The 72089-nt window shown below is 35.2% G+C and overlaps 2 protein-coding genes across 2 annotated transcripts; one reads left to right on the top strand and one right to left on the bottom strand.

Moving 5' to 3' along the window:
* Positions 1-49863: 49863 nt before the first annotated feature.
* LOC131054422 (cysteine-rich receptor-like protein kinase 2) lies at positions 49864-51892 on the top strand. The gene is made up of 5 exons (XM_057988936.2): positions 49864-50728; positions 50920-51045; positions 51151-51278; positions 51358-51571; positions 51666-51892. Exons 1-5 carry the CDS (start codon positions 49933-49935, stop codon positions 51872-51874), a joined length of 1473 nt encoding a protein of 490 aa, XP_057844919.2. The 5' UTR covers positions 49864-49932; the 3' UTR covers positions 51875-51892.
* A 173-nt stretch (positions 51893-52065) lies between these two features.
* On the bottom strand, positions 52066-56510 carry LOC131054436 (cysteine-rich receptor-like protein kinase 2). The gene is made up of 2 exons (XM_057988949.1): positions 55796-56510; positions 52066-52085 (listed from the first exon to the last, which is right to left on the bottom strand). Exons 1-2 carry the CDS (start codon positions 56508-56510, stop codon positions 52066-52068), a joined length of 735 nt encoding a protein of 244 aa, XP_057844932.1.
* Positions 56511-72089: the final 15579 nt, after the last annotated feature.

The raw sequence follows: 72089 nt of genomic DNA, 5'->3' as shown, positions 1-72089 counted from the left end.
AAAGATCCAACAGCTCACACGATTTTGAAGATCGAAGATGCTCGCCGGATAAGCATTGCAAAATGTTGAAAGCCAGGTGGCAGGTCTAGTTTGTGGTCCAGCAGGCGGGTCCCGGTGAGGTGGCTATCCAGTGGCGGTGACATGGCACATAGGTGGCAGACACATGGCGATGACATGGTGATGAGAAAGCAACTTGGTGGTGGTCACATGGCAGAGTGATGAGGTGTCATCCCAGGTGGCACCCAGTGGACCCCATCAACCAATCAAAGATCGCCACATGGCAGGGCGTCAGACCAAAAAAAGGGAGCCAAAAATCAAAATTAAAATCAGTTATATATATAGTGTAGACTACTAAAAATTGAAAAATTTAAATGATTGGAGACACAAAATGATTAATTTGCCCAAAGGCTTAGTTTTGGCCAAAATATGAAGTATTATATATTGTTGGAAAGCTCTTGAGATGAGGAATGTAGTTATGAAGTGTGTTTCAACAAAGATTAGATATTTCGAGAGCAATTTCCATGGGAAAGAGAAAGGGACTGAAATTCAGTTAGAAAAAAGGACACTTGGCAGTGTGTTATGCAGATCTTATCTTTCCCTCCTCTTCTTATTCTCAATTCTTCTCATTTGTAGGGGTTCTAGTTTTTGAGAGATTTTCTCCAAGGGAGAAATCCAAAATTGCAGGTTCCAGTGATGGCATCTTTTTATTTTTCCAAATGACAGTGTGTTCTTCAAGGTTTTCAGTGTTGTCTTCGTTGTAAGTTTGGTTTCAGTTTGTAGGTTTACACATATGCAAGGCATGTGTGAGTTCCCACAAAATTGTCTCCAAAATACCATTCAAGTTCATACGATTTCATTTTATCAAGGGTAATTTGGATTTGTTTCTTTCAGTCTTCTCTGAGAGTGTAATGTGTGTTTATGGGTATTCTTCAAGGAAGGATTTAAATCTTGAAATCCCACATTAGTGATTTTGAGTGTGTAAATTGGATATGTATGAGTATGGTTTTGTGACATAGCAGAGGATTGTGTTAATGTAAGGCATTAATACATGAGAATTTAATATGGAAAATAACTAGTAACTGAGATCTCTCTTTCAGTTTTATGCATGACTCCGTGGCCTAGATAAGGCATTGGTCTTTTGTAACATTGAAGGGTTGTCAGAACATCATTTAAAAAATCAAATCATAATATCTTTTTAAATTTTATGTTATGTGGAAGTGTGCCTCCATCTCATGATTCAAACATCGTTGAGTTGTCAATGTAGATTTAGCCTATCTACAGTACCCTCCTTGTTTTTGAACCGTTTATGAGATCTATCTACTTTATTGATGTTGTCATATGTGGGTAATGAGTCTAAATTTTAAGCATCAAAGGTATACCCGCCTAAGTTTTGCAAAACCTTAAGAGTAGAAGGATTCATATCCTTGTCATGTTGTCCAAGCCCTGAGGTTCTTCATAGATTGAATTGGCTACTTCATAGATCAATTGTAGGTGTACTTGGGTTAATCAGTTTTGATGAACAACAAAAGTGGCGACTCTATTGGGGAGAGTCATAGTATGAATCCAGATGCAGATTGGTGTTTCAATTAAATATCGGTGATGTCTTGATATATTCATTTAAAAAAATTGCATGATATTTGATATGTGATGTTGGTCTGAAGATTTGCAATATTTTGTTCAAAGCATGTTTTCATATTTCCCATAGATCTGTGGGTGGCGACTCTATTAGTTTAACCAATCCTTTTAAAATAAGAAAATTCTGAAAAGGAAACAAGCATAATGCAAGGAGGAAAGAACACTAGTTCCTTCATGAAGAAACATCCTCATGAGACATTGTAGGAGAGATTACCTGAACAATCACAAAGAGGTCAGAAGAGATTAGTATTACATGAGTCATCAAATGTTGCATGGGTGCAAAAGGTAACAATACAGGTAAGGTATCTGATAGACCTGTTTATGCAAAGTCTAATTCTTCTTCCCAAGAATCTGAACATGATGTTTTAGGTTTCCATTCTGAATTATTTGGAAATATAGATGATGTTCATGTTTTAAATCAAGATATATCTCATTCTAGTTTTTTCGGGAGAGACAGAAGTAGTTCTAATGTAGGCAAACATTCTATGCCTAGAACAGTTGATGGAAACATCAGCTTGATTGATATAGACCAAGTTAATGTATCTGACTCTAAGGAGATCTTCCCTGATGAAGATAAAGTGTCCCAAGAAAAAGAGGACCTAAATAGAAAGGTTCATCCCTTAATCTCCTTAAGAACCCAAAAGGAAGCAAATAGGGAGAAGGAAGTCAAAGCAGAACTGATGGAAAGAGATAGGCTTCTTAGGCAGATTTTTGATCTTGAATTGTTGGCCCAAGAAAAGGAAAAGAGTGATGATGAAGGTCCTGTGATCAGGGAAATTCTAGTCCCTAAGGCCAAGCCAACATATAGGTCAATAATCCAACCAAGTAGAGAAGTGCTTAGTGACCCACAGCCTGCTAAGAATAATATTGATAAAGAAAAGCAGAAGTGCATGGAGGATGGGTCTGGATCCAAGACTATAGTGGAAATTCCTCATAGATTATCAACACATGCAAGAGAAATGGAAACAATGAGGAAAGAGAAAGAAGATCTACAAATGGAGCTAGAGAAAGCTGAGTTAGAGGCAACTAACTTGGAAGTTAAAAGAAAAATTGGTTACCTAAAAGCTCCCCCTATCATTTTCCCATCAAAAGATCTTAATAAGCCTATTCCTCAGCAAGTTCCTTCCCCCATGTTAAAGTTCAATCCACTTTGCATGTTAATACAACAATAGCCAGTCAAGCCCCTGTAATTAATTAGAATAACCAAATCTCTCAAACTCAAATCCCCACTGTGAGAATGAACATGGGTAATAATAATGTTATTAACCCTTTCCAAAGGAGACCCATCAACTTAGAGTAGTACAGACAGTTATTTTTTGATGGAATCCTAGGATATCCCAACCATGTTCCTACTGAGTTAAGAGATAGACTCCCTAAGTTTGCTGGAAATAATGCAATTAGTGCAGAGGAGCATTTAAAATCTTTTGGTGACTTGATAAATGATTATGAGATAGTAGATGTAGATGTCATGATGAAATTATTTGTCCAGTCCCTAATAGATGATGCAAGAGATTGGTATAGAGGTCTCCCTGTTAATAGAATTGGGTCTTGGGAGGATTTCAAGAATTGCTTTCAAGAACAATATGGTGACAAAACAAATGTGAGCTTCATGCTAAATGAATTCAATAATATTAGAAAATCTGATAATGAAATGGTCACCAATTTCAATGCTAGATTTCAGAAAGTCATGCATAGGTTGTATCAGGTGATGAGATTAGATGATAACATGTGCCTAAACACTTATTACAATGCATTTGATTCCAAAATGGCTTATATTTTAAGGGATAAGAATCTACATAGCCTGAGAGATGCATTCAAAATTGCTATTAATGTGGAAAGCAATAGGAAAGCATCTAGAAAATTAGAAAGAAGAACTGATGGTAGGCCATGGCAGGAAACAAAACAGCAACCAAACAAAGTTGCTAAGGAGGAAGATAATATAGAAAAGTTAGTCACTGCTATGAAAGATCTAACTGCTAAGGTAAATAAAAATGATAAGCCTCATTATAATTGGCAAGATAGACCTCCCAGATTGCATGATATGCCTTATAATACCAACTGGAAGGATGGTAAACCTCAGAATGAGAAGTCTAAGAGTGTTCAGGGCCAAGATACCCCTGATCCCTTAAAAGGAAAAAAAATTCACAACATAGAGAACACTCCTTGGTGTATTGCTTGTGACGAGCCACATTCTCCTCATCAGTGTGTAGCTGCTCAAGCCCTTGAAGAGTCCATGAGACAAGAGGCTAAGCCTGATATTAATATGTTTGAAACCATTATAAAAAGTGATGAGGAATCTATACAAAGTGAATTTAGTGATGTGTTGGATAGTAAAAGATCCTTTCAAGGACAACTAACACTTGATTGGCATCCTACTCTGAATCTGGTAACCATTGAAGATGAAGAAGTTCATCTCAGAAGAATTAGTGAGGAACAAGTAAAAAATCTCACTAAGGCTGCTATAGCTAAGACCAAGCACAATTATAACTTAAGGAGCACCAAAAAGGATAGTGATCAGGGTGAACCTGGTTCTATGTTTATAAAAGAGGTTTTTTAGAAAAAGACAGCAAGCAGTGCTACTACCCCTCAAATGGGTCAAGAAAAGAAAGATCAAATTAAAGATGTACCCAAGGGTACAAATGATAAAAATACCAATGATACTCAAGGAGCTGCCACAACAAAGAAGGCGATTCAACCTAAGGCAGAAAGAGCTAAAGCTAATGATGAGTTGAGCAGCAATTCCACATTTGACATGGCTCAGGCTCTTACACAAATGAAGGTTACTATCCCATTAATAGAGTTGTTGAAAATAAAAGAACATAGAGAAGCTGCCTTGTCTTTATTTTCTAACATATCTGACAGTAACACAGTTTTACCCACCGGTTCAATTAAAGATGGAAAGGATCAAGAGTTCCAAACCCCATAGGTTTATGTTGGAACAAATATTACTCAAGAACCTTCACAGGTAGATCCTTTTTATGTCACTTTGTTAGTAAATAACTGGTTGATAAAAAATTGTATGATAGATTCAGGTGCAACTGCTAATGTAATGCCTTATAGTGTTATGAAAGAATAAGGACTATCAGTGACTATAGTATATGGGAAATGTTATGCTATGGATAACAGAGAAGTGACTGTGATAGGTACAATGAGAGATGTTGAAGTGAAGATAGCAGCATTCCCTGAAGCGACCTATAAGATGGATGTTATTGTCACTGACACTAAGCCTCATTATGGCATGTTATTATCTAGGCAGTGGGCAGTAGAAGTAGGCAGAAATGTCCAATTGGATTTATCTTATGCTACCATCCCAATCAATGGGAATCAAGTCAAGTTATACAGAGAACCACGTGCTCCTAGAGTAATTAAAAATGTAGATCCCAGCATACTCAATTGTATGATTGATGTGGATATTGACAACTTTAGAGTACAACCAATTTTACCCCAATTGAATAATACTAACTCCATTGTGATTGAACTGGAATCACAATAGCATGGTCTATGGCAGATGTATTTTGATGGAGCTTACTCTAAAGAAGGGTCTAGAGCAAGAGTTCTTTTTGTGTCCCCATCAGGTATAACTTTTAAGTATTATTTCTTATTAGCCTTTCAGTGCACAAACAACATGGTTGAATATGAAGCTTTTTTATTGGGGCTTGAAGTTGCAAAGAGGGATGGGATACAAATGTTGAAAGTTTTAGGAGATTCAGAATTGGTTGTCTCTTAGGTAAGATCCAAATATGCATCAAAAAATGATAGATTGAAAAGATATAAACATGCAGTTTGGGATGTCATTGAGCATTTTAGTGCATTTTCTATTAATTGGATAGATAGATCAAAGAATATCATGGCAAACGTTTTAGCTAATGTTGCATTAAAGAATGATGATGCAACACTAACTGGGATATCCATTGTGGAAATAAAATCTAGGCCTGCCATCCTTGATAATGTATATAATTGGCAATTTTTTGTCGATGATGAAGATATTCTTAGGTTCATACAATGCATTGATGATTATGATGGATAGAAAATTGACTGCAATGCATTAGTAGAGGTGATTGATAACAGAGAGACAGTATTCAAGAATGACTTGGTTCAATTGGAAACAAATGAGATACTAAAAGAGTTGGTAGAGCTTGAGGGCATGTTCACAATAATGACAGTCACCTGCATCGGCAATCTACTACCAAGTTAGAAGAATTGGAGGAGGTAAACTCGGGGACAGAATCATCCCCTAAGTTGGTATACAATGGAAATAACTTCCCTCCTCATGTCAGAATTAATCTTATTAATTTATTGAAAAGATATAAGCATGTGTTTTCTTGGTCTTATGAAGACCTAAAGGTGTATAGACAAGACCTATTTCAGTATGAAGTTCCTTTACTTCCAGATGCTAAGCCTTTCAGACAAAAGTAGAGACCTATTAACCCCCTGCTGGAAACCAAGATGCAGCAAGAATTGACTAAACTAAGAGAGAGGGGGATTATTAAGCCCATAAGGCATTCCTCATGGGTCTCCAATTTGGTCCTGGTTAGAAAGAAAAATGGGGACATAAGGCTCTGTGTTGACTTTAGAAATTCAATTGTTGCTTCCCTGAAGGATAATTATTCTTCCCCCAATATGGAAGCCATGCTACAGAGAGTAACTGGCTATGATCTTTTGTCAATGATGGATGGTTTCTTAGGGTATAATCAGGTGCTAGTGAAGGAATTTGAGCAATTCAAAACCACTTTCACCACCCCTTGGGGAACATATGTTTATGTTAGAATGCCTTTTGGGTTAAAAAATGCTGGAGCTACATTTCAGAGAGCAATGGATGTAGCCTTCAAAGAATTCATGAACATCATCATGGTAGTGTACCAAGATGATTTAACCTGTTTCTCCAAAAGAGCTGGTGACCATTGTGGACATTTGGAATAAGTGTTCAGTAAGGCTTTGGAATTCGGTGTTTCATTAAACCCCAAGAAGTGTCATTTTGCTGTCACTGAAGGGACATTGTTGGGGCATATTGTCTCCAAGGAAGGGGTAAGAATAGACCCTAAAAGAATTGAGGCAATAAATAATGTGCCTGAACCAAAGAGTGTTAAGGGTATCCAGTCTTTTTTAGGCAAAGTTAATTTTGTTAGAAGATTTATTGCAAACTTTGCAGAGGTGTTAAAGTCTATTGTTAGACTGCTCAAGAATGATACCAAGTTTTGCTAGGATCAAGAAGCTTCAAAGGCTTTTGCTGAGATTAAAAAAGCCATTCAGGAAGCACCTGTGTTGAAATCCTCAGATTATAGTAAGCCCTTTTCTTTGTTCTCTTTTGTTTCATATCATATAGTAGCTGTGGTGTTGTTGCAAAAGGATAATGAGGGACATGAACATGTCATAGCTTTCTATAGCAAGTCTTTACAGGGAGCATAATTAAGATATGAAATCATGGAAAAGTAGGCATATGCTTTGGTTAAAGTTGTTAAGGCTTTCAGGCCATATCTTGTAAATGCACAAGTAGTTGCTTATGTTCCACATGCTGCAGTCAAGGACATTTTCTCCCAATCTGAAGTTATAGGCAAAAGGTGCAGATGGATTAATAGGACCCAAGAATTTGATTTGGAAATAAAGATCACCAAATTGGTGAGAGGCTTAGGCCTTGCCAAGCTTATGGTTGAATCTAATCTTCTTGGTGTTGAAATAAATAATGTTGAAGTTGAAAAAATCGTAGTCACTAGCATTGAAAAGCAACCCTAGTATTCAGAGGTAGTGCATTTCTTGAGAGATGCAACATTTTCAGAAGGGATGACCCACAATCAGAAAAGGATATTAAAGATTAAGTCACAAAAATATGTTCTCATTTAGGGTGACCTATTTTGGAGAAATAGAGATGGGGCATTACTAATGTGTTTAGATAAATTCCAGGCCAAGAAAGTGTTGATTGAAATGCATAATGGAGTATGCGGAGGTCATTACTCTGCTAAGATAACTACTAGAAAGATAGTCTAGGCTGGGTATTATTGGCCTACCTTATTTAAAGATGCTCATGAACATGTTAGGAGATGTGACCCATGCCAAAGGTTTTCATCCAAGCTAAAATATGAAGGAGCTTTACCCTTAAATTCGGTCATAGTGGAAGCCCCTTTTGTCCAGTGGGGCATTGATTTTATTGGAGAAATTGTTGAAAGATCAAGAAGAGACCACAAGTGGATTATAGTAGCAACTGACTATTTTATAAATGGATCGAAGCTATACCCACCAAGAGAGCTACAAGTAAAGTTGTCATTGATTTTCTGATAGCTAATGTTATAACCAGATTTGGAGTCCCTGCAAAATTAGTAATGGATAATGCTATGAGTTTTAGGTCTGAAGAGTTTGTTACTTTTTGCACTAGTCATGGGATAATTATGTCATACTCTTCACCCTATCATCCTCAAGGGAATGGACAAGCTGAATCCAGTAATAAAAGCCTCTTAAACATTATCAAGAAAATCTTAGAAGAAAACAAGAGTTCTTGGGATCAAAAGCTAAAATTAGCTTTGCGGGCTGACAGGGTTACTGTAAAAAAGGCATTGGGAGTCTCACCTTTTGAATTGGTTTATGGTACACAAGCTAGAGTGCCAATAAACAATCTTCTTCCAATATACAAATTCCTACAAGCTAAAGACACGGAGTTGTTTGAGCCCATGGAGGACTGAAAGATTCAAATGGTAGAAGTGGAAGAGATTAGAACCCTAGCTCATAATAGGAATTTGAAAATCCAATTGCAATCTAAGTATCTGTTTGACAAAAGGATGTCATTGAGAAAGTTCCAAATCAATGATGTTGTTCTTCAGTGGAATGCAAAAGGATAGGATAAGGGAAAGCATAAGAAGTTTGAGTCATTATGGATCGGCCCTTCTATGGTTTGTGATGTGAATGGAAAAGACTCATACTTTTTAAAGAATATGAATGATGAAGTATAGGAATTTCCAGTGCATGGACAATTCCTGAAGCATTGCTTTTCTTGATGTCCATGCATAGTAGGTCCTCTGTTTGTATATATTTGGGTTTGTTTTGGTTGTTTTCTGTTCGGCTTGTTTTTGGTCTATTTCTCCAAAGTTTCTGAGATTCTTGTGTTGATCTTGTGATCAACCATCCTTAGTCAGAGTCATTGTTATCACTATTTTAAAAATGGATTTTCTCAGTCCATAATTGGCTAGGTTTTTGAAAATTTTGAGTCTGGTATGCCCTAGTTGCTTCAAAATTGTTTTAAGTCCTAAGGGGTTCAGGGTTTAGGTTTTAAGTCGCTTCAATATTTGAGAAAAAACCTTTGGTTTCTAATTTTGCATTACTTTATTCACTTAAGTAATGGGTCCTTTTGTCATGCAAAGTGTTCCCCCCGTTATTTTTTACCTAGGCGGTCCTTTTAAATGTTTTAATTTTTATTCACCTTTAAATTGCCTTTTCTAATGACCGTTGGGCCTTGTAATTATCGCGCAACTCTTAGTCAATCGAACGGCCCGCATAGATTCATGAACTCATCATGCTTGAAAGTTACCTATCATGAAGTAGTGAAAAGATTTGGTAGGACCCAGCAATGAGGACTTCTTTCTTGGCTAAAGGGCAATCGGTTTGGAAAGAGATCAATGGCCCGCGTTGATTTGCAACCTAAAGATGCTCATGGTTTACAAGTTGCGAAATGGTGAAAATATGGTGGGCCCGGGTGAAGTGGTAAGTAGAAAGAGTAACAGCAGTGCAAGTCCCTGAGATCTAATGGCCCGCGTTGTTTCACGAGATAAAGATAACCAAGTTTTACCCTTCACGAAATAGCGAAAGGGTTTGGTGGGCCCAATGTCCAAGCTTCGTCTAAAGATTAAAGACCAATCATGTTCTATCTGATCGAATGGCCCTCATTATTTCATGAGATCAAAGTGCATGTGTTTTAACTATTGTGAAATAGAAAAAGGTTGTGGCGGGTCCCAGAAGCCGGTGGGTTTTCTAACGAGTAAAGAGTGAGTGGTTTAGAGAATAATCAACGGTCTGCGTTGATTCGCAACCCAAAGATGCTCGAGAGTTAGTTTTTGAGAAATGGTGAAATGACATGGCATTCCAAGTGAGTAGTCCAGGAGGTAGTGATCGCAAATCAAAAGGTTACACTTGTCCTCTAGATCACGTAAATCAAAGAACAAACTTGGCGACCAAGTGGTGGGCCCAACAAACAGAATGATATAAACTGAAGACAAAGAGGTGACCTGTCAGGCACAAGTGGCATTTCAGAAGTGGATCCCACTGAAATCTTTTAGCGAGTAGGAAGCTGACACATCAGTTCAAGAGGGATCGAATGCCAAAGTGAATGGCACTGATTCAGAGGGCCCATGTCTGTTGGTTCTAACAAGTTGTTAAAGGAAGGGCATCTCAAGAAGGATCTAATGGCGGGCGTTATTTCGCAACCTTTAAATGCACGATGGTTACCATTCGCAAAATAGCAAAAATAGTTAGCATTAACCGTTTTGAGCGTGGTTAGTGATATAAACCGCCAGGTTAGGAAAATGTATAGATCGATCAAGTTTCAGTTGATCGGATAGCTAGCATAGCTTCATGAAGTCAAGATGCAAGATGGTTACCTATCGCGAAATAGCGAAAGGATTTTCAGCCTGATGCCAAGCAAGGAAGAGTCAAAAGGGTAAAACTGATGCAATTTCTATCTGATCCAATGGTTGGCATCTTTTTGCTAGATGAACATGCAAGAGCTTTACGCTCTACAAAACAATGAAAGAGAAAAATGAAAAATACTCAGAGCAGTTTTGATCCATTGGAGCCAAATTTTTGAATTCTTTCATGAATTCAATTCTGAAGGGATGGTCGAAGCATGCAGTGTTAATGTCACAGTTAAGGAGCCAAATTGTCGTATATATCCCTGCATCAATTGAATGAGGGTATCATTTCATAGAAGAAGTTGCAGAGAGAGCTGGTGCAGAGCAAAAGTTTGCAAACCAAAATCAGGTTCTCTTGCTCTTTGTTTACCCATTGCTTAAAGATTGTTGAATTGTGGTCTTGTCCTGTTAGAAAATTGCTTTGGTTGATAATTGGCTTAGTTGCATACTCCTAAAATGGGACCCAAAAGAGAATTAACAAGGAAGGTAAATTACCAGGACCGAAATATTTGTGATGACTTTCTTGAGCAGTTAACCATGTCGACTAATGTCGGGGCTAGGGCCAAGGAGTTAGTGCCAAAAAACCCCTGTTTGAAAATTGGGGATGGTTTATATGATAAAGAAAATTGGTTGAGGGACCCTGAAATAGGGATATCTAGTCTTAGTTTGTTTAAAGTGGGTTTTGGTCAGAGACATGCCCCTTCCCCTATGAATAGTATCTAAAATTTATATGTAGGGAAACTTGTGGTCCCTGGTGTGTTCATGGATGTTGATTTGTTGACCCTAATCGCACAAAGTTATGACCTTGCTACCAGATGCATTAGAAACATAAAGGGATCAGCCCTTGTCAAAATCAAAGATGATGAATTTAGGAATGTCTTCAAGCTTAGTGAAGCTTCCAGCTATCTTGAGCCTATTGATTTTGAGGCATTAACCCAAGTTTACAATGCCCAAAGAGATCATCTTAGGAGTGGCCCATTGAGAGAATTTTTTGTCAAAATAGGGGGATTAACAATTGTAGGCCCTAGCACAATGGAGCCATTTTCCCTAAATTTATTTACCCTGAGAGCTAAGGGTATGTACTAGACACTGTGTCAAATTTTTGGAGAAGACGCTGAGAAAAACATGCCCGTCCATTATATGTTAATGATTGCCCAAATTTTGAACCCTTCATTGGCCATAACATTTGACTTCGCTCCTTTCCTCTCTGATGCTATCCATGCAGGCCTAGTAGGAATTAAGAATGGTAAGGTAGACAAGCCATTTGGATAGTATTCCTTGTTGATGCATATGTTTCTATTCAGAGGGGCTGATTATTTTGCAAAAGAGATGGACTTGGTTAAGGTCAAGGATAAAGAGGAGATGCCAGTGCAATTGTGGAGTACTGTTCTATCTTGGGATAGAGAGGATGCAAGTTATCTGAAGTTTGATAGATGCTTTGCATCTAAAATTAGAGTTGTCTTGTGTGCAGAAAACCCTAGGATTCCCATAGCTCTTTTGGAATTCCTTAGGCCCAAAGAGTTTGTAGAGGATATCAAGATTGTTCATAATTGGGGAGATATGTATCTATATCCTGTTTCTACTATTTTGAGAGTATATGGTTTCAGAGGAACCCCTTATCTACTGCCCTATCAAGTTCCATTAAAGATAGGGATTGCAAAAGTATTAGATAGATTGGAGGAGTGCAGGAGGCCGAGTTAACTAACAGGACTAAAGGGACAATTTTCCCAACCATCACCATGGCTCATCATTTTGTAATTATCAAAGGTGGATGGAAGTATTTTGAAGAATTATGTATACCATATATGTTATCAACTATTGTATCAAGGTGTGTTGACCCTGAAGATTTCTTCAACGACATGTTCAGGAAGAGAGTAGTTTGTAAAATTAGGCCTCACCAATTCCAATTCCTTGAAGATTTGATCAGGAATTAATTTAGTCTAGATGAGTAGGAGTTGAGGAAGGAGAAGTGGATTGCATACAAAAAATCCCTTGACTTTATCCATCAATTTGATTCTAGTTATGATCCTCTCTCTAGTTTGACCCCTTTTGAAGAAAAGGTTAAATTCTTAATTCTTTATTTTGAAGATTTAATGCAAACCCTGAAGGAAAAAAGAGAAGCCATAATGCAGAATGATCCTGACAAGGCTAAATTGGTCCTAGCCAAGCCTACCTTTTCTAAGGCTATTCCACCAAGTGATTATATAATGCACAAGAGATCTAAGTATACTATAATGATGCCAGTAATAGGTGAACCTTCTACTTCTAGAGGGAAAAGGGCCATTGAAGATATTATTGAGAAATTGAAACTAATGACCCTCTCTACTCTCCATCTCAGTCCCCTATTCATATAGGAGATAAGCAAGCGGTGGCTGAGCAATTGATACAATTGGGGAGTCTGGGTGAAATTGCCTACACCTACAATGAGACTCAAGAAGGAATGCCAGAAGAGCCACCCTGTGCTGAAATGGATGTAACTGATGGTGAGCTATAGGGAAAAGAATTAGACATTACTGTCAAACAAGCTAGTGAAGAATTCCTAGTTGACAACAATTTTGTCACATCAGGAGCTTTTATGTAGTTTCTATGGAAGCAAAATATTGATCAATTCAAGATCAGATGTGAGCAAAGGGTAAATGAATAGCCTCTCAAGGATGTAGCCCAAGTGGAGGAAGAGGTTAAACAAGAAATAATGGCTGAGTTCAAAGCTATCACTCCTGAGGCTAGAAGAGAGATGGTGGATAAGGCCGGTGTGCTAATCCTCCCTGAATGGGATATAGCTAATGCATTGGTTCTTGAAGCAGCCAGAAAGGAAAATAAACCAATGAAGGGAGTGGTATTCAACAAAGATGATGCTTCTCTAGTTATGTGGTCCCTTAAAAGAGATGAAGGTACAAGAAGGAAAGATACCTCATAGTCTAACCTTCTAGGAGCTATGATAGTCAGAAGCATTTAGGATATAGGGGTGGTAGAAGCAGCTAGTATTGTTTTAGAGACTACTAAGTTCAATGTAGCAGTAGTAGAGAAGGAAGCAAAAGAAAAGGTTGATCTTCAAATTAAGTTGGAAACAATTCTAAAGGCTTATAATGAAGCCAAAAAGGAGGTAGCCAGCAAGGACACTATCATTGCCAAACTTCAAAGTCAACTGATGGGACAATACCAAGGAGGTGAGTCCTCTACCTTGGCAATTTCTTCTTCTCTAGCAAGCCTCCCACCTACTAGTGCCATCATAGAATTCCCTCCTCCTATGCCTTCTGGTTTTCAACCAGCTGAAACTTATCAACATGAATTGGAAAAGTTGAAACAGGCTCAGGCCTTATTTGCAAATAAGTATGAGGAGAAGATAAAGGCTACAATTTTGAGTTTTGCTAATACCGTTGATGCTCCCATGGTACATATCAATATGAAGAGAATTTTTGACACTCTTTGTGAGTTAAATGAGGACAAGGCCATTCTAGAGCCTATTCTAAATAAGTGGATCCTGAGGGAAGTAGATTTAGAATTCATGTGTGTATCTTATGATGAAGCCGGATCCGATGCCACTATAAAATTCACATGTGAATTGACCAAAGGTTTGACAAAGCTGGTAGAAGGGAAAGCCAATGTGGAAAGGAAGGATAATTTATATAGAAAAGAGTATACTGAGCATAAATTTGAACTGTTTCCTAGAGGTTTTGTCAACCAAAATCAAATAAAGGACAAACAGGTATGGCTGGATGAGTTAGGAGCTAATCTATCTCTAAGGGTAAATGAAATAATCAATAAAGATGACACCTCACTATTTGTTAAAACAATTGAGGAAATAGAAAAGATCAAATCACATTATAGTTTCTTGGAGTCAGAAGTGAGGAAAATAAGGAACTCTTGGGAAATGCTATTAAAGTTGAAGAAAAAGATTATTGGCTACTCATGGCCTACCGATGATGTTTTTCAAGAGTGGTCCAAAAAATATGTGGTGCAGGAAGAAGATGCTCTAGAATAGTTGGAAGATGATCCAGGATAGTTAGAGGATATTGCAGAAGAGTTACCAACTGAAAAGGCCGCTGAGACAGAAAGAGACTTGTAACTGCTTTTTGAAACAAAGTATAGTTGTAACAAATTTTCCTAGGGAAGTTTGAAGCTTTGTATGCATCCATGTTGTTATAAATGGATACCAGGACTGTAGGAAAAGGAGATCGCAAGAAATTGTAAAAAAACTCTGCAGAGATATATCTGGGGATTTTCTAGTCTTATGGAGAAAACTCTAATGTTTTTGTAATCTTTTGTGAAATTAATATCAATATACAAACCATCAATTTTGAGCCTAGAATCTGTGTTGTCTTTGGGTGTGCTTGCAAATATTTATTGGTCTCAATTTGAGTGATTCAGGATTATTCATTTGAGCATGGGTTGTAAGGAAATCTTTTATAGATGTGTTTCTTAGCTTTTCTCTTCAGGAGGGAAATTAAACATGCAAGAAATATCTCTGTCAGTGAATTGTTTGTTTAGAAACTTTGAATCTGATGAATGCTTTCTAGTTTGATAAGGATAAAATTTTATATATGTCAGGTGTATGTGGGGTTTATAGAAGTCAAGGTGATGGGATGTGTGGCGATGTCTAATTGAGGGATTATTGTTTAAACTTAGATGACTCTATGGCTTGGATAAGGCACTGGTATCAATTGTAGTTATATTTTTACATATCTTGTAGGTCAACACTGAACATGAGCATAAGCCTTATTTCTTTATTTCAATTAGTTTAAAGGTGATAAGATTCACTAGTTTTTGGACTGGTTTACCGTGGATCTATTTTTGTAGTGTGAATTCAATTCACAAGAGGTATACTCGCCTGAACTTTGGAAAAGTTCAAAGTGTAGAAGGTGCAAAAAACCTTGTCATATTTTGCTCTGAAGTTCCTTTTCCTTGATCTCTCTTTTGCAGATAGAGTTGTAAATTTCTCACAAGAGATAAGAAGGAATCAAAATTTGAGAACAATAACTACCATGATTAAAATGCAATCCTTATTTCCCCATAATTATGTCCTTTCTAATGAGGTCTTTAATATTGAAATCAATATTATCTTCACCATTCCATATGCTTTGTTCTTCGTAAATAACGCCAAGGTTAGCAAGACCGTCCGCTACGACATTTTTTTCCCTAAAAGCATGCTCAATAATAATAGATTTAAAGCTAGTAGTAATTTCTCTGGCCTTAAAAATGATATTTTTGATAGACCACGAAGGCTCAACTTCACCCTTAAGGCATTTAATAATATTAAGAGAATCTCCCTCCAACCATAAATTGTCATGATTGAGATTTTTAACTATAATCAGAATATTTAGGGTAGCCGAAGCTTCAATATAATGACTAGTTTGGTTACCCAAAGGGCTAGCAACAGCCACAAGGCAACTTCCAACAAAATTCCTGACAATGCCCCCATAACCAACATTGCCATGATTTCCCTTAGAGGCCCCATCAAAATTGGCCTTGATCCATCCCTAGGAAGGAAAGCACCAAAAAAGATCATCTCTACCTTTATCCTTGTTGTTTCTACTATTGGAAAGGTTCCATCTTTCATTAAAGTCTTCTTTAGTAGATAAACCAGTATCAATTCCATATAAGCATTCATGGATCCCTCTATAGATTTTATCCAACACCACTTCAGGGTTTGCACTTTTTTCCCAAAAAATCTCATCGTTATGCTCCTTCCAGATGTTCTAGGTGACAATAGGGAGAATAAGTTTCCAAAGCTCAACATTATTAGAATTAGAGCTAGTGCAATACCATTGCTACTAGAACTCTTCCAGAGAGTTTAGGAAAACCCAACTCAACTTCCACTTATTAAGCATAATATTCCAAATACTCTGACTGAAACTACACTGGTAGAGGATATGGCAGGCAGACTCCTCCTCCCCAACAAAGAGAGAACCTATTAGGAAAAAGAAATCCATGCTTATGGAGATTATCAAGGCTTAGCACCTTATTTTGGATAAAACTCCAAAAGAAGATATTAATTTTGGGAGTCAACTTCTTTATCCACACTTTCACCCACAGAGGAATCTCTTTTGGAACTTTGTAATGAATAGAAATAGATGAAGACACAAAATATTTCCCATCATATGTTTCCTTCCAAATCATACAATCCTCAGAATTCTCCATAAATATTTTGGAACAGAGCAAGGTCTCCAAAAATCTTAAGCCCAGACAAAATTGGCTAAACTCAATCCACTTACCATTTCTCTAGTAGTCCCTGTAGACGCCTAAAATTGTCATGTCTAATTAAATAAATATCTTTATTTATTTAATTAATTTAGCCTAATTCTTCTATTAATTAAATAAATCTTTATTTATTTAATTAATTCATTTATCCTCTTCTAGCCTTATTTCTCATTTAAATAAATACATTTATTTATTTAAATTATCCTTTTCCTAAATTAAATAAATATTTTATTTATTTAATTGATCTCATTTCTTCTATTAATTAAATAAATCTTTATTTATTTAATTAATTCATTAACCTTTTCTACACATGACACATGTCGTTCATCTCTTAATTCATACACTACCTACCTCTTCCATTATTTTATTATTTCTTCTACCTACCCTCTAATCCTAGCCGACCTCCTTTTTACACCTCTCAATCTTATCCCTCCATTTCTTATAGTGTCTTCTATTTAAGGAGATGCTTGCTTCATTATCAAACCCTAATGACTTGATCAATTGATTACACTACGATCCTACTTGCAACCACATTCCGTTCTTTGTTGAGCGCTTGTGCACATAAAATCTGAGAGCAAATATATTCAAGCAAGATCAATGGAGATAGGAAAAATGGAGATCAAAACCCTATTGGACATGTAATGGTATAATCTTGGTGATTTTATTTTATTTGCATTGTCTTAGGTAATCTTCATATGTTATGGTGGATCTTTGTTGTTGTTAGGTTAGGGTTTGGTGGTTGAATTCATTTAGCCTTTCAATTTTGTTATTATTGTATCCATTTTCACCATAAACAATCCCTAACAAGGTCTCCATACCTGATTTTAAACCAATCTTTCCATTCATTAAGAATGGGGATTTCCTCCAGCGGTTTATCCATAAGCCATCTGTCCTCCCAGAATCTAATAATTCTCCCATTCCCCAGTTTCCACTTTCTTCCAGCAGCAACACAAACTTTGACCATTTGAACAACATTCCAGACTACAAAACCTTCCATAAGAAAGGATTTATCAATAAATTCTTTCTCAGATGGTTGCATGTGAATGTATTTCTTTTTCTAAATGGAATTCCATTCCCTTTCCTATTGTTATTGTTACTACTAACATGGGCATTGATATTTCAAAATTTAATAAAGAACAATTAGTCAAAGTGATCAGAGAAAGAGATTAGTACAAGGGACTATATGAATAGTTGCTAGGAAGAGGAGGACATCCTTTGTTGGCATATGCACACTCCAATGAGACATTGTATGTGATTGAAGGTTTTGTCATTGATGGCAACCTTGCAATCCTATGGCACCGGCAAAGACATTATACCGGCATCAACAGATCACACTCTACACCGGCACTCAAGACACCGACACCGACACAGAGGCCGACAAGATTTTTGTTATATTATAGTTTGTTTATTATTGAAAAACTTTGTAAGCCAACTTGGAAAATTGTAAAATGACTCTTATATATAAAAGAGATCATTGTAGACATTTGTAATGATGTGTAGAAGCATTAAGGAAAATATTAGGCAAACCTATTGTGTGAAATATAGGTTAAAGGGTATATGTAAAGAATAGAGCAGGAACCGGTATTGAATCTGGCATTGGAGATGCTATTGTAAAGTAGTACAAGATATTGGATTTGTATGATCCTTATTGTAAGTCAGTGAGACTTCCCATTGAGCAGTGAGCTCTAGGCAGTTGGCCTTCCTGCATGTGCAGGCCCCTATTGTAAGTAGTATTCTCTTATTGGCCGGTAAGTGAATATTGTGGGTCACAAATCCCACCGAGGTTTTTCCCACACCGGGTTTCCTTGTTAAAATCTTGTGTTATGGTGTGCTTTTCATGTGGATGCTCTTGATTCTGTTTATTACATTATTTCTTGCATACCGACACTCTATTATATTATGTTCTGCATGTTTTAAATTAAGAAATTCTATATACTGGTTAGATACTGATTCACCCCCCCCTCTCAGTATCTGTGGGATTCCTAACAATTGGTATTAGAGCCTGGTCCTCTATTTTCAGAAGCCTAACAACTTGAGGAAGATCTTGTCACCGGTAAAGATGGAAAATCTGATGAAGCAACTGGAAGGAGCTGTTACAGACTATGATGCAGAGAAATTGAAAAATATCAAACTAGAAGATGATTTAAGGGCAGCTCAGGATATCATTCAGGCACTTCGAGAAAATTTTACTGTTGCAAGAAATAAGAGAAGAGAACTCTGTGAAAAATTGCAAAATGAGAATGATGAAAAGGAATCACTTAATGATATGATAAGCAAGTTAAAACAAGAGATCATGACAACAAAGAATGAAATGCAGGATATGACTATGAGATTTTGCAAAGAGATTGAGGATAGGAAGAAGAATGAAGAAGAATTGACCAGAAGACTAAGTGATGCAGCAAATGAGAACACAAGACTTAGCTATAAAAATGACATGTTGAAGACAGATCTGATGCATACTTAGAATGACTCAAATGAACTGATGAGACAAAAAGAAGTCTTAGAAAGAGAACTAGAAACTGCAAATCAACATAAAGAAAAATTCAAGAAAAGCTCAGAGGAACTTGGCACCTTGCTAAAGAATCAAAAACCTAAAGGTGACACTTCTGGAATTGGATTTGAAGTTGGTGAAAGCTCCGGTACTACAAATACTCAGGATCACAGCAAACCGGTAAGATAACCTAATGCTTATAAATTCAATGGTAAATTCTTTAACTGTAATAAGTATGGTCATAGAGAAAATGAATGTAGATCTGGAAATTATTAGAATATCAACACACCCACTGGTCAATGTTCTAAATGCAACAAAGTAGGTCACAACTCTGAAAACTGCAGAATGAATGTGAGATGTTATGTTTGTGGCAGATTTGGACATTTATCTAATCAATGCAGAACGCAAACCGACATAGGTTATGGGAAAGCTATCAGAAGAATAATGTAACTTGTTATGCATGTAACAAGATTGGGCATATTGCTAAATTCTGTAGAAGTAAAGGAACACCGGTTGACAACAAAAGTTCTAGCTTGAAAGGTAAAGAAAAAGTTGAAGAGGTTAAGAAAGAATTCTCAAAACAATGGATTAGAAAAGCTGATCTAAATATTGGGAATACTCCTCCACCGGTAGAACAAACCAATGCTTCACCGACAGGACAGAGTGATGCTTCACTAGCAAAATAGAGTGATGCTTCACCAGAAGGACAGAGCAGTTCTCCACTGGCAGGAAGTTCTTCATCTAATTGAAGAAAGTTTCCTTGAGGGTTTGGCAATCTAATAACACATGTGCTATTATTCCCTCGGTTAGAGATAAGAAGTTGAAAATTACTTATTACCAGCAAACAATGTTAAGTGAATACTTAACTGGCATGAATTTAATGTGGTAGATGGCGAAAAGACTCTATTAAATTGAGGTTTTGGCTCCATTTCATTTCATCGAGATTTTAAACTTACGAAGAGCACGAAGATTCCAAGCTAAGGCATTTCGAGCAAGAAGCAAGAACACTCCGAGCAATCATCCATCCTAAAGGTAGTAAAAGGTATTTAATCATGGCATCCACCTCTACAATTGAATATATAGCAAACCCTACTATTGTTGAAGTGATAAAAAGACCTAGGCCTGTATTTCAGTTAGTTCTCGAGATAGAAAAGTAAGATGATACCTTAGGTGCTTTTTCTCAAATTCCTAAGGGAGTTGTTTATGCTAAAGACCCCAGAATGTACATCCACTGCAACATTGAGGAATTAGGAGATGAGGAGATTAAAACCATGTATAAAACTATGATATGTGATAAAACTGGCAATGTAAAAGATGAACACAAGATCATTGAGACCCTAGGATTTACAAAGATTCTTAGCATTCCTGAATTTCCCAAGGATGTGATTAGGATAGTCTTGAGCAAGGTACATGGAGAATTTTTCTAATTAGATGCAATCCACAAAATCACTAAGGAAGCTGTGAAATCTATCACAAGGTTACCCACCACCGGTAAAAGACCAGATAAAACCAAGAAGGTTTCCAATGACCTAGTTACAAGCCTAACTGGTGCAACATTTGACAAGAGGTCCCTAAGAGTTAATGATGTAACATACATTAATGTGAGATTCATCAGTATGATATTAGGGTATAAAGCTACTCATGCTAATAGACTCAATTCAATTTCAAGTTTATGCATTAAAAGTGCTTATGATATGGTCACAGATAATGCAAAAATTGATATATGTGAATGGTTAAAGGATGAATTAATTGACAACCTTGGAAAGATTAAGAAGGACAAGAAAGGAACTTTCGGGTTTGGAAATCTGTTAGTATGTCTAATGCTACATATAACAAAACAGGTTCCCAGTATAGGTTACAAAGAACTTGGATATGATATACCAGTGGCAAACAGTTAACAAAACTATTCAATAACATGGGAGAAGACAAGGAAAACAATATTCATGACTTCTTTCAAGCATTAAAGGCCAAAATGAAGAAAAGAATCAGGCTTTCACAAAAGATTGTTAACAAATACAAAGATGAAATATGTTTTGTAATTAAGAAAGATGAAATCTGGATGGAAGTGGTCATCCCAAGGACAGTTTGGGTAACCGAGATGGGCTATGAAACAGATGATCACATAGTTGAAACATATGCTAAAGCACTTCTGGAAGCCCCCAGAGAACCTAAGGAAGAAGTATTTGGTAGTGCAGAAAATATTGAAAGACAAATACAATCAAAGAAAAGGGTGAAAAAGGTTGAGGCAGTTGTAAGGAAAGGTTCCAGACAAGAAAAGGCCATCAAAGAAGATGTATTGAAGAAAACCGGTATAACAAAGGATGAGTTAGAAGCTCCACAACCTGAAACTCACCTATCACCGGTAGGTACTTCTTTGGGGAGTGACATGCCTGCAACTTTTAAAAGAGTAATAAGAAAAAGAGATCCCTCACCGGAAACCACACCCTCACCCAGGAGGACAAGACAAAAGCAACAAGCAGTGAGATCTCCGGTAAGAAAGGCCACACCAAAGAAAAAACTAACACCCAAGAAGAAGAAAAGGACAAACAAAGACTTGGCCCCTCTTGATATACTGCTGAATGAAATCACAGAGGAAGGTAAATTGAAGAACATAGAGAAAAGATATGACACCTTAATAGCTAATGAAAAAGAGCAAGTTGAAAATAGTGTTATATTGCACATGGATATGTACAAGAAGTTTTTGATAGAAGTAGTCAATGAAATTCCAGATGAATTATTCAAAAGACTAAAGGCAAGCAATAATAGAATTGGATAAGAAAATTAAAATTGAAAAGTTACTTGTTGTATATCCGGTAAACTCTCCTAAAGAAATTGATGATCTAATTGCTCAAGCCAACCGAACAATATTTTCTACTGCACACCGGCACGTTGCTCTAATGGTTGGAAGAATTAATGTGGTGACTAAGGAGACTGAAAATAGATGGGATATATTCCTAGTTGGGAAGGAAAAACAAGAAGAATACAGGAACCCCAAACCCATAAAAGTTTATCAGAAAGATAGAGACAAAGGGAAAGGTAAAGTTGGTGGACCACCTAGCATCAAGGTTAGAGACAACTTACCCCCACCTCCTTTGATTACTTCACCGATAAAAACAACAAAAGATCAACCGATAGCTAAGAGTATGGATGTAGAGGATAATAATCCTAATCCTGAAGTCCTATATACTGTGAATGTTGATACTCAAAAGATCAACATAGTGGTAGACAAAGATACAACAGATAAGACTGATATGGCTAGTGAGCCTCCGATAGCTGAGGAAACTGATAAACCGACAGAAGATAAAAAGAAAAAGGTAGAGACTGAGACATATATTGAGGCAATGCAACATACAGAAAAACAAACAGAGCTAAAGGCTTCAGAACAACAACAACCGGAACAGTTACATAAGGAAACAGTGCCACTGGCAACTAGTGAAGTAGGAAAACCATTGCTTAAAGAAATGCAGACACAAACAGACCTACCAGAGTTCAATACAAGCTTGGTTACTTCCACCGGTACTCAGATTATTGGTTCATCATCAGGATATAAATCAACTAATGTGACTGAGGTACTATTAGATTCTATCAAGAAAATAATCAACTACAGCTCACAAGCTTACAAGGCAATTGATGATACCATACCAATTTTGAAGGGAATTGCTCCAAACTGTAATATAGACAACAAAGATTCTTTAGGACAACTTGATACACTGTGTAAATATATCACAGAAAACATTGAGAAAATAAAGGAAGAGTCATTAAAGGATAAGGTAGAAATTGAAAAATAGAAATTCTTTGATGAGCAAATAAAGAAGTGTAATAGAGACTTTGACACACTTCTACCGGAATTATGTAATTTGTTGAAAGAGTACAAGAATCTGTACAAAGATACCTGTAAAACAAACTTTTTGACTGTAGATATAGACAAGAAGATGAGCAAGGTAAATGATGAGATCAATAAACTTGCAGATAGTTTTGTGAACTCACCTGATACACTATTAGTTTTTGAGGAGAAGATAACAAATTTTGAGGAAGAACTACTTAAATTGGAAAGAGAGAAAGAAAGAATAATAAATAAGGCAAAACATTTGAGATCAAAACTAAGTCCAAGATTGGACTATCTAGCATCTCTGTGGAAGGAAATTTCTGAGGCACTAATACAAGGAAAGAAAACACCGGCAGAGCATTTGCAGCATCTCACCGGTACAATGAAGAGAACAAAGACAACAATAAAGGATAGTAAAAAGTTTATGGATAGTATAAACTTGATTTTGGGAGAACTTTTTCAAATTGTAACCACCCACTTACAAGGTTGAAACTACAAACTCTACTGACATCTTGACAACCTTTGTCATTGATGCCAAAGGGGGACTAGTGAGATGAGAAAATTCAAATCATAGGAATCATATTCTCAGGGGGAGCACACACATTTTTTGATACACTTTTGAAATTTCTCATGAGTGTTGCCATCAATGCTAAAGGGGGAGATTGTTGGCATATGCACACTCCAATGAGACATTGTATGTGATTGAAGTTTTTGTCATTGATGGCAACCTTGCAATCCTATGGTACCGACAAAGACATTATATCGGCATCAACAGATCACACTTTACGCTGGCACTCAGGACACCGGCACCGACACAAAGGCCGATAGGATTTTTGTTATATTATATTTTGGTTATTATTGAAAAACTTTGTAAGTCGACTTGGCAAATTGTAAAATGACTCTTATATATAAAAGAGATCATTGTAGACATTTGTAATGATGTGTAGAACAATTAAGGAAAATATTAGGCAAACCTATTGTGTGAAATATAGGTTAAAGGGTATATGTAAAGAACAGAGCAGGAACCGGTACTGAATTTGGCATTGAAGATGCTATTGTAAAGAAGTACAAGATGTTGGATTTGTATAATCCTTATTGTAAGACAGTGAGACTTCCCATTGAGCAGTGAGCTCTAGGCAGTTGGCCTTCCTACATGTGTAGGCCCCTATTGTAAGTAGTATTCTCTTATTGGCCAGTAAGTGAATATTGTGGGTCACAAATCCCACCGAGGTTTTTCCCACACCGGGTTTCCTCGTTAAAATCTTGTGTTATGGTGTGCTTTTCATGTAGATGTTCTTGATTCTATTTATTACATTATTTCTTGCATACCGGTACTCTGTTATATTATGTCCTGCATGTTTTAAATTAAGAAATTCTATATATCGGTCAGATACTGATTCACCCCCCCCCCCCCTCTCAGTATCTGTGGGATTCCTAACATCCTTTGCCACAAATCCATGATGGGTCTCAATGGAAAAATAAATATGAAGAAGTGCAATTTGAAAGAAAAAGGTTAAAAAAGAAAATGCAAAGTGTGAGGGCTGATACAACCTCTGTTTTACTAACCAAGAGATTTGAAAAGTTGCAGGGTTTACTTGAATATTTTTGGGTTGTTTATCAAAATAATATGGATAATACGGTATCTCACAATCAGATTTGTAATAGATTAGGAAATTTATTGCATGATAAGACAGTGGTCAATGCAGATGCCATAGTTATTGAAGGAATACAAAGGTTGTTGAGAAAGCATGAAGACTTTGACACAAAACTACAAAACGAATTTGATGAATGTAAGGAAATAGTACAACATGGTTTTCTAGAGATTGAAGATCAGAATGGACAGATTATGGATAAGGATAAATTGATTTTGGAATGCCAAAGTCTTCAATGTGCCTCCCTTAACTTTTCCCGGTCTGATGGACTTGACATGACAAAGACAATCGAATATATGGAAAACTTTGTCACTCTGGAAATTATGGTCAAAGATATCATCTATGATGTGGATACCTACAAATCAGAGGGATACTTGAAGCATATTTAGAAGTGCGGTCAAATGCTTGGAGATCAACCATAAATATCAAAAGGGTGTTCAAAGATGTGACTCTTCATTTTATAGTCTTTTAAGTTTGTTCATATTGTTAGGGCAGTTTTTAGGTAGTTAGTTTCTAGTTAGATTTTGTTAATTTTAGTTTTAATGAAAGGGTATGCAAATTCTAATTTATAACAATAATCTATCTTATTTTTACTTTTGAGTTGATTAATACATTTTTGGTAGGATTAGTGTGAGATATTATGCGAGGTTTCCATCAAAATTGTTATATGTAAATATGTTGCAATTAATCTTCTTGCATAACGCCTCTAATAACATATTTATAGTGAATCTTTGGATTGATGCAAGTATTTTCTTGAATAGCTATCATTTGTCACATAGAAGATAAAATAATTTATTCATTTTTATGAATGTTAAATATTTTAAAATTTGATATCTCTCGGTGAATTTTACATAGATTTTTTAAAATATAGGTATACTAGTTTTAGTTTTAATGAAAGGGTATGCCCTTTCATTTTCAAACTAAATCCTCATCTATATATAGAGGATCTTTTAGGAAAGACAAAGATCACAAGTATATAGTTTTGTATCAAGACAATCTTTCATGCATTTCTTATGAACTCGTTGTCTGGAAGTATCAAGTTGATGGATGATATACACTAAAATCAACTGGTTTAAGTATCATATTTTCAATATAAAGATTCAAGTGTTTTTTATTCATGATGGTATCTATCTTTTCAATTTATTGTTTGGTTCCTTAGATAAATCTATTTACATATATTGTTTCATTGTGCAATCTTATGTTATGGTAATTAAGATTGATTTTTCAGTTTGAACATCAGTTTGAAGGATTGGTTGGCAAACTTCGAATCGTCTTATTGATGTTTCAAAGTAAAGGTAAATTTAGTAAGACTAACTGGATGTTACATTTTAATTACAATTAATATAGAAGCCTTTAACTTGATGGTCTTGTTTCATTAACAAGTTATTAAAATTGTCTCTAAGGTTAAACGTAGGATTTTTCATTGAAAATGATATGAAACCAGTAAGGAATAAAGGAACTGGTCTTTTATTGATTTTAAATATTTGAATCAAGTATATTTAGAGCAAGCTTCATCAAGGAAACATATTTCTAATTCATACAATCACTACTTTATAAATATTCATTTACAAGCAAGCAGTTATAGTTTTCAGATAATAAGATTGGGTTCAAGAACAATTGTCACCTTGAAGTCACTAAATCTCTTAAATTCAATATAAAAAAATCTTTAACCTACAGATTTAGGTTTCAGGTATAGGCTCACCCGCCTTGGTTTAGCGAAGCCTGAAGTGTAGGGGAATTTGATCTATTGATCATTCCCATTTGTAGGCCAAGACTGATTCAGAAGTCACTAAGAAAAGTGGCAAAACTCTTTGATTTCCAATTTGTGGTTTTGGGAACCAACACATCCATCTAAAGATTACAAACCTGCACTGCTAGTAAGAGGTTTGTGTCATAGATATTACTTGCTCAAATACCTTGAACAAGAGATTTGTAAGTTACAAGTAGCAATAGAAAGATTAAGGTTTCTTAAAGAAGAACTAGAAAGTGAAGATTAAGATTCTTATAACTTTTTTGTTCTTGGTAAACAAGACTTTGTGCAAGCATTAGTTGATCCCTGTAATGTGTGAGTACCATGGAATAACCACCAACAACAAAAAAGAATTTTGAATCAGATTGAAGGTAAAGAACCAAAATATTTCTTGACATGCATGCAAATGAGTGAAATCAAGCAATCATTTATTTCTCAGGAAAAAGAGGTGCTACCAAAGGAATATGGTGTTGTTTTTATTCCAAATTGTTTCCTCGAAGGTTCAGATGGTGACTTTTTGTGTGGAGTTGTGGATGAAGATGGTCACATTATTAAAGTTGACATAAATGCAACTCCTTGTGACTCTTGTGATATGAAAGAAGATATGAATATGTCATGTGTGAAACCTGAATATTTGTTGTTTGAATCTCTTGATAAAAAGAACGAGGAAAAGAAATTTCAAGAAGAGATTAGTCATCATTCTTGTTTCAAAAATTATTTTCCAAGAGTAGATATTACACAAGAATATATTACTTGTGGTGTTGGTTCAGTGAGTCGGGTGTATGCACATAAAAATGAAATAAAATATGATAGTCTAATGATTAATGTTGGTAAAGATATGGATAAAGTGCATTCTTAATCTGTTTGTATTTTCAATGATGGTTTTTCTTGTGCAAAAGGAGAAGAAGTTATTTCTATCAAATTTGACCCCATGATTATAGAATGCAAAACTCAAAGATCACATCTAGCAATAGCATGTCTAAATTTTGATTCAGCCTATAATCTACAAGAAGAGTATTTGATTTTTGATGCTTTCCTTGTGTGTTCCAATGAAGCTATGATTAATACCAAACCAACAAAGAATGTTACAACAGTAATAAATATGGAGGATTGGTTGGGAAAGCCAAGGAATAAAAATAGTTGGAGAAAATTTAACACATTATACCTACAGGTAGGTAAATCTTTATGAAGATTCAAAGGTTAGTTATAATCCTCTCTTTGAAATCTCTCATCCTTTTGAAATAGATATTGAACAAAATGAGTTCAATTTTAGTAAGTTTGAAAGTGTGGAAATTAATGAACAAAGAAGTAAGGATGAAATGGGAGACCATATTTCTTGTGAAAATGGAATTTTTCTTTCAACAAAAGAGAATTTACAAGTCGACAAGGATGTAAGTGTTGATGGTAAGATGGATGAATCGATGGTTGCATATTGTCGAATGGCTATTTTGATTGATAGTAATTTTGGATCTAGCAACGTAGAGCCCAACTTCCATATTGATGTGAAACATAAAGTCATGAATAAAGTGGATTATGATTTAGAAGTTTTTGATGAAGAATGGCTATTTGGGCATGGATATATGCTTGAGAAATTTTTGGATCTCATCAGTTGAAGATCTTATATTATAGTGGTTGCAAGGTGGCAGCTATCTCTAGTCGCATCATATGGCCACAATCTATTATTCCCCACAGGTGCCTACTTTCCCAATCTTTTCATGGATTCATTTGAGAAACTTGAGAACCCTTGAGGTAGGGGCTTATGACCATGTACATTTTTAAGTGGTTTTGGTGTGTGGTTAGTTTTGTTTCCTTTTTTCCTTACCTCTTTTTTCTTTGTGCCCAATAACCTCTTTAATCGTCTGCAAAAGCAACACCCTTTCCTCCTTTTTTTTTTTACTCTATGTCCCAATGTATAAATTACTGGTCTTGTTTGAATCTCTAGGTTCCTTGTTGCGTCCTTCCATTCATTGTCCCTAGTCAGAGTCAGTTGTTAGCTGGCATATCAAAACCATGTTTTAGAGTTATCAAGTTCCATTTCCACTTGATGGCATGATCCCAGAGGAAGAGTTGATGTTTATCGGGCGGCAACTTGTAGACCTTGCAGCTTTCACTTCTATTTTTCTTCCCAATACCTAATACTCTCTTAAATGTCGATGTCGAAGTATCAAAAACTTTCAATTTCCTTTATGTTAGTTTCAAAGCTAGCCCATAGCTATGCAATGCACATTTTTTGAGAAATGAATCAAAAGAAGATTTACAAATACCATCATTAATGTTATACTAAAAGGTTAAGGATACATAAAGGTGGCGACATGGGTTGTGATTCTTGATACATAAAGATTAAGGAAAAATTTAATGTGCCACCTTTAGGAACTGATCAAGTAATACATGCCATCATGAATTTTCCTTACCAAAATAGTTCTACACCATAATAAATAGTTGCAGATTGTAGATCCTGACCTAAATTGGTCAGAAAGTGAGCAGGGAAATATTATCCAAGGGTTGCATTCTCTTGCATGGAATTAATGAACTAGTTTTTCAAAATATAGTTCAAGGTTATTATTTTATTAGAAAAGATTTCCAGGCAAGCTAAAAATCATGAAAAGAGTCTTCAAGAGGAAATAGTCATAGAAAGAAACCATGGTATCTAAGTTTTCACACAATAAAGAAGATGGTGCTTAAAGGAAAGGGCCCTATGATATAGCCAGATGTTGAGAATATGATGACTTAACCGGTTGTAAAAAAAATTGAATACGGGTTAAGTGTAGTGAATATCAGTTAACCCAATCAAAGAAAAATGATAAATTAATGAAACCTTATAAGGAATATCAACACCTGGAGATGAGTTGCCATCAATGACATCCCAATATGCCATTAACCCTTAACAGATGAGTGCCAATTGCCAACACATTATTGTATGATATTCATCTTTTCATGAGTATTGAATGACAATGGATAATTGATAGTTGATTGAAAACATTATTTCATTATCTTTGTGCTTAATTACTTTTTCTTTTCCTTCTTTTTGGTTAAAATCATACCCCGAAGAAAACCCTAAATTTATATCATAAGAGGGAGTTGTACCTCTAAAATTTAGAGGAAAGTTGCAAAACAAATGCAACTTATCCAACAATTGTTAATAGTTTGTTCCCTAATCCAAGGCTAGGAGTCATATTGCCATATTTTGAAGGGAACAAAATCTTTAAACCAACATATATGAACCCATCATCATTTGTCATTGACTGTGTTATATTTTGATTTCCTTATACACATCATGTCAACTAGTATTTTGATCTCTCTTCAATTCCTTGTGGTGAACCCATAATCATCTGTCATTGACTGTGTTAGCTTTTTCTTTCCTTGTACACATCATGCCAACTAGTAATCTGATCTCTCTTCATTCCTCTGTGGTCCAACAACTGCAAAAACATGTCCTTGTTGTAGAAGATCTAAAAGATGATCATACACAACTGAACTTTCCATGACAATGTTTGGCATAAATATTATTTTAAATAAAGGAGTTAGATATTGTGGGATCCATCTATCCACCCACTCACTTGACTTGCATTGATCCCACTCACACTAAATACAACTCTTACAAAAACAAGTCAACTCTTATGTCTAAATGGTCCATGTACTAGCATCTGAGCTTCAAAATGAATGCATCTTTGAAGAATCTTTGATTGTCTAAAAATCCAATCTATGTCCTACTATACCCTCCTCAACTAACCAAAAAAAACTGCACACTATTGAATCACATGTCCCTCTTAGTGGTATTGTTGATCTACACCAATCAAAAATAGAACATGCATCATAAAATTTAGCACCTGATATATTCAATTGATCCTTAACTATAAATCTCTTCAAACATGCACCTGCTCCATCATGCTCCCCTTTCTCATACCCATCTTCAAAAAAACTCCAAATATAAGGTATACCCCTCTCTGCATGCATTCTACTCAACCAGTAAAATGCATGAGAATTATTAAATTGAACCATGCAGTTATCTTACCAAATGAGATGTCAACCCACTATAATATCTTTATCCTACAAGAACTCCAAAATATTCTCAAACAAATGTTGCACATACTCAGAGGAGTGAGATCTATCATCACTAATATAAAAATAATACTCCCTGATTATCTACCTATCCTCTCTAGTACTATTAGGGGCATGCATATATGTTATGTGGATAAAAATAGCAATTTGAATGGAACTATGATATTGATCTTGTACTTCATTTTGTGGTTGCAATGTGTAGTTTTCTGCAAAATCAACCACTAATTTAGTGTCAATTGGGAAAGTGTTCTTACACATCTTGAATTGCTAATCCAACCACTAAGGCCTATGGCTTATTCCTTGCATACTTGTAAAAAATATTTTCCTTAAAATCTGAAATAAAATCAGTAATACTGCATTTTTTTGTAACCAACTTACCTCTAGAATCTTCATCTTCATTCATCAAAGTATATTTGACCATCTCATATCTTTTTTTCTCACAATATTTTTTGCAAATTCATTTTTGTTTCCCTCATGAAAACATAAAAAAAACTTTGAAAAGCCACCACATTATGAGCACTTCACATTTAAACAATCATTTCTATAGAGAAAACACCCATCATCTCTAGGACATAAAAATAGATGTAGCAAGTCCCTCGATGATTTTGGAAGTTGCATTGTACCACACTCGTGCAACATTTTATTTTTATACAAAGTAGAAGAATATCGCATAATAGTTCATGGTACACTGAAAATTCTACATGGTATTTGCAACAAGTATTACAAATCTTAAGAGCTACACAGTAAAATGGGTTCAGATATTCAAAATCCTTTTGTCAGATTTGAAAAGTTGGATGTGTTTCACAAAATTGTTTGAATGAGATAGAGATAGAGAGAGAGAGATTGGGCAAGGGAGGGGGAGAGAGGAGTCCATAACGAGAAAGGGAGAGAAGGGGAAAGGGATCTAGAGAGGGAGAGGGGGGGATTGGGAAGGGGTAGAGGGAGAGTGATATAGATAAGGAGAGAATGAGAAAGGGAGAAGGATAGATAGGAAGAGAAGGGGAAATAGATCTAGAGAGAGAGAAAGAGAAGGGGAGAGGGAGAGGGGGTTGGAAAGGGATAGGGGAACAATAGATAGGGAGAGAAGGAGAAAGGGAGAGATAGGGAGAGAAGGGGAAAGGGATCTAGAGAGAGAGAGTTGGCAAGGGATAGAGGGTGAGTGATAGATAAGGAGAGAAGAGGAAAGGGAGAGGGGGAAAGGGATATATATATATATATATATTGTAGACACTCAAAATTGTCATGTCTAATTAAATAAATATTTTATTTATTTAATTATCTAAGCCTAATTCTTCTATTAATTAAATAAATTTTTATTTATTTAATTAATTCATTTATCCTCTTCTAGCCTTATTTCTCATTTAAATAAATATATTTATTTATTTAAATTATCCCTTTCCTAAATTAAATAAATATTTTATTTATTTAGTTGTCCTACTTCTTCTATTAATTAAATAAATCTTTATTTATTTAATTAATTCATTATCTTTTTCTACACATGACACATGTCATTCATCTCTTAATTCATACACTACCTACCTCTTTCATTATTTTGGTATTTCTTTTACCTACCCCCTAATCCTAGCCGACCTCTCTTTTTACACCTCTCAATCTTAACCCTCCATTTCTTATTGTGTCTTCTATTTAAGGAGATGCTTTCTTCATTGTCAAACCCTAATCACTTAGACTAATCAAAAATTTTGGAGGACTTGGCTACACTACGATTCTACTTGCAACCACATTCCATTCTTTGTTGAGCTCTTGTGCATATAAAAATCTGAGAACAAATATATCAAGCAAGATCAATGGAGATAGGAAGAATGGAGATCAAAACCCTATTGGACATGTGATGGTATAATCTTTGTGATTTTGAGTTATTTGCATTGTCTTAGGTAATCTTCATATGTTATGGTGGATCTTTGTTGTTGTTAGGCTAGGGTTTGGTGGTTGAATTCATTTAGCCTTTCAATTTTGTTATTATTGTTATCCATTTTCACCATAAACATTTTGGCACGCCTCGTGGGACATGAATTTTTCTTAGATCTATGTTTTTTGCAGATTTTTCTAACCCTATATTGCTGTTTTGTAAAACAATTTGGAGAATAATCTTGTGCAGCTAGGGTTTTGGACACAAAATCAAAATCTTGGAGAGATTCGATCATATCTCATAAACGGCTAGGAAATTCTGCACCAAATTTTTTTTGCAGGTTGAAGCAAGTATCAGAAGCTCTCAATCCAAAATTTAGAATTTTTGGAGCACACTCTCATTTTCTATGAATTTTTTATGATTTTTCATAAAAAATTAATTTTGAGAGCAAATGAGAGAATTTTTTGTATTTTCTTACATTTTTGGAAATATTTCATAATTATACACAGGATCTATTCTTTGTGATTTTAATTTTGATGCAAAATATTTCCATAAAAGTCAGATCTTTAAAAATTAGGGTTTTTCTTTATTTTGATCAGATCTCACAAACAGCTTCGAATTTTCACATAATATTTTTTTTTCAAGTCAAGAAAAGTATCAGAAAGATTTAGTAAAAATTTCAGATTTTTGGGATCGATTTTGCATTTTATATGACTTTTTTATGATTTTTCATAAAAAATTAATTTTGAGAGAAAATTAGAGAATTTTTTGGATTTTCTTACATTTTTGGAAATCTCTCAGAATTATACACAGGATCTGTTATTTGTTATTTTAAATTTGATGAAAATTATTCTTCAAAAATTAGATCTTTGAAAACTAGGGTTTTGCATTATTTTACTCATATCTCACAAACTGCTTGGATTTGTTGCAGGAAATTTTTGGTGCAGGTTTGCAAAAGCATCAAGACTCTTCAATAAAAATTTCAGATTTTTTGGATCGATTTTGCATTTTATATGAATTTTTTATGATTTTTCATAAAAAATTAATTTTTGGAGCAAATTAGCAAATTTTTTGGATTTTCTTACATTTCTGGAAATCTCTTAAAATTTTACAGGTGGTCTTTTTTTATGATGAATCAGGTCTTTGAATTGGTCAAAAAAACGCATTGTTGAAGGCCCCTATTTCACAAAGTCTTTTGGATCTAAAATTTACCTAACTTGTGTGCTTGCAGGAAGGGGTGATCATTTGAAACAATCCAAACTACTAATAAATCTTTGTTGCAGGTCCTTGGCAAGGGTTTTTGGATTTTTATTGTGTGCCTTATTTTCATAGACTAGCAAACACTTCAATTGGTGCACTAAAATTGAATCATTGTCTTTTGTGTCTTGAGCAATAGGGTCTTTTTGTTTAATCTTTAGAGGGCCTGTCTTCTCGTGTGGTCATTAGGACTACTAGTGAGAAGAGAACGACCCAAGTGGTAGCGAGGAAAACCCACCTCATCCAAACCACTATAATCAAATGTATTCATGGTGAAAACTATGAATAACGTGTGCTGATTAGTTCATACCGACACTATGTCTCCCCATAAACCCGTTTGATCAAATTTATTTGATCATTTGTAGGGCGTAACCCCTACCGGCTGGGAGCTTTCTGTATTTACAGAGCTGAAAGTGCCGCATGTATGGCCACACGAGCGGATGCCCTTACTAGCACTTTTTTGTTTTAGAAGCCCAAATCCTTCTAGTTGTTGGGGCAGGAGGTCGGACCTCTGGTAGCGGCCCACACACATACGGTTCTTAGTAGAGATACAAAGTTCGCCATGGGGAGTTTTCATGGGGACTGATGCTTGGCTGACCCGAGAAGTGAGTGCCGAGGGTGGAGCCAGTGAGGTCAAGCATCTAAGTATCCACTCTGAATAGCGTAGCCTCGGGGGTAAAACCCCATGTGGGATCAACAACTATTGTCTTGGCCAGCCATAAGAATTGTGCTTGACTTATGTTAAACATTCAAACAATCAAGACCAAACAGCCAAACATTGTGTCTTTTGTGTCTTCAAGTGTATGCAAAACAATTTTACATCAAACAACACACTTTTCTTGGAGTCATTGTCAGTCTAAACACTTGCAAACACTGAGTCCTCATCAACATTGTGTCCTCTTGTCATGAAAAATAGTCAAACATTTAGATTTGGTCACAACCAAAAACTTCACAAATTGGAAAAATTTCGCAGTCCAGCAAACAAAAGAAATCAGTTTCGGAATACTTGAGCTTCCTAGGTTGTTTCTTTAGGTTTCATCTAGCATTCAACCTGTCCTTGGGTCTCACATAGTCCATCATTGCTTCACATCTCATTTTACATTCACAATTGTCTAAACTTGAGTCAAAAGGTCACTTGCTTGTCCTCATCATACTTTGTCAACACACTACATACAACTACACTTTGCTAAGTGGTCCCTCATCAAGGTTTCTTACCTTTGGGTCTCATTTGGTCTTACTTAGAGTCAAGGTCAACTTACCTCATCAAGAGAAGCTATCCTCTCTTTGGAAGTCACACCTACTCTACTACATACATACTTGGTCTTACACTTTGGACATTGCAAGTACACCTCAGATTCATTTACACTCCATACAACTCTTGGTCTTCCATACTTTTTCCATTTTTCATCTAGTCTCTCACATCTTGGTCAAATACCTAGTTCATGGTTGAAACACGCCTTCAAAAATCTAGGAGAATAGCTAAAGAAGCTCAAGAATCCACAAACATGAGTTCTTATGAGTATGACAATGATTTATTCTTCAATCTTGAGCACACTACATTACCAGACATGGATGTTTATAGAAACAATCCAAATGTGGAAAGCGCAAACACTATAAACAACAATACTACACACAATGACAATGTGGACAACTCTTCAATACTATCAGCAGACATAGAAGACTCGATAATGAATCCTCATTTCAATAGATTGGTTGAAGAGATAACGAGGAGAGATCGACAGTACTTTTTACACATGATGGCACAAAGTGGAGTTAAAATACCTCATGACTTTGACATGTCTCAACTTATGGAAAGTCGACCCTCACAACAAACTCAATCCAACATGGATCAAAGGAGACCAAATAGTGGAGGAAATAGAGGACCGAATATGATGCTTGAGTCACCATCAGTTTTGCTTCAAAAACCAGAGATCCCACATACACAAGCTCAAACATATGATACTTACCTTCGAAGACCATCATGGAAGCCTTATGCAGACAGATATGCTCAATCACATGCTCAAGGTATGGATCAATCAAAACAAGTAGATACTCAAAGGCATCCCCAAAATTTTGACACAAGGAGACCTCATGTCAAAATTGGGGGCAACACAATGGAAAATGAAATGCCTATTGAATATGGTATATATGCACAAAATAGATATGGGGTCCCTCAACATGAAGTTATGCCAAGTGCTCCATATATGCCACATCAATATAGACCTCCATATGGACATGTCTACGATCAGTATCATCCATACATGCAACAAGCTCCTCCTCAAATGGGTGTTTCAAACATGGGGTATGCTACAAGAAATCAATCTCCTCCCAAAAATAATTTGGAGCAACAAATAAGAGATTTACAAAAGAAAATGGAGGACATGAGTACATCAAAACCAACATACACTATGAGAGATATATGTCCTTATCCCTTCGATAAGAGCATTCCAATGCCTCCATTTCCTGCACACTTTGTGACACCAAAATTTGACAAGTATAGAGGGAAAGGAGACCCCAAGGCACACATAAGACAATTCTTCACAGCTTGCATTGAGGTAGTGGCAGAAGAAACATACTTGATGAGGTTGTTCCCATAGAGCTTAGGCGATCAAGCTATGGAATGGTTTTCTCAATTACCTCCTGGTATTAAGTCATGGGGCGACTTAGCAGAGGCATTCATTCAGCATTTCTCTTACAATATAGAAACAGATGTCTTAGTTACTACCTTGTGCAATACGAAACAAAAGGAAGGAGAATCTTTCACAACATTTTTACAAAGATGGAGAAATTTAGCTAGCAGATGCTCTTGCGAAATCCCACAGAAACAAATGGTAGAAATGTTCACTCAAAACGTTAATAAGGCTATTGGCTATGATCTCAGGAAAGCTTGTTTGTCTACATTCAAGGATGTTATTGAAAAGGGCCTAGCAACAGAAAGAGTCTTAATTGAACAAGGAGTCATTAAGATATTCAAACAAAACAAAGAGGACTTTAAAGGAAAGGACAAACCAAAATTTTGGAACAAGAACAAGAACACAGTTAATGATGGTGTTGTTGATGCCAACACAGTGAGACCCAAGTTCGTCTTTTCTGGATCAAGTTCTACCAACAATCAGGTGAACACGCAAACAACTTCTAGACCACGAAGGAAGTACACTCCATTGGGAGAACCACTTGAATCAGTATTCAAAAAGCTTGTGGCAAACAAAGTGATCACAGTTCCAGATTTTCCTCCATATGAACCAAAGGTCAAACCAAATTGGTGGAATGATGATGAGTATTGCGAATTTCACAAGAGTAAGTGTCAAAAAACAGGAAATTGCCATCGATTGAAAAACATTGTGCAAGATCTCATTGATAGAGGTGATATTGAGATTGAGGGACATTTATCTAATCAAGAACATGAGGTGTTTAAGGAACCATTCCCAAAACATGACAAAGGAAAAGGCAAAGTCACAGATGATCAAGCCAATTACACTAGAGCACCTTACAATTATGATTCTACTATCAATCACATCTCAATGGACAATCATATCTCTACTATTACTATCAAGAACAAAAATCCTGAGAATCCTTCTCAGAGACCCAAGATTGTCCTAAAAGGTGTGGGATCTTCTTCTGAGCATACCTCTGAATGTCATGTTACAACTCATTGAGGTAAAATCACGTTGCCAGGTGCCTCCACTAAGAATACCAATCCTTCATCAACCAAGCCTGAGTACGACCTTGTAGAACAGCTAGGGAAGACACCCACGCTCATCTCTATTCTTGAGCTCTTACGCATATCCCCCGCTCATAAAGCTATCCTTGACAAAATCTTGAGAGACACTACCATTCCTACTGATCTGAACATGGACCAGTTTCAAGCCATGGTGGGATACCTTTCCATTCCACATTCCCTTACGTTCACAGAAGCTGATGACGCCTCCATAAGTCAGCCACATAATGCACCTTTACACGTTGAAGCTTTCATACATAAACATCGAATAAAGCGAGTCCTGATAGATGGAGGAGTAGGTCTAAACATTTGTACATTGAGGACCATTAAACAATTGGGATATTCTGATAAAGCTGTGAATTCAACAAATCAAATCACCAGCAAGGCATATGATGATGAAGAGCGCTCATCCAAGGGCATGGTCACCTTACCTCTCAGAGTTGGGCCAGTTACAAAGGATGTGGTTTGTCAAGTCCTTGATCTTGATCTCACATACAACATATTACTAGGACGTCCTTGGATTCATGAAATGAGAGCAATACCATCTACATATCATCGATGTATCAAGTTCCCACACAATGGAGCTGAAGTGACTGTCAAAGCGGATCCAAATCCATTCATATATTGCAACAATCTACAACCTAGATCAGAAATAACAATCCCAGTCAATTGCGAAGCTATTCCTTCATCGGCATATGTGGATCCTGAATCCTTAAAAGCTTCTACATCAAAACAGGCAGAGCTAAAAGAAGACAAGTTAAAGATTAAAGACATGGGATGTGGTGAGTATATCTTTCATGTTGATCAACTCCCACAGTCTCCTAAGCCATTCAGTCAACAGGAGCAACCTACAAACAATTTGCAATGCCAAGGAATTGGGTGTGAACCACCTAGTGTTGTGGCTACTAAGTTTGAATGCAAATATCCTCTAGTGGTGCAAGCAACTCTTGATATCAATAGTCCTAAGAGTGGTTCCAACAAAGAATCTATTGAGCGTATTGCCAGCCCTCTTGAGAGCTCACATAGCCTTACTATTTCATCCACTCATTCCATTTCCACTCCACTTCCAAACTTGGATCAACAAGAATTACAAAAGCCCTTACTAATTGGGGATCAAAAATCAAGCTTTGAAAAGAAAAATCTAAAAGTCAAAAATAAAGAGAAGTCCTTTAGTCCAAATCAAAATCAAAAGCTACTGGACTCCGCAAAAATCAAAGTCAAGGATAAAAATCCTATGAAGCAAAAAGAGAAAGAGTTGATCTCCCCTAATATCAAAATAACTAGGGGCAAAAGTTCTAAAATTTCAAGTCAAAAAACATACTTGTTGATCCTAAGTCTCCATCATGCTATCCTACTTTCACTTCTTTTCGCAATCATAAGCCTTCATAACTCATCCACTTGTTCCACACATCCTTTTCCTTCTAGTGATACATCATGGACCTTTAATGGAGCTTCCTCGAAGGACTTTATTATCAGTGATGCCCAAACTTCTTTAGGTGACATGCATATGGGCCTGTGTAGTCCACACACTAGTAATTCTATCTCAGTTCCTTTATCAAGGAAGACAGTCACTCAAGCTACACATCATTCGCTCAAGGAACAATGCAGTTACAATCACAAATTCAAGCCTCGCACATTTGAGGTAGGTGACTTGGTTCTCAGAGAAAACCCCAAAAATCAGCAAAACAGAGAGAAGAAGGGCAAGTTCGAACCAAATTGGCTTGGTCCTTACATCATCACAGCGGTATATGGATCTGGGGCATATCAGCTCTCAACTACAGAAGGTGAACCTTTGGAGGATCCTATCAACAGCATGCATCTTCGTAGATTTTACACATAGTTCTCCAGAATATCCTAATTCAATAATACAAAAAAATCAAAAAAAAATTCAAAAAAATCAAAAAAATTATAAAAACAAAAAAATTGTTACTTGGTGAAAACCTGGCAAACAGGCACCTTGTGACACAAAAAAATTGAAAAATCAAAAAAGTAAAGAGAAATAATTTCGTCCAATGGTGAAAACCACTTCAGTGGCGCCCTGAGCAAGTACCATGGTGAAAACTGGGTCACCAGCGCCATGCGTAGAGACTTTGCTCCTCGCTCTTTCAGGATTCTCTTTCATCTTTCACTTTGCACACACTCACAACCTATTCGTTCACAATAAACTTACCCATTCCCATCATGGCTTGTTATTGATCTACCTAAGATTGGTTAGCCATCCATAACCCTCCCTTTTTCACTCCCTTTCCATCCATAATAAATCAAATCCTATCTGTGACTACGGCCAATCCTACGTCTAGTAATGGGTGTGGAACTGAGAACATCACATATTTCGAGGAGTACAGTTTCTTCCAGCTTCCTTCAAGTCTATCCGCGCACAATCCGCAATAAAGCAACATCTGCATCGCCAGTCCACAATAAAGTTCCATTTTCTCCACAATAAAGTATCAGTTTCATGGATTCAGTCAGTTTCAGATGAGACACAGCAGCAACAATGAGCTTCAACAAAATCAAATCTTTCAACAGACTCAGACAACATATGGTTCAGTGCTATCTATCCTTTTTGTGAAAGTGAACATTGTGACCACAATCGAATAAGACTTAAACAAGTGACAAGAGACACTAAACTTGAGGACTACAGTGGATGTTGGTGTCGAGTCTTGGCTTTCTTTTGATTTTATCTTTTTGGTGACATGTCTTTTAGCTTTTCCAGGATGTCTCTGACTAGAGATTCTATCTCTAGGATGTCTTTGACTAGAAAGGCGAGGATGGGGTATCGTCACCTATTTTGTTTGTTGTCTATGGATTGTCTTTTAGTAATGCTATGACTTGTCCAAGGATATGAGGACACTGTGAGTTTAGTATGAACTAGGGCATTCCTTGTTTGTGACTGTCTTATCTCCATGCAAACAGGTACAATGACTTTCTAGGTCGAACAAATGCCTCGATTGTCATAACCTATTCTGCCATAATAAAGCTCAATGATGATAATGCACAAGAAGCTCTTTCACGTTCATATCTTCTGTCTTCCATCCCCCTTTCTTGATTGACTTCCATTGTCCTTCTCGAGTCCGCGTAGCCCACTATCACATGACTGAGTATAATGACACACCAAAAACATTTACATTTCATATAGTTACACCTACATCACCACATATAAGCATTTCATACATACATATAGATATCACAATTGCATCACATCCTGCATACAACACATGTTAGCACATCTCACATTTTCATTATGTAAATAATCATTTGCATTATCATATTCATTTGCATTACATACATTCACATTTGCATCATGCATCACATATACAACATAAAAGAACAAAAATATATTGCATTGCATCATATAAGCATCCATATCATAAAACATGTATCACATAAGAACATTTCATCACATAAGGTACACATGCATATAGCTGCCGCAAAAATGGATCATCTCTCATATATAATCAAAAGTGTCATGATACAATGATGTCAAAAGAATCATATGGCTACAAAATCACCCGCAGGTGTCTACAATACAAAAATGGTACAATACTGATACATAGGGAGCCCTCTAAGGCTATGATGAACTCCCTCCCTCGGAGCCGCCTGGCCTCGACGGAGTTTGAGCCCTAGCAGGACCCACCCCAAGATCAACTCTCCTGGCCCCTGTGTCCCCTGCAGCCACCCCTCGTGTTGTCCTATCCGGACAGAGGAACCCACTGATAACTCCCATCAACACTATTGGTAGTGCTAATCCTGTCCATGTCATGGTATCCCATGCCACATGTCCCACCCTCATCCCTAGTCCTGGATCCTAGAACACTCGTCTCAGTGCATCCCTATCTCCGTCTCGATCATAGGGTACTAACTCCCCATCGATCGGTATCCGTAGAATCCTATATACATCCTCCAAGGTGACTGTCATCTCACCCATCGGCAAATGCAAACTACAAGTCTCTAAGTGCCATCTCTCAGCCAGTGCAGTCAGCAATCCCATGTTCACCCGAAACTCAGGCACATATAGAATGTATCTCAATCCCATAACCTCAATCGCAGCTCAGTCCTCGGCTGTCAACTCAGGTCGCAACCTCTGAGTTGATGGGAATCTCTCCCGTGACTCCAGCATCGGCAAGTACTCCTGCAGTCAAGCAAATCAAATCATGTCAGTCATAGTGGCATTCACTGTTTATCACAAAATGCTACTCGCTATCTAAATGCACATAGCTATTTATCCTAGTGACACTCACTGTTCATCACAAAGTGTTACTCACATTTGCACTCCCTGTTCATCACAAAGTGCTGCTCATATTTTAGTACTCCCTGTTCATCACAAAGTACTCTATCTCGGTACTCACTGTTCATCACAAAGTGCCTTGATCTATCTTAGTCTTCCCTAGAGGACCTTCTTGAGTGTATCCTCTCAGCAGCTTATCCAATCGACAGCGTATGTTCATCACAGAACTGCCGATTTGACCTGGAAGACACAAATTCGCATTTTTGGACACAAACACATTTTCTTGACATAAATGCGCATTTATTACATTACCTAGTATGAATTAATGACAATAATAAATGCATCAAAGTACGAGGAGGTTTTGTGGTACTCACTGGCTCTCTTGCCTCCGTTGGCCTCTAGAATCGGCGAACACGGTCGAATCTGTGAACAAAAGCCATCGCTGCTGACTGTTGCTGCTTTATTTTCACTTTGCACTATGCTCTTGTGACGGTGTAGATGACAATGAGGATGTATTTTCCCTCGTGGTCTATCTTATAGATTGCCCTAGCTCTCATTTCCCGAGTCAGTCTTCCTTATCCCGTGACTTTGTCACTCTATTCGGTCAATCCATTCTAGCCTTTCTTTCTTATCTAGAGATTGTCTGCAATCTTTTCAGACATTTTCATCCAATCTCTCGAGGGGGCATATAATTCCCATCTTGGGGCAACTCTGTATCAGTTCATCTTATCTTCTTTGAAACAACGCGACAAGCCGCATTGTCTCAAAGAGGGGCAAAATGTAGACACTCAAAATTGTCATGTCTAATTAAATAAATATTTTATTTATTTAATTATCTAAGCCTAATTCTTCTATTAATTAAATAAATTTTTATTTATTTAATTAATTCATTTATCCTCTTCTAGCCTTATTTCTCATTTAAATAAATACATTTATTTATTTAAATTATCCCTTTCCTAAATTAAATAAATATTTTATTTATTTAATTGTCCTACTTCTTCTATTAATTAAATAAATCTTTATTTATTTAGTTAATTCATTATCTTTTTCTACACATGACACATGTCATTCATCTCTTAATTCATACACTACCTACCTCTTTCATTATTTTGGTATTTCTTTTACCTACCCTCTAATCCTAGCCGACCTCTCTTTTTACACCTCTCAATCTTAACCCTCCATTTCTTATTGTGTCTTCTATTTAAGGAGATGCTTTCTTCATTGTCAAACCCTAATCACTTAGACTAATCAACAATTTTGGAGGACTTGGCTACACTACGATTCTATTTGCAACCACATTCCGTTCTTTGTTGAGCTCTTGTGCATATAAAAATCTGAGAACAAATATATCAAGCAAGATCAATGGAGATAGGAAGAATGGAGATCAAAACCCTATTGGACATGTGATGGTATAATCTTTGTGATTTTGAGTTATTTGCATTGTCTTAGGTAATCTTCATATGTTATGGTGGATCTTTGTTGTTGTTAGGCTAGGGTTTGGTGGTTGAATTCATTTAGCCTTTCAATTTTGTTATTATTGTTATCCATTTTCACCATACACACACACACATATATATATATATAGAGAGAGAGAGAGAGAGAGAGATGGAAGTATTAACAAAGGGATAGATAGTGGGAAATGGAGAGAAAGAGATGGGGAGAGAAGGGGAAAGGGATATAGAGAGAGACAAAGTAATTAGAATGAGGGGGAGAGGGTAGAGATGGAAGTATCAATAAAGGGATAAGGAGAGAAGGGGAAAGGGAGAGGGTGTGGGCAAGGGAGAGAGCGAAGAAAGGGAGAGAGCGAAGAAAGGGAGAGAAGCATATATGGAGAGGGGCAAGAGAGTAAGAGAAGTGGAAAAGGAGAGGTTGTTGGCAAGGGAGGGTGAGAGAGAGAGAGAGAGAGAGAGAGAGAGAGAGAGAGAGAGAGAGAGCTCAATATATAGAAGTATGATAGATAGGAGGAGATATTTGGGTATAAATAAATGTACATGGTGTTAGGGATAGTGAGAGAGATAGACCTATAGTTAGAGGGAAATAGATTCCAAATGGGATAATTACACAAGGGATCTATGGAAACATAATTTATTTAATATAAAATGTGATATCAGGATATATATATATATATATTAATATCATTAATTATATTATATTATATGTATTAGTAATATATATAAATATTTATATATAAAATAATATTTTAAATATTATACATAATTGTAATATAATATATTATATATTATATTTATAAAATTAAACTAATAGAATTAGGATATCCATTACTTGCGGATATATCCGATATTTATTACATCTGACAAAAGTGTGTAGTCTTGGGATTTACCTTTTGGATTGCTTTGGGAATTGGCTAGGAAATGTCAAACCTAGAAAGCCAACATAAAAAAATGTATTTAGGAGTTTTCCTTGCTTTTATAAACTTTTACCATGTGGCTGATGACTTTTTTAAATCCAAAATTGATGAAATGAAAAGGGTTTTTTAAGGAGATTCTCAATTTCCCACAAATATTTATTAAGCCTTATTTTGATTTTAATAAATAATTATTATCCATTTTCTATTTGAATTACGATGAAAGTCATGTTTGGCAGGCTGATTGAAAAACATTTATAACTTTCAAATGATATCACATTTTTTTAATCCAAAATATGCATCACATTCTATACTTCACATACTATAGGATTTAAAAAATTTAAATTTCATAAAGTTTTGACCAAGTTATGGTTGTCAGACATACAAATTTTTATATTTTAAAAAAGTTGTAGAAAATTCACAATTAATTATTTAATTAAAAAAATAAAAATAAAAATATGTGTCAGATTTGGACATGAGTTTTCTACTTATATCTAAAATATTATAAGAAAATACCATTTTTTGATTGTGGTTAGGGTTGTTAAATAGAAACCTCCTTCTTATTCAAGTTTTCTGAAATTTTAGTACTACTACATTGAATTTTAAAAATTTTGGCAATTAGATTTGTTTGTTTTTTCATAAAACAACTAGTAGCCTAGAAACTACATTCAATTTTCTCTAGATTCTACTCTTAAATGTTTTTTAAATAATGTTGATAGCTTATTCAAATTTTTGTGTCAACTTTTCTAACTCTATTTTTCTAAATTTTTATCACCACTTAAGGGCCTAGTTTCTCCCACCATGATCCTGCACATACCCATAACCAAGAGGGAACAACAAAGATACATTTTCTCAAGACCCTATCATGTTAAGGAGAATTTCCCTGAGTAGATTGTAATTTCTCATAATGTCTAAAAAAGACTTGAAGGATATTCAATATCTCAAAAACCACCATTTGACCATCCTTAATGTGCTTAATACTAGGTGAGGAGTGATGATGATGCAGAGCCAAGGAACAAACTAGGTGATAAATTCTCTCACCCACAACTACTATGTCCAAACCAAGTTGTTTTTTTTTGTTCAAGGTGTCAAACAACTTACCTAACAATTTCTCAACTCAAACAACAATTTGTGTGACTAGATCCATAAAGGATTTGTATCTAACACTATCTTTCAATACCGGTGGGATGGAAACACTCAACCCTTGTGTGAATGGTAGACAATAATTAGGTACCATTGGGATGGAAACCTATTTTATTTTGTCTATTTGTAGTCTAACCAACTCAAAACATCCATTAGATATGACCATCAAATGTGCTTGGGGGGTACTTGTCTCACAACTGGCCTATTTGTCTAGTAGCCCTATTGGTTGGGTTTTCCCCACACAACTTAATAAAATTCCAAAGGAAAAGAAAAACTAAGGGAAGATTCATATACCCTTTATCAAGTTACACAATTCACCAAAGGATTATACTTTAACCCCAATTTTAAAGTCATGTACCCTTACTGTCCTTACAGACCTAATTAAGCCAATTAGGCCTAATTTACAAAGCAAGTACCCCTTGTATTAGTCGCCTAACTAAACCAACACTTATGAAAGGTAGGGTAAGATTTAAAACCACCAAATCCAAGCTTTAAGGACTTGATTCCATCTCCTTTTCCTATTGCAAGTGATTTTCACTTCTACAGTTCAGGCAGTCACATAAAGATGCCCGCCTAGGGTCAATTCAATCTCCTCGGGATTGGAGCCTCCCTGCAAACCAAAACCAAAATATTATGGTACAATATACCCTCTAACATTTTCCCACAATTTTTTTTGGTCCTTTGGTGAAAATGTCAAATTAAGGGCATTTTTTCTGTGAAACCCTGGGTGCTGGTAGGGTTTGTGACTAGTCCGGATAGGTTTTGGTGGATCTTTAAAAATAAATTGTTACAAGACCTCAAATTTAATTCAAATGAAATTTAAGAGACTTCCCTAACTCATCCAATTGGTTTCATGAATCCTCCAATCCGTACAGGTAAGAAATGAACATCAAACACGCAGAATTTCAGGAAACTCCAAGTATGTTGTATTACTCCAAAACTCCAAAATATCACCAACAACAACCACTTCAACAAAAACCTTAGAATAAATACAAGTGGGCCTAATATATCCTCCCTAATGGTTTCCAACCACTTTTTAAACTCTGGAAGTGTTGGAGGATTAGTTACCCCTTTTTACAACATTTTGCAATGACAACAAAAGTTGTCAACATGCAACTTTCAAATTTGGCGACTCCAAGGTGTATACGGCCTATTCCAAGGATTGGTCCGATGTTTCTAAGATCAATATTTATTTCGTGACTCATGCCTAGACTCCTACTGGCTCACATGGTCATTTGTCCATGGCCGCTTATAAAATGCAACCATGACAATGTCTTACATCAATTGAGTCTTATTGACTCACAAACCTATCAAACTGCTACATATGATGTCAATGTGACAAGGTCATTAAATTTTCACCTCATGGGTGATATTAGACTCTTTAGGCTTCATTTGTGTCTTTGGGTGCTCCTGCACCAGATGAGCTTTGAGAGCCAAAAAAAATTCTTTGGGTGCATGATCTATCACTTTAAGCTAGTGAAGCCTAGCCTTGACCTTGGCAACACGGGTGGCATAACTGTCAACAATTTGTTTTTGGTGCTTGAGCTAAGTAACTTGAACTTGCAAGGTAGGACATAAGGGGTTGGTACTAAGAGATTTTGTGGCATGAGGGTGATCCCACAATACTAGGTTACACTTTTTGGTACATCCTGGTTTTTGTTGAAATCATACATTTTTTAGAAAAGATAATGGTTTAAGCTTTAATAGGTCCCCTTTGAAGTAATTAATTGAGGAGTGTTAGATCAAAGACTCTTAGATCAAAATTTATTGGATAGAACCTCTCTACTTCAAAATCATACCTACAATGGAATTTCCTTCACACCTATCAAAATGCTAATAAAAAACCACTTTTACATTAGCTTTTGGGGGTTAAACGAATTCATTTAGAAGTTTTATTTTCTTAAGTATTTAGTCCTTATTATAATCTTTCCAAATACTATATTTTTTTAATGTATATAATTTCATTAATATATTTATTTTTTATTTCTTATGAATGTAGGTTTTTCATCAAAAATTAAGGATTGTGTTTCACACATGTAGAAAAATGGAAAAATAGAGAAAAAAATTGTAAAATATATCTTTCCCCTAGGTATTAATATCCTCATTTCAACACAAAAATAAGAAATTAATTTAAATGCATACAAAAAAAATAATACATTATGGAATACACCTTTGTCCAAATTACAATTACTTTGTCTTCATAAAATAACTAAAAAAAGAATATGTAACAAAAAATTATGAAAAGTATCCTTTCACTAGATATTGGTGTGACAATTCTATATTTTAAAAATTAGAATTTCCTTCTTGCTATAAAAAATGTTATGCATTACCAAATAAATGTCACTTCCAAAAAATGTTGATTACTGTAAATATTGAGTTACTAAAAGTTACATAACAATATGGATAATTAGTTTCTAATTATTTTTTATAAAATATATTTAGAATCTATATGAAAAATCTCACAAATTAGTAGTTTACTTCATGTTCAAATTCTTAATGCTTTAGCTACTATAGGTTTTAGAAAGTAAAGATCTGATGCAAAAAGTTGATTTTAGTGTCAAGTTTGGCCAAAAAGTGTAATCTAGTATTATGGGATCACCCATGACGCAAGTATAGAGTATAAGCATCATAGAACTGTCGAGTATACACCACTAGTTGTCTTCCATAGATGTGAAAAAAGCGAGTTGTGCATTGGATAGCATCATTCCACCATGTAATCTAGTTGAACAACTAAGTGGGACAACTTTCCAAGGTCCAAACCCATTGAATGTAGGAGACCATGGTAGAATGATTTAGCAAAGAAGTATTCAGAAAAAAAATGATATTTGAGAGGTCGAACATGATCCACTTACCAATTAATGGAGAGATTTATGGGGAAGTGGTCTAACAATGTTACCTAGAAGAGAGGTAAAACCAGAAGCTCTTGGTTATCTCTAAAGGAGAAAAAAGATTGAGCTATGATCATAGCACAATCAAGCCTTATTTGAATTCTATCAATACCTACCCAAAAATTACTCCAATTGTGCCAAACACCATTTGGATTGTGGCAATTGGTATTTGGATTGAAAAGACCTAATTTATTATGCATGTAAAACCAAGCTTCTCTCTCCCTAGTTGTCCATCAAAAAGGCAAAATACCTTCGTTATCAGAAACCACCTCAGCCATATTAAAGTTGCCACACAAAACCCAAGTAGTATGTGGCAACAAATCTAAAATCCATCGCTAAAGATGAGATCTTTCCACACCATCATTGGGAGCATAAACATTAATGATCCTAAAGGAATGATTGTCAACTAATATGAGGACCCAAACCAATCTCTGAGTGGGTCCACTCCACAATTCACAATAGAGGATTGCCAACATGGCAAGAGAAGGGTGACAACACCTCCTCAACTAGCTTCGTGATCTGAAGCAAAAACTTGGCCATTTGACCAAATAACATGGCATGTAGTAGTAAACATGAAAGCAACAATTTTAATCTCTTAAAAATTAAAAAAATCAATACCCAAATATCCAGTCAAGTATCCCACATGAAATACTTCCAAGAAAGGTCAGAAAGACCTTGAACATTCCAAGACATGAAATTCATGATTGAAAATCATGCATGTTATCCTTGTCCTCAATAAAGGAGAAACTGTTTTGGAAAAAATCTTTTGACTAGAAACTTGAGTGTGGAACTACTCGCCACTTTTTAGGAGGTTTGTTGCTATCCTCAACACACGCAAAAGGGCTATGAGAATCACGTAGAGAGGATGTTTGAACCGAAACAAGAGAAGCGGGCAGGGGGTGCATCCCCAAGAAGAGTGGGCACCACCGAAGCCTGTAGGCTTCTTCCCCTGTAAAACATGGTTTAAAATTGGTTGTTGCAATGGTGACGGCTATGGTTGTGGCTGCGCTACGAAGAAACTTGGGGTTGCATTTGAGAAACAATAGAGTTTGAAGGATTTTGAGAAGTGGTTGAAAAGCCCTTTCCTTTGCGAACAATGGTAGTCCAACCATCCTTAGTTTTGGGAGCTTCAAAACAAGGAGGAGCAACTTCCTTGGGAGGAGTTCTATCTCTTGAGGGAACCAAAGGATAGTCCTTAATCTTATGTTCTGAAGATTGGCACCAAAAACAAGTATTGGGCAAGTTCAGATAAATTACTTGTTGAGAGTAACACAAACCTCCTATCTAAATATCTCTAGTCTTTTTGATGTCCTGAAACAAATCCACTTCAACACATACCCTTTTTGAGGATGGGTATGGAAAAACAATCGGGGTCCATGCAAACCACCACCTTGCCAATGGATTGGGCAATCGTCTGCATAAAGTGCTAACAAGGAAAAGGGAGACCAAAAAATTATATCCAGACTAGGACTTTCGGCTTCTTGTCATCAAAGACAAAAAAGTCTCACGACCATGACTGAAAAACAAGCAAAGAGGACTGAACAAACCAAGCCCAATGATGTATAATATCATGCACATGGGTGGAATCGTCCAAACGAAACAAAAAAATCCTTTGGTGAGATTCTGGATGCCGTCAACCTTGACCCCATGAGGGGCCTAGGCGTTGGCAATCCATTTAGGAAGCATGCTTTTAAATGGAACATTCCCCACAAAACAACCTATTAAAGTAAACATTTCAAGCCATTGACAAGCCTTGAACAAGCAAGACAAAATCTGGGGTACCAAAAAGTGTACCTCATGAAAAACTTTGGGAACAAATTTCCCAGGCCGTTTGATTGGTGATGTCATGATTGCCAGATGCCAAAACTCCAACACTAGCTAGGTTGAGGCTCGCTGAAGCCATGAAAAGGCTAAAACATCTCGCAATAAATATGATATGACATCAGAAAAACCACAAAGAAACACACAATACACAGAAACAACCATGCAAAAAACCCTTAGAACTCTCCGCACGATTTCCTTTCCTTAACATAATTTTGATTGTATCCTTAACATAACTCTAATTCTAAATATAACAATAATACTAATTCTATTCTAAACATAACTGTAACGGTAATCAGGGTTAGGACTAACACTAGGTCTATTTCTAACCATATTTTTTATTATCATGGTTTATAAGATTTGGTGGTCTTAACAAAGCAGCAAAATACGTCTTCGGCACTGGTATTTCAAGTTTGCCTCGAATATCAATGGGGAATTGCAGAGTGGTCGATGCAACTGCCGAGCCTGCGGATAAAATTTTAAGGTTTATTATTTTATTATGCATAGCAATGGCTCCCATTAGAGCAGATCCTGAGGCCAAGCTTTTATCCTACCAATGCAACTATGGCCCCAGCGGCAACGCAACCGTCTTCAAGCAAATTTTGAACGCCGCGCTGGAAACTGTGGTGGAAGAAGTTGGTCCATCTGGATTTGCTACAACAGACAAGGAGACACCAACAGATCTGGCAGATTCAGTATACGTTCTGGCGCAGTGCAGAAAGGATAAATCCCCTGCCGATTGCGTCGACTGCATAAACTTTGCAGAGAAGCAAGCACGCAACTGTCCCTATATGTCCTGCAAAGCATACTACGACGGCTGTTATCTGCGTTACGAGAATTACAATTTTTATGATAAATATACTGATGCCACACATAAACCGGTGTGCGGCCAAGTCAACGCCGCAGCTTCCAGTTCATTTTCGGCAACAGGTCGAAGTTTGATAAGTGATCTTTGCAGCGCGACTCCGCGAATAAATGGTTATTTTGCTGCGCAGACGAGACGAGGGCCGTCTAATACGACTATCTATGGACTTGCCTTCTGTCTGCGTTCCATTCAAAGGGATTCCTGCGAAAGTTGTCTGAGTACTGCTCAGGAAAACATAAATACGTGTTTTCCTCGCTCCGAGGGACGGGCTATAGACGCCGGCTGCTACTTGCGATACGATTCCAAACCCTTTTATCCAATAAATGCAACTATCGACTTGGCACTTTTCTTACCCTCAGGTTACAATTTAATTACATTCAATTGAAGAGCTTGCAATTTTGTTAACATTTTTTCCACACATAGATCCACGTTTCAATTTACAATTTCATAAAATCACCTGAATCGCTTTTGATTAAAATTTATGTCAGACATTTACTCTTATTTGCAATGATTTGTTCACAGTTGAGGTATTCTCCATCTTATTTTTCAGGGAAGAAGAAGGTGAGTTCTGCTGTGTGGATAATAATTGGTATTGTCGGAGGGGTATTCCTACTTTGCCTTATAACTTGTCTCCTTGTCTTCCGGAAGAAAATAATTCGGCCAAGCCAGAAACAAGGTAAACTCTTAAAAGGCTAAATTTAATATATTATAGATAAGGAAGCAAAACCTTGCAAGTCTGTTCGATCTTAATTAATACTGATATAACAAAAATATGGAACAGTGGATACTGAAGGAGCAACAGAACTTCGTGGCCCTGGAGATTTTGACTTCAAGGTACTGAAACAAGCAACCAACGATTTTGATCCAGCGAATAAACTTGGAGAAGGAGGGTTTGGTGAAGTATTTAAGGTAAATTATCAATTATTTCCTTCCCTAATTAGGTTTGTGTGTTAACGTATTCAAATGATGGGTTACTTGATATTTGCAGGGTACATTGAAAAGTGGTAAAGCTGTGGCAGTAAAGAAGCTGTTAATAGGTCGCTCTGCCCGTGCAATTTCTGAATTTGAAAGCGAAGTGAAACTCATTTCTAATGTTCATCACAAAAATCTTGTGCGTTTACTTGGATGTTGCAGACAAGGCCAAGAAAGATTCCTGGTTTATGAGTACATGCCCAACAGCAGCCTCGACAGAATATTATTTGGTTTGCTACTCCTCAACTTTCCTCTTTTGCTTTTTAGATCTGTTACAAATAAATCGATAGGTTTTGAAACTCTAGTGAGTTGCCCCACATGCAGGAGAACATAAAAAAACTTTGAGTTGGAAGGAAAGGTTCAACATTATCTTGGGCACTGCTCGTGGTCTTGCCTATCTCCATGAGGAATTCCATGTCTGTATCATCCATCGTGATATTAAATCAAGCAATATATTACTTGACGAGAACTTTGAGCCAAAAATAGCAGAGTGTAAAATTACATTTGATGCATTTAGAAATATTTATAGATGATTAAGAGTGAAATATGAGATTCACAATTGTATTAGAGAATTATTGAATTTTATACAATAAATAAATTTTTGTTGTGTTATGATTTTTATCCAAAATGATTTTTTAAGGCGAAAATTTTACATATAGTCTTTACATTATATTTATGTTACCATTTCTTGAGATCTTATATGTATCAATTCTATTATACCACTTCATTGAGTCTCTTCTTTTTCTACAACAAAAGAAAATTTCTATAGTCTGAAATATTAAAATTGAAATTTTAAACTATTCAATCATAGTTGTAAGTACAACTTAACAATAAGAAAATATGCTCATCAACAATTAAAAACTATCAATTATTAATATTTAGAATTCAAGAACATAATTTCCATAACACCATTATATTGTAAATTCACTAAGCTTGTTCATTCTATATAAAAAAATGCGAGATTTTAATGCTCAAAGAAAATATTTTTCCTTCTATATGTTACAAATAAAATAATTTCATTAATAAAAAGAAATAAGTATTAATAAAAAAATTCTTTCAACAACAAATTATAACATCCTAAAAAAAATCATTTTATCTCAATATATTATCTTACTACTGAAGTTTCATAGATATTATACATCTCAAGGAAATAGGTCTATTGACAATTTGAATTTCCATTAATTTTCTTAGAGAGCCATCCACTATAATATGTTGTCTTATAGATGATTTGTAGTTATCATTTTTATTTTTATTTTACTCTTCATGACATAAAAAATAAATTAGTACTAACACAAAATGCTTTGTTTTCTTTGGAGAGTACTTGTTAAAATTGGTGGTTGGTGGATGTTTTTGAGGAATTGGAAACTGCAGATAGCTTGGTGTTTCATATGGTTTCTCATCCTGCTGCTATTTCTTTGGTTGTTACTTTGGCTTACCTTATGGCTCGGTCTTATTTTGCTTCCTCGGGGTCTTCAACATCCATGTTTTCTTCTTATCTGGATTGTCATATGTTTGCTCACCATTTTTGTGCTGGCAGGTTCACTTATCATAGGTTCTTTTCTAGTTGTGAGATTTATTCTATTCAGAGGACTGGAAACATGTGTTGATTAGACAAGAAAATCATCTTTTATAGTCTATGATGTCAGTAATTTATATAAGGTTTATAGAAATATTGGACGACGATGTATTCTTTGGGAGGCATCTAATTGTGCTTCAAATGAGATGCACATACCTTATCCTTGTTAGATTTGAACTTGTGACCGCTCTTTCAAGAATATAATTTCTTCACCACTATGCCAACTCAGATTGAAAACAAGTTTATTTGTTGGCTATGCTCACAACAAGATTGAGTGGGATTGGCAATTTGTTTTCTTTTGAACCAAAAAATTGGCATAAATGGTAGGAATATGTCAAGATCATTGACTACACATGCATAAGAAATGAATAAATGACGATTAAGCATGTCTTAAAAAGTTAAACGATGAAAGTGATACAAATTTCTCTTAGATAAAAAGTTGTATAGGTTAGAAAACATATAATTTTAGTCTTGTTTAGGAATTTTGATTTTATATAAGAATGTTAAAAGAAAGAAGAAGAGTTTAATAATCTTCAACAAGAATAAGGAAACAATTATTTAGCGAGAATACTATATTTTAGTTGTGAAAACTGAAGAGGAGATGGAAGGGTATAGTGAAGAATAGGTGTTGAAGGTGCTAAATCTTGTGTTTCTATGCATACAAGATTTTCTCAGTTATATACCATCAATATCTCAAGTTGTGATGGTATAGTTAAGAAAGAATGATGAAAATAAAACTTATAGAAAATTATGAATTCTAATTAGGTTGAAGATCAATTAGTAGATATGTATTCAATATTTTTATAGTGGTAATTTTGATGAGAATAAAGATAGTTAATGGTTGTATTATATGAAACATATGCTAGGTAGATTGTAGTTGTTCGTGCATGGAAGGAAGTAGTGTGGCTATAGAAGTTGTGCTTTGTTATTTGGCGTGAAACAAAAAGAATTGTATGCATTGACAATGATAATTAGAATGCAATATATTTGGTTAAGAATTTTATTTATCATGCTGAATCAAAGAAGTATAATAAGTCTTTTCAGAATAAATACTTGAAAAAAAATGAGTACTACTTGAAATGGTTGATACATAAAAAAAAAAATGTTGATTAATATTTTGAAAAACTTTCTTGGCCAATAGAATATTAATTGGCATGATTATTCTAAACAATTGATAATTTAGATTTATAAATATGCTACTATTTAATGTGGTTGTGGATCAAACGATTCTCTCCACAAATCCTTATTCAAATCCCCCGAATGTTGACTATAGTGGGAGACAGAAATAACACGGTGGACAGCATTGTGCGGTTGAGAGACACCCTTCACCTCATACGGCCTTCTAGAAATTATGGACCTACATAGTGAACATGACTCATCAATTCGACTCCCTTGTTGACTACTAAATGCTTTCGTTCCTGTCTACATCCACATCAAAATTTCGAACAGAATCTCTCACTAACACAAGACTTTTGGAGGTCTTCTACGCAATTTGTTTCGATAGAGTTAACGTGTACACATCAAACAAATTTTTGTTCCCCAACTCGTTCAACTGAGGGGTCCATGTGGGGCTAAGTTTCTTTGTTAATAGACTGATTGGAAACAAGTTTACTTGTTCGTTATGCTCACGACAAGATTGACTACGATTGGCATAATAAGAGGATAGAATAGGACAAGATCACCATGTGGGGCTAAGTTTCTTTGTTAATAGACTGATTGGAAACAAGTTTACTTGTTCGTTATGCTCACGACAAGATTGACTACGATTGGCATAATAAGAGGATAGAATAGGACAAGATCACCATGTGGGGCTAAGTTTCTTTGTTAATAGACTGATTGGAAACAAGTTTACTTGTTCGTTATGCTCACGACAAGATTGACTACGATTGGCATAATAAGAGGATAGAATAGGACAAGATCATTGACTACACATCCATAAGAAATGGATGAGGATGAAGCAAGGCTTAGAAAGTTGAAAGATGATTTGTTACAAATTTTCTTTATTATTTTAGATTTTATGTAAGAAGTTAAAAGATAGAAGAAGACATAAATAAGGCCAAATAAGATCAAGGAGGTTCATCTTTTAATTGGAATAATGTGTTTTATAGAGTTGAAGTCAAGATTAATATAGGCTTCTTAACGGAAAGGTTGGGATAAGAATTTGCTAGATCAATAGATTACTAAAAAAGAAGTCTACTTTGGTTTACACAAGATGAGTCTTAATTGAAAGATCCCTCTTCGATGGCTAAATTTACCCAAACACGATTTATAATAGCATGAAAGTTATGCCTCTATCTTGTGAATTTAGAATTTACCACCAATATGTATGCGTGATAATTTAAGGTTTGTTCAAGAAAATTTTATCCAATTTGCCATGAAGGAGAGAGATCCATTCAATTGTAATACTATGGAGAAGGGTGATGCCAATATGTTCAAGTGAAAACTAATGAATTTAGAAAGATGGCATTATAGCTTCTTATAAGGATGTTATAGATCAAGAGCTACTCATGAAATGGGGCTCTTATTGATAGCTAAACCATAGAATATAAATGAGGGTTAAATCTAAATCCATTATTTAGAGTTAGAAAAGAAAGTGGGCATTTCTTTCTCTAACATAAATAGTACAGTGGGAAAAAATAAGCTAGTGAAAAGGAAAATGGAAATGAAAAGTGAAGGGGAAGAGGAATGCAAGAATAAGCACAATTACACACATAGGATAGACAAGTATATTTTTGAAGTTTCATATGGATTTAGCTCCTCCAAAGAACATAAAAAAAGAAGAATAAGAATTGTTGTATGTGTGAGAAAGGGAAAGTAGACTGATTGAAGGTCAACAAAATTGCAAGCTCTTCAATTGAATATATAATTAAATTCTCACCTGTGTGTAAGAAAGGTTCCAAATCGATAGTCGCATTGCTTGGAAAAAAGGGTTTGGAATCGTATCGCAAGTAGCAGCCGGCGTCTATAGCCCTCCCCTGGGAGCGAGGAAAACACTTATTTATGTTGGTCTTAGCAGTACTCAGGCATTCTTCGCAGGAATCCCTTTCAATGGAATGTATACACGAGGCAAGTCCATAAATTGTCTTGTTAGACGGCCCTTGTCTAGTCTGTGCAGCAAAATAACCATTTATTCTTGGAGTTGCAGTGCAGAGATCGCTTATCAAACTTTGAGCAGTTGCCGAAGACGAATTGGACATGGTTACGTTGGCATTACCGCAGATCTGTTTTTTTCCCTCATCGGTGTAGCTTGAAATGTAATATTTATAGTTCTCGTAACGCAGAAAGCATCCGTCGTAGCTTGCCCTGGCGCCGGTAATATTATTGGGACAGACGCCAATTTGTTTTGTTGCTACCTTGATGCAGGTAGCGCAATCAGCAGAGGACTTATCCTTTCTACACTGCGCCAGTACATATACTGAATCTACCTGATCTGCTCCTACCGACACATTGCTTGTAGCAAACCCATATGGAACAACATTTTCCACCACGGCTGCCACAGCCACCTTTAAATTTCCCGCAAAGAGTTTAACGTTGTTGATGGGGGCGGTGCTGCATCCAAAGGCTAAAAGTCTGGCCTCAGGATCTGCTCTCATGGGGGCAATTAGCATACATAATAAAATAATAAAACTTACAATTTTTTCCACTCTGGTTTCTCCCATTGACATGGGAGATGAACTTGAAATACCAGCGTGAGTACGGTATTTAGCTGCTGTGAAGGCCAACAAATCGTGTGAACTCCTATATTGAATAGAGGATACATATACCTTTATTTCTTTTTAATTTTGTTTTCACTTAGTATTATTATTTATTTATGATGCCGAAGGTCAACAATGTATTAATGCACTCACAGACTTTTCATATAAATATGACAACATTTCAAAGCACACGAAAGACTTAGCTGTATAAAAGTAAATTTCACATGACTAAAGTCATAAATATCTTTGCCACCACATAATAATTTAGATGTACAAAAGATCCGACCTTTCAACTGACTATATATTTTTTAATATTGAATCAAACATGTTTATAAAGAATAGGAGCTACCAATCAAGAGCTAAAGAAATGTACATTGTCTGATAATAGGTACAAAGTAGTTGTCAGACGGGTGAAAGACTCAATTCATTTCATATATTAAATACTTTTATTTTGACAAACATTACTAGCAAATTAGAATTGTAGCACTTGTTCTTTAATTTGCTGAAGTTGTTTTATGATTTTTCTATTCTTCTTGTATAAACTTAGAACTGCGAAAATAGAAAAGTCACTTGAAGAAAAATATCAGAATAAAGTCTTAAAGTGATAGTTGTCTGATGATAGTTTTTGGGAGACATTGTAAAATATTTAGTTTTAACATTGGCATGTGTACCAAAACCAAAGATAACTTCTTTTCAATTTAGTTCATTATAGAAAATAGCATAAAAGTTTTTAAACATAAGTGGTAATTGCTTCCTAAAACATATGTAGTCCTAAAATATATGTTTCATATTCCCAACACATAGGCAAAAGGCACAATTATTTAGTTGAATCATCATACATTTCAATCTATCCTCGACACATAGCTTGCAATGTAAAATTTTCTAGGCTAGCACTTGAGTATACAAATCATCTTTTGACTTCCATATTTGACCACTCATTTTGAATCAAAATTTGAAAGCAATTTGCATTTCCACTTATTATTGAGACGAGGTGTAAGAGGCCAATAAGGAAGGATATGAGAATAAACACTTTTTAAAGGAAGACAATTCAACAGATTGAATGACAACCATTTCCAATCTTAAAAACATTATACTCTCTGGCAATGCAATGTTTCGTAGAGAGATCAATAGGGATTAAGGACTACACAAAGATAAGAAAATGTTAAAATTTATCACTCAGTTCATAATGCTCTTTGATATGAAACCAAGAGTCCTAATCAAATGTGTTCAAATCACAAATATATTTGAATGTGTGAATTCCCTTTTTAAACAAATAATAAGCATGTCTTGGAAAGCTAATAGGAAGTGGATGATTATGAATTTAATAATCCGATTCCACCATATTGAAGTTGAGGCAAAATTGAAACCATGTTGCAAGGAAGAGTTATTCCACTCTAAAAAAATGGCAAACTATTTGCCAAGATTTTCAAATAGACCAAGCCTATTACATGTTTGGTGTAGGGTTTATTCTTGTGATTGACTTGTAGATGCATTAATATTATTCTAGGCCAATATGTGAATGTAATTATGATTATAACTCATATATAAAGTTGATCTAGGTCCATTCCTAATGTGTTTCTTTAATGTGAATATCTAGAAGTTATGATTGATATATAAGTATGTCGGCGATGTTGTGTGAGTAGCATCGTAATCATTGTACGGTTTCACCTAGAGATTATATGCATTGTGACAAGGATTTCTGATGTTGATCTGATCAAAAAGTTACTAAGTAACCAAACCCGAAGGTCTACAATTATATCTCTTGTATTTATGTAGGATTGGTGGCTCACAAGTTGAGTTGGTTCTTAGACCCTAGATTTGTAGATTGGTGTCTCCTATAGATTGCTATTGGAAAATGTATTTGGGGATTGGTGCCTTCAGTAGGTTGGTGCTTACTTCATATTATAAGTGATCTACTATTTTGTGAGGCTCTATTTGGGCAATAGATGCAAGCAATTTTTTTCATCTTGTTTTTTCCCTTTTGGGTTTCTATGTAAATCTGGCAGTCATTTGAGTGAATGTATTTGTGTGTTTGTTGATAATTTTCTTTATCCTTAGGGATTCAAAATTAGTAAATTCTACTTTGATGATTTGGGGGTCATGCTTGGATAAATTATTAATGATAACTAATGTTTAATAAAATTGAAATTGATATCTATTGATTCACTCTTCCATGTTTACTGGAATGATAGTCATTACCGTCTTATATGTCTCTAAAGGGTTTGGGCATAACAAGAAGGAATGTCTATGCAGATCGCACCTCTTCATAAAAATATAATTTGTTATTCCCACGCGCCTTTTCATAATGAAACAATTCCTCTTGCATTTGCTATCAGTAGTGAACAATCATAAATATTAACAGAAATGTCTAGTCATGTAATATCTGACACTAATGACTTATTCATAAATATTTATTATTTAGCATTAATATAAATATATGCAAAAACTAATAAGAAGATTAAATATTAATGAAGGGATATTACACTCACACAAATATACCTAAGTTGTAAGGTCAAGTCACGTGCCTCAAAACCACGAGTAGAAGAGACTATTGATCCCACATTTACTTTTTAGTAATACTTATTCTAATTATTAAATATCTATTTGGTGTTAAATATGACTTTGCATGTGGATCCAAATAAATATTTAAAGTTGTTAAATACATCTCCTAGTGATGCACAACAAATAAATATTTATTTTACATAATTAAAATAATTCATGTTATGCAAGGTGTACAACATCCATTCCTAATAGTAAGTGGTCTAAATCTCTTCATCTTTTCAATTTAATCCTCACAATAAGATTCTAGTAAATCAATTGTCTAAGTTCCAATATGTAAACAACAAATAGAATGAAAAATTAATCTATATTTTAGGAAAATAGCTATATATAAAGACCTTTGGATAGTCATTATTGATTATTTGGACTTTTCTCTTCTTAGGAGATGTGATGTATGTAAAATTTTATTTGAGTAACAAGTGTGTTAAGGCACTTGATTACAAATTTCAAGGAATATGGATTAGGATGACTTTTTTGTCCTAAACCAAATTTGAGACTTAAATTTTATAAATTGGGACTATTTATAAACATGTGTCAAATAAATAATTCATTGTTGTTTCATTTAGTTAATTTTTTTTTTAGAAAATCAATTAACTCATCTTCATCTTGAGACCCATATTTTTTTGAACATGCACCTTTCCTCATAGTGGCACATGATAGTTATTATCTATTTTTATGTAGGAGAATCTATGATGTAAGAGCAATCTTTCATCACCCAAAATATATTGTTTCTCTTTTTAGTAAGAGCTCAAATTGGTAGGGTTACTAAATTTTTAGTAAGTTTATTTGTGAACATATGGACATAAAATCTTACATAGACCTCCCGAATGGTGAAATGAAGCCAATGGCGAAGAAATCACTTCAATGTACCATTTTTCATTTGTGAGGTATTAATATATGCATTTTTTGAAATCTCTTTCAAATATTCAAAGTCAAATTTATACCTTTCAATAAATTTTTATGGACAAGAATTTTTCTAAGACATTTCCAATGATATATAACAAATGAAAATCCAATTATTATATCAAAAGTTATGACTTCAAGAAGTTGTACTACCAAATTTTAAAATTTGAAATATCTTTTTGAGTAAAACATAGAAGGTTGAACTTTTGGCAACCAAAAGGGGAGTTATACTTTCCAAAATATTTTAGGGTGATTACACATTCCAAATAAAGAAGTTGAATGAAGGTTACATAGAATAATTCAAAGTGCAGACTATTGCTCCAACTTTTAGTTGTTTGTAATTAGAAAGCCCATGTGGTTGCAGCTCATGATTTTTTTAGTATTTAATTTCGTTTATTAAAGTAATTAAAGAAAAAAAATTATTTTATTTCTTGCAATTTTTTTGTGCTACTCTCTATTGTTGTGTTGTTTATGAGCATTGGGTGGTCTAACCCCTCATCAAGTAGTATCAGAGTAGAAGTTTCTAATTGTGTCAATAGACCATTGAATGTCAAGCTGTTTTCACTAGGACTATGGATGTGTTTATGAAAAGGTGAGGAAAATGCCTCATGAAGGAACTATGGTGAAAGAAATTTTGTTGTGATAGAAGAGGGTTTTAGAGCCCTCTAGAGACACTTTTGAGCACTACAAAAGGAGATATGTAGAGGAGTTGATGTTAGAAGAAGAGATGAAAGTGAGGATGAATTTAAAGGAGAACAATTTGAAGAAGACAAAGTAGTGGCAATATATCTTAAAGAGGACAAATTTTTTAGGGCCCTTTTTGAGATTGGAAAGAGGTCAAAGATTGAAGTGTCAACATTTTTACCTATGTTTAACATTTCAAATTTGATAGAGTATTACATAAGAAGAATTGAAGAGGAACCAACAAAAGTACAATAGAATATTCTAGCACCTACTTCAAAGAAGGAGATAAAATGTATCTTGGGTAACCATGTGGGTAGAATCATAAGACAAAAACAATATGAAGAGTAGTTGGTTAAATGGAGAGGAAGATTTGTTGAAGATTCATCATGGTTATCTAAGGTTGAGGTTGATTGTCTTGGTCTCTAATTCCTAAGATGTGACAGGGTCACTTCTCAAATTACCTTGAGTGCTTGATGTAGGAGTATCCAGGGTGTAAGAGAAATATTTCATCACTCAAAAATATTATTTCTTTATTTTAGTAAGGGCTAAAATTGCCAGGGTTACAATTTTAGTAAGTTAGCATTTGTGCACATATGGACATGAAATATTACATAGAGTTCTAGAATGGTGAAATGAATCCAATGGTGAAGAAAGCACTTTAATGCCATTTTTCATTTGTGAGATATTAATATTTTTATTTTTTGAAATCTCTTTAAAATATTTAATGTTAAATTTGAGGCACTAAGAGGCTCTAGATGGGCCCAAAAATTGGTCAAAATCAAAATATACCCTTTAGGAAAAATTTAAGGACAAATATTTTTTTGAGAGCTTTCAAACGATATATAATAATTGAAAATCGAATAGTCAGATCAAAAGTTATGATTCGGAAAAGTTGTATTACTAAAATTCAAATTTTAAAATATCTTCTTGAGTGGAAAATAGATAGTTGGACTTTTGGCACCCAAAATGGGAGTTACAATTTCCAAAATATTCTAGGATGGTTACACATTCTATATAAAAGAAGGTGAGGGTTATAGAGCATGATCCATAGTGCAAATTGTGGCTCCAACTTGTAGATTTTTGTAATTAGAAAGCCCATGTAGTTATATCTTGTAATTTTTCGAGTATTGTATTTCTTCTATTGAAGCAATAGAAAGAAAAATTATCCTCTCTTGCAAATTTTTGTGTTATTCTATGTTGTGTTGTTTATGAACGTTGGGTGGTGTAAACCCCCTCATCAATTTTGGAGCTCAAATTAGTCTCGTTCCCTTTTCTCACATATTCAACATTCTTATTCTTCATTTTCATGTTCTTTGGAGGAGCCAAATCTATATACAACTTCAAACATGTTTCTTTCATATTGTTATCTTTATCACAATGTGTGTAATAGTGATCATCCTTAAATTCCTTTTACCCATCACTCGCCTTTTCCCTTTTTCTTTTCACTAGTTTATTTTTTCCTACCTTACTATTTACATTAGAGAAAGAGATGACCCTTTTCCTTTCTAACTTTAACTAATGCACATAGAGTTAACCCTTATTTATATTCTTGGGTTTGGCTATCAACGAGAGCCTCTTGAGGGTTCTAAATATCCTACCAAGTATTTCATAAGGACCTATTGATTTATAATACCCTACCAAGTATTTTATAATACCCTACCAAGTATTTCATAAGGACCTATTGATAGAATATTTTTAATGAAAAATCATCGTGTAAAATAAAATTGACTTCTATTTGAATAATCTATTGATATAACAAGCTTGTATACCAAACTCTTCCTTTACAAAAATGATACAAATCACTTAAAGAGACAGACTTAACCATCAGTTGAAGTTGTGGTGGAAGCAGAGCCAAAGTCTTCCCAAAAGTCTTGTGTTGAGAGTCATTAAAGCATAGTTAGTGAGATATATGTTTTAAAATTGACGTGGGTGTAGACAGGCACGGATGCATTTAGTAGCTAATCAACAAGGCCGGCAAATTCACGAGTCAAGTCAAGCTTTTCTCTCTACCCCACACTCCATTTTTTTCCACCGCAACCAATACAATAAATGGTCTCGATGATTAATTATAATTGCTTGATTATTTCCGTATTTAAGTTTTAACTTGTTCAGGAAAGTCCGGCCAAAACAAAAGCACAACGCTATCCATCCCATTATCGCATTATTTAATATGGGTTTGCAGCAATCGGTCAATCCACAACCATAATATTCTTAGTTATATGGTTTCTTAATTTTCCTTTCTAAATAATAACATCTAATTAATAGATTAATTTAATAATCTCATTAATAAATTGGTGATTATTCAATTTTAAAAATAATTTGAATTGTATTTGTTTGTCTTTATTGATTTTTAAAGTTAATTAAATGATTATTTTTATTAATTTTTACTAATGAAACACACCAAACAAAAAAACAAATTCTATGGTTCAACTTTCCTTATCCTACAAATTGTCTTGAATACTCGCATGAAAAATAACTTATCCAATTCTCTCATTGACTATTCCAAATTGAGAATCTAATTCTGTATGAAAACGTTATGGTTGAAATACTATTCACCATAATTCCTACCTTAATGGGAGTAAAAACTTACAAAAACAATGAAATCTAAAATCCAAACTTATATCATTGCATAGTTCATGTTTAGATATTTTTAAGAATTTTTACAAGTTGAAAATTTGACATCATGGGTGAAAGTTATGCCCATTGAAAGAATAGTGCTTTAAAAGACTAAAGAGGGGAAATGGATTTGAATGTTGCAATGGAAAATTTCAAAGATATATTTGAAAATGTTTAAATGTTTTTGTTTAGGCCTAAGGATTGGTTGGGAAGCTAGCACGATCGAGGTTTGGTGACCAATGGTTAAGCCTTGCTAGTTGAAGTTTGATAACTATTGATGGACTATGTAGACTATTGATAGCCTAAGAAAATTTATCACCACCAATGCCTTAGAAAAAATATTTGGAATGAAAATAAGCCATAAGCCCAAAATGATGGACAACTTGGCAAAGCCAAAATAGTAAAACTCTTGTTGTATTCACAATTGATAGAGGAAATTATGTTCTTTGACATAGAATATTTCCCAAAGATATGTTTAGACCTCTACTTTTCATCATTATATAGAGAACAATATTACTATCTTTTCATAAAAATCATTTATAGATAGTGAATGTCTAGATTTTGATTGAAATAAAATGATAAAAAAATATTTATTATCTAACATAATCATAACAATTATGAAACTCAATGTCTGCTAGTAACTTTCTTATTTTAGAATCATGTTAACATTCCCATTTTAAAGAGAATAATAGTCTTAAAAAAATGTTTGAGACCTATTTATAAGGCCACTACCTACTAGCTTTTCCCCATCTTTCAGCTTCCAATCCAAGATTAGTCATAATAGTTATCTCGTTATAAAATGGAATGATGATGTTATACTTTTACATTTCAGTTTGAGACCAAAAAATTTATTATATTTTTATTTTTTTTGATAAGATTAATGTTTTTGATTAAAATAAAACGGGTTTTATAGGGATCCGAAACTCAAATCCAAACATAAGAAAATTAAACCAGTAGCGAACCAAAGAACAAACCACAGCCAAACGACATGAGAAACATGAGAAACATTCCACGACATCAGAAACAGAGAAACATGAGAAACATCCCATGGCATTAGAAAGAGAGAAACCTAAGCAAAAAGTTTCTTGTTTTTTAATTTATGTTGATAAGATTAATTTTGTCTATTAGATTATTATGGATTATTATTTTTTAATTTATTTTTTATGAAAGATTTTCACTCAACAAGAATACTTGATTTCAAGTGGGTTTATTAAGAACTATTCAACTTGTTAATACTATAAATAATTTTTGACAAGGCTAGAAAGTGATATGAAGATCATAAACAATTTGATAACAAATTTTATAAATAAATTAAAGTGAAATTTAGGATCCCTTATTTGTTGACAGAGTGCTTGTGGCTCTTACCCAAACCTTGTATAGCTCTCCTAACTAATCTTTGATATCATGAAGAGTTGAAATAAAAAAATGATAAATACAAATCATATATAAGACATCATAATACATTATAGTGGATGACTCCAGCAAAATTAATGAAAATTCAAGTTGTGGATAGATCTATTTTCTTGAGATATATAATATCTATGAAAATTAAATAACAATTGATGCCAAATTCCTCCATAATTCTTTTGTATCAAGGTTGGAACTTTTGTAGATTGTAGTAATAATACAACAAATCTTCCAACAAATAGCAATGATGAAAATTTAACCTTGAAGCATCTATATTTAAATGTTAAATCATAAAATGTTTCCTTACTAAGTAATCAAAAGACAAAAGACACATTGCATCTAGTTCCTAAAAGTCAATAAAATCTATAACATGTTGCTTAGTTAAACAACATTATACCAATACTGATTTTGCATGTAACAAAAACTAGATATGTATAATTCTTTTGTATTAATGTTGGAACTTTTGTAAATTGTAGTAATACTTGTAGACACCCAAAAGTGTCATGTCTAATTAAATAAATATTTTATTTATTTAATTAATTCATTTATCCTCTTCTAGCCTTATTTCTGATTTAAATAAATACATTTATTTATTTAAATTATCCTTTTCCTAAATTAAATAAATATTCTTATTTATTTAATTATCCTACTTCTTCTATTAATTAAATAAATCTTTATTTATTTAATTAATTCATTAGCCTTTTCTACCTATGACACATGTCATTCATCTCTTAATTCATACACTACCTACCCCTTTCATTATTTTATTATTTCTTTTACCTACCCTCTAATCATAGCCGACCTCCTTTTACACCTCTCAATCTTATCCCTCCATTTTATATAGTGTCTTCTATATAAGGAGATGCTTCCTTCATTATCAAACCCTAATCAATCATTTCTAATCAATCACCCTAATCGTTCTATGCATTCTAATCATCTTTTATGCACTTGACTACACTACGATCCTACTAGCAACCACATTCCGTTCTTTGTTGAGCTCTTGTGCACATAAAATCTGAGAGCAAATATATCAAGCAAGATCAATGGAGATCCAAACCCTATTGGACATGTGATGGTATAATCTTTGTGATTTCATGTGATTTGCATTGTCTTAGGTAATCTTCATATGTTATGGTGGATCTTTGTTCATTGTTAGGCTAGGGTTTTGTGGTTGAATTCATTTAGCTTTTCAATATTGTTATTATTGTTATCCATTTTCACCATATACATTTTGGCACGCCTCATGGGACATGGATTTTTCTTAGATCTGTGTTTTTTGCAGATTTTTCTAACCCTATATTGCTATTTTGTAAAACAATTTGGAGAATAACCTTGTGCAACTAGGGTTTTGGACACAAAATCAAGATCTTGGAGAGATTCAATCATATCTCATAAACGGCTTGTAAATTTTTTTACCAAATTTTTTTTGCAGGTTGAAGAAAGTATCAGGAGCTCTCAGTCCAAAATTCAGAATTTTTGAAGTACATTTTCATTTTCTATTAATTTTTTATGATTTTTCATAAAAAATTAATTTTGAGAGTAAATGAGAGACTTTTTTGGATTTTCTTACATTTTTGGAAATCTCTCATAATTATACATAGGATCTATTCTTTGTGATTTTAATTTTGATGCAAAATATTTCCCTAAAAATTGGATCTTTAAAAATTAGGGTTTTTCTTTATTTTGATCCGATCTCACAAACCGCTTCGCCTTTTGACATAAAATTTTTTGTGCAAGTCAGGAAACACATCAGAAATATTAAATAAAAATTTCAGATTTTTTGGATCTATTTTTCATTTTATATGAATTTTTTATGATTTTTCATAAAAATTTAATTTTGAGAGAAAATTAGCGAATTTTTTGGATTTTCTTACATTTTTGGAAATATCTTAGAATTATACATAAGATATATTATTTGTGATTTTAAATTGGATGCAAAATCATTCCTCAAAAATCAGATCTTTGAAAATTAGGGGTTTGCATTATTTTACTCATATCTCACAAACTGCTTGGATTTGTTGCAGAAAAATTTTTGTACACGTTTGGAAGACCATCAGAACTCTCCAAAAAAAATTTCAGATTTTTTGGATCGATTGTGCATTTTATATGAATTTTTTATAATTTTTCATAAAAAATTAATTTTTGGAGCAAATTAGCAAATTTTTTGGATTTTCTTACATTTCTGGAATTTCCTTGAAATTTTACAGGTGGTCTTTTTTTATTATGAATCAGATCTTTGAATTGGTTAACAAAACGCATTATTGAAGGCCCCTATTTCACAAAGTCTTTTGGATCTAAAATTTACCTAGCTTGTGTGCTTGCAGGAAGGGGTGATCATTTGAAACAATCCAAACTACTAATAAATCTTTGTTGCAAGTCCTTGGCAAGGGTTTTTTGGATTTTTATTGTGTGCCTTGTTTTCATAGACTAGCAAACACTTCAATTGGTGCACTAAAATTGAATCATTGTCTTTTGTGTCTTGAGCAATAGGCTCTTTTTGTTTAATCTTTAGAGGGTCTGTCTTCCCGTGTGGTCATTAGGACTACTAGTGAGAAGAGAACGACCCAAGTGGTAGCGAGGAAAACCCACCTCTTCCAAACCACTATAAACAAATGTATTCATGGTGAAAACTATGGATAACGTGTGATGATTAGTTCATACCGACACTATGTCTCCCCATAAACCCGTTTGATCAAATTTATTTGATCATTTGTAAGGCGTAACCCCTACCGGTTGGGAGCCTTATGTATTTACAGAGCTGAAAGTGCCGCATGTATGGCCACACGAGCGGATGCCCTTACTAGCACCTTTTTGTTTTAGAAGCCCAAATCCTTCTAGTTGTTGGGGCAGGAGGTCGGACCTCTGGTAGTGGCCCACACACATACGGTTCTTAGTAGAGATACAAAGTTCGCCATGGGGAGTTTTCGTGGGGACTGATGCTTGGCTGACCCGAGAAGTGAGTGCCGAGGGTGGAGCCAGTGAGGTCAAGCATCTAAGTATCCGCTCTGAATAGTGTAGCCTCAGGGGTAAAACCCCATGTGGGATCAACAACTATTGTCTTGGCAAGCCATAAGAATTGTGCTTGACTTATTTTAAACATTCAAACCATTCAAGACCAAATAGCAAAACATTGTGTCTTTTATGTCTTCAAGTGTATGCAAAACATTTTTTACATCAAACAACACGCTTTTCTTGGAGTCATTTTGAGTCTAAACACTTGCAAACATTGAGTCCTCAACAACATTGTGTCCTCTTGTCACGAAAAACAGTCAAACATTCAGATTTGGTCACAACCAACAACTTCACAAATTGGAAAAATTTTACAGTCCAGCAAACAAGAGCAATCAGTTTCAGAATTCTTGAGCTTCCTAGGTTGTTTCTCCAGGTTTTCATCTAGCATTCAACTTGTCTTTGGGTCTCACAAAGTCCATCATTGCTTTACATCTTGCATTAAATTTACATTTGTCTAAACTTGAGTCAAAAGGTCACTTGCTTGTCCTCACTATACTTTGTCAACACACTACATACAACAACACTTTGCTAAGTGGTCCCTCATCAAGGTTTCTTACCTTTGGGTCTCATTTGGTCTTACTTAGAGTCAAGGTCAACTTACCTCATCAAGAGAAACTATCCTCTCTTTGGAAGTCACACCTACTCTACTACATACATACTTGGTCTTACACTTTGGACATTGCAAGTACACTTCAGATTCATTTACATTCCATTCAGCTCTTGGTCTTCCATACTCTTTCCATTTTTTCATCTAGTCTCACACATCTTGGTCAATACCTAGTTCATGGTTGAAACCCGTCTTCAAAAATCTAGGAGAGAAACTAAAGAGGCTCAAGAGTCCGCAAACATGAGTTCTTATGAGTATGACAATGATATCTTTTTCAATTATGATCATACTACATTACCTGACATGGATGCCTATAGAAAAATTCCAAATGTTGAGAACATGGACACTATAAACAACAATGCTACACAAAATGACAATGTGGACAACTTTTCAGTACATTTAGCAGATGTGGAAGAATCCATTATGAATCCCCATTTCAATCGATTGGTTGAGGAAATAATGAGGAGGGATAGACAATACTTCTTACAAATGATGGCACAAAGTGGAGCCAAGATACCTCATGATTTTGACATGTCTCAAATAATGGAACATAGACCTTTGCAACAACCTCACTCCAATATGGATCAAAGGAGACCTAATAGTGGAGGAAATAGAGGACCACATATGGTACCTGAATCACCATCAGCTTTGCTTCAAAAACTAGAGGTCCCACATACACATGGTCAAACATATGATACTTACCTTCATAGACCATTATGGAAGTCTTATGCAGACAAATATGCTCAATCACATACTAATGCTAAGGATCAACCACCAAAACAATTGGATGTTCAAAGGCATGCTCAAAATTTGGACACAAGGAAACCTCATGTCAAATTTGGGGGCAACACAATAGAACATGACATGCCTGTAGAATATGGTATACATGCACAAAATAGATATGGTGTTCCTCAACATGAGTCTATACCAAGTGGTTCTTATACGCAACATCATTACAAACCTTCTCCATATGAACATGTGTATGATCAATATCATCCATATATGCAACATGCTCCTCCTCCACTTGGTGCCTCAAGCATTGGGTATGGTCCAAGAAGTCGATCTCCACCTAAGAGCAGTTTGGAACAACAAATCAGGGACTTACAAAAGAAAAAGGAGGGCATAAATACACCGAAGCCAACATACACAATGAGAGACATATGTCCTTATCCATTTGACAAGAGCATTCCAATGCCTCCTTTTCCTACACACTTTGTGACGCCTAAATTTGATAAGTATAGAGGAAAAGGGGATCCTAAGGCACACATAAGACAATTTTTCACAGCTTGCATTGAGGTAGCAGCAGAAGAGACATATTTGATGAGATTATTCCCACAAAGCTTAGGTGATCAAGCTATGGAATGGTTCTCCCGACTCCCACTTGGTATTAAGTCATGGGGTGACTTAGCAGAGGCATTTATCCAACATTTCTCCTACAACATAGAGACAGACATATCAGTCACTACTTTGTGCAACACCAAGCAAAAAGAGGGAGAATCTTTTGCACCATTCTTACAAAGATGGAGAAATCTAGCCAGCAGATGCTCTTGTGAAATTCCACAAAAATAAATGGTAGAGATGTTCACACAAAATGTTAACAAAGACATTGGCTATGACTTAAGGAAAGCTTGTTTGTCTACCTTCAAGGACGTCATTGAAAAAGGCTTAGCAACATAGAAGGTCCTAATTGAACAAGGAATTATTAAGATATTCAAGGAAAACAAAGATGACTTTAAAGGAAAAGACAAGCCAAGATTTTGGAATAAAAACAAGAACACAGTCAATGATGGTGTTGTTGATGCCAACACAGTGTGACCCAAATTCATCTTTTCGGGATCAAGTTCTACAAACAATCAAGTGAATACTCAAACAACTTCTAGATCATGAAGGAAGTATACCCCGTTGGGAGAACCACTTGAGTCAGTTTTCAAGAAGTTAGTGGCAAACAAGGTGATCACAATTCCAGATTTCCTGCCATATGAACCAAAGGTCAAACCAAATTGGTGGAATGATGATGAGTATTGTGAATTTCATAAGAGCAAGGGTCATAAGACAGGAAATTATCATCGACTGAAGAACATCATACAAGATCTCATTGATAGAGGTGACATTGAGATTGAGGGACATTCCTCCAATCAAGAACATGAGATGTTTAAGGAACCATTCCCAAAACATGACAAGGGAAAAGCTAAAGCCATAGATGACCAAACCAACTATACTAGAGCATCCTATAACTATGATTCAACTATCAATCACATCTCGATGGACAATTACGTCTCTACTATTATCATCAAGGACAAAGCGTCTGAGAATTCTACCCAGAGACCCAAGATTGTCCTAAAAGGTGTTGGATCTTCTTCTGAACCTACCTTTGAATGTCATGTTACAACCCGCCGAGGTAAAATCACTTTGCAAGGTGCTCCAACTAAAAACACCTCTTATTCATCAACCAAACCTGAGTATGACCTTGTAGAACAACTAGGGAAGACACCCGCGCTCATTTCAATCCTTGAGTTATTACGCATATCTCCCGCACATAAAGCTATTCTTGACAAAATTTTGAGAGATACTGCTGTTCCTACCGATCTGAACGTGGACTAGTTTCAAGCCATGGTGGGATACCTTTCCGTTCCACACTCCCTTACATTCATAGAAGCCGATGACACTTCCGTAAGTCAGCCACATAATGCACCATTACACATTGAAGCCTTCATACACAAACATCGAATAAAACGAGTCCTGATAGATGGAGGAGCAAGTCTAAACATTTGTACATTGAGCACTATTAAACAATTGGGATATTCTGATAAAGCTATGAATTCTACAAACAAAATCACCATCAAGGCATATGACGGTGAAGAGCGTTCATCCAAGGGCATAGTCACCTTACCTCTCAGAGTTGGGCCAGTTACAAAGGATGTGGTTTGTCAAGTACTTGATCTGGATCTCACATACAACATATTGCTAGGACATCCTTGGATTCATGAAATGAGGGCAGTCCCATCTACATATCATCAATGCATCAAGTTTCCACACAATGGAGTTGAAGTGACCGTCAAAGCGAATCCAAATCCATTCATATATTGGAACAATCTGCAACCTCGATCATAAATAACAATACCAATCAATCGATAAGCTATTCCTTCTTCAACATATGTGGATCCTGAACCCTTGAAAGCTTCTACATCAAAACAAGCAGAGCTAAAAGAAAAGTTCAAGATTAAAGACATGGGATGTGGTGAGTATATCTTTCATGTTGATCAACTCCCACTATCTCCTAAGGTATTCAGTCGATAGGAACAACCTACAAACAATTTGCAATGCCAAGGAATTGGGTGTGAACCACCTAGTGTTGTGACTACTAAGTCTGAATGCAAATCTCCTCTAGTGGTGCAAGCATCTCTTGATATCAATAGTCCTAAGAGTGGTTCCAGCGAAGAATCTATTGAGCGTATTGCCATCCCTCTTGAGAACTCACATAGCTTTACCATTTCATCCACTCATTCCATTTCCCTTCCACTTCCAAACTTGGATCAACAAGAATTACAAAAGCCCTTACTCATTGAGGATCACAAATCAAGCTTTGAAAAGAAAAATCTAAAAGTCAAAACTAAAGAAAATTCCTTCAGTCCAAATCAAAATCAAAATCTATTGGACTCTGCAAAAATCAAAGTAAAGGATAAAAATCC

This window comes from Cryptomeria japonica, chromosome 10, assembly GCF_030272615.1.
Source record: "Cryptomeria japonica chromosome 10, Sugi_1.0, whole genome shotgun sequence".
Classification (NCBI taxonomy): Eukaryota; Viridiplantae; Streptophyta; class Pinopsida; order Cupressales; family Cupressaceae; genus Cryptomeria; species Cryptomeria japonica.
This window is presented reverse-complemented; position numbering and strand designations above follow the sequence as displayed.

Excerpts from the sequence above, each read along its gene's own strand:
- LOC131054436 (XM_057988949.1), bottom strand. The coding sequence starts at position 56,510 with ATGAGAGCAGATCCTGAGGCCAGACTTTTAGCCTTTGGATGCAGCACC. Across the intron at positions 52,086-55,795 it reads GGAACCTTTCTTACACACAG|AAAAAGAAGAGACTCAATGA; the intron begins GTGAGAATTTAA and ends CTTTTGTTGTAG.
- LOC131054422 (XM_057988936.2), top strand. The coding sequence starts at position 49,933 with ATGGGGAATTGCAGAGTGGTCGATGCAACTGCCGAGCCTGCGGATAAA. Across the intron at positions 50,729-50,919 it reads GGCACTTTTCTTACCCTCAG|GGAAGAAGAAGGTGAGTTCT; the intron begins GTTACAATTTAA and ends CTTATTTTTCAG. Across the intron at positions 51,572-51,665 it reads CCTCGACAGAATATTATTTG|GAGAACATAAAAAAACTTTG; the intron begins GTTTGCTACTCC and ends CCCCACATGCAG.